This window comes from Adiantum capillus-veneris, chromosome 3 (genome assembly GCF_014529385.1).
Source record: "Adiantum capillus-veneris isolate H3 chromosome 3, ASM1452938v2, whole genome shotgun sequence".
Taxonomy (NCBI): Eukaryota; Viridiplantae; Streptophyta; class Polypodiopsida; order Polypodiales; family Pteridaceae; genus Adiantum; species Adiantum capillus-veneris.
The window spans coordinates 89,807,474-89,879,562 of NC_140933.1; the positions used below are offsets into that span (position 1 = coordinate 89,807,474).

The 72,089-nt window shown below is 41.9% G+C and overlaps 1 protein-coding gene and 1 pseudogene across 1 annotated transcript; one reads left to right on the plus strand and one right to left on the minus strand.

Annotated features, from left to right (window-relative positions):
• Window positions 1-10,768: 10,768 nt before the first annotated feature.
• On the minus strand, window positions 10,769-28,646 carry LOC147461284 (uncharacterized; annotated as a pseudogene).
• LOC147461285 (putative BOI-related E3 ubiquitin-protein ligase 3) lies at window positions 28,503-30,926 on the plus strand. Its single transcript, XM_086508867.1, has 4 exons — window positions 28,503-28,870; window positions 29,021-29,172; window positions 29,312-29,691; window positions 29,898-30,926. The coding sequence occupies exons 1-4, from the start codon at window positions 28,815-28,817 to the stop codon at window positions 30,444-30,446; spliced, it is 1,137 nt and encodes a 378-aa protein (XP_086364993.1). The 5' UTR covers window positions 28,503-28,814; the 3' UTR covers window positions 30,447-30,926.
• The last annotated feature ends 41,163 nt before the right edge of the window (window positions 30,927-72,089 follow it).

Genomic DNA, 72,089 nt, shown 5'->3' on the forward strand with positions numbered 1-72,089 from the left:
GGACTCATTGCTTTCTTGATCTTTAGATTCCTCCTCTCGTGTGGGAGAGAGTCTTCTTTTGGGGGTCTCTTCAAGAGGCCTCGTAAGCTCTCTCTCCTCTTGGAGAGGAAAGGAAATCCCATAAGCACGAAGTTGTCGAGTAACTTCGGATTGCAAAGTGGGGTTGCCCATAGCTTGTTGCAACCTAGTGACAAGATGATTAACAAACATGGGAGCATCATCATTGGCACCTTCATGTGCAAAATCAAAGTTATCAATGTTCATTCTCCTCTCTTGATTATTGTCAGCCATGCTAATTAAACTTATGTGTTTACTTAGTGTATGCTTTGGAAATTCAAAACCTTAGTTGCTACTCCTCTTAGCCTTTGAAAATAGGCACTTAAGTATCTACACCCACGGCTCGAATTGGTTAATTATAGAGAGTAGTGGAGTGAGTATAACATTGCGAAATTGTTGAGGGATAGCTCCTTTCGGACTTCTTATGGCTCAATAATGGTAAAGCCGTAGGCAAGTCTAAAAAGACTCCATTATTAAGTCCAAAGCTCCCGAGGTGTGCACCATATCTCACATAGTGGGCTCAACAAAACCGATAATAGATCCAAGTCCCACTTACCCTAATATAATTAACAAAATCAACCATTAATAGGCTACTTAAGGACCTCTCCTCTTAAGCAAGAAAAGAGAAACCAAATGATCTGATACCAATGTAATGGAAATTGCCTATGAAATTTGGACGTAGCGGAATTACGAAATTAGGTGAAGCACTTTTAAGAGATTACTTTGTGAGCATAGTGGGTGAACTTAGTTGATGGCAGCAACATAAACATGGTACTTCGTTAACTTGGCATGAACAATACTTTTGCAAGAGAGAGAGAGAGTTTAGAGAACATGACAATAGTTGAGGACCGGATTCATATGGAGCCGGTCCCCCCTCCAATAGGCATTTGTATTATAGTTTCTCCCATCAAGAGAGACTTGGTACAATACAATCTTTGTGTTCCTTGTGACCTAGGTGATGCAATGAAGATGGAAAGCCTCATGCATCACAAACATAACATAAACTTGAAGAAAGCATTAACTATCCCAAGCCTCGGTCCCAAGACCTCAAACACCTTTGAGGGTGGAGAGAGCTAGCGGGGAATGAGGATAGGGAAGAGGAAGAAGAAACATTCCATAGGAGAAAGAAGTAGTTTCTCACTTATCATTACTCTTCTTGCTAGCATACATAATAGCATAGTAATGGAGATGGAGAAGATGGCAAGCTTAACCATTGAAGCATGGCTCTTGGTTGGATTTGCATTCCATAGCCAAGAGTGTTGGTGTAGGCTTTCACTCTCACAAGCTTGAAGAAGGAGGTGGTGTTCCTCAACTTTCACCAAGTGAGAATGGTGTCTCAAATGAGTGTGTGTGATGATGTATATTCTCCTAGTATCCCCCCCTCCTTGCTTTGGGCGAGTGGAGACTTTTCCACATGTTGCAGGCTCATTGGACCCCTCTCCCCCTGGCCAATCACATGTAGCATGCAGTCAAGTACATGGGTAGACTTTTGACAAGTGTCCTCCTTACCCCTAAGAGAGAGAGAGAGAGAGAGAGAGAGAGAGAGAGAGAGAGAGAGAGCTTGAAAAAATCTAGATATTTGTTAGATGGAAGTAGAAGCTCATTGGACCCCTCTTTAGCACAACCAATAGCATTCAAGCACACCATGTGGTTAAGCTTAGTGAGAGTCTGACATGTGTCCCATGTGCTCTTTTCGAATTCCCCTAGCTTTGAGATTTTTATGCATAGGAAGTTTCTGAAGTAACTTCTTCATTAAGTGAGTAGGTTCTCCTTTTGACTCAAGCATCTTACCCCCCATGTATAGGAAGCTTCTCAAGCAACTTCCTTATTAAGTGAGTAGGTTCTTCTTTTGACTCAAGCATCTTACCCCCCATGCATAGGAAGCTTCTCAAGCAACTTCCTCATTAAATGTGATAAGTACCTCAAGTACCTTAGTCATCAAGCATGACAAGCACCTTAGATGGAGTTCCCACCTCAAGGACAACCCTAGCTTGCCTAAGTTTAGGTCGGGTTCCCACCTCAAGCACAACCCTAGCTTGCTTAAGGTTGCCACCTTAAGTACAACCCTAGCTTGCTTAAGGTCAAAAGGACTTTTAACACTAACCATTGTAGGTCTTTAATGAAGCTAACCCTAAGGTCTTTTAAGCTTCATTAGTTAACCTTGCTCTTTGACAGACCATCTCTCATTTGGGCCCCTTTACCATTGGCCTCGTGTTGAGATAGATCCATAAGCACATGTCTATATTCTAACCCTTGTTCTCGTTTATTATCCCATATTAAATGATCAGTTTAATATGAGAAAATCATTTGGGTTGGTTAGATATTAGATATTTGATGACAGATGGTGATGCGTATGTTTCTAGTGATGGACAGAGGGGTCACACTCAAAGTTGTGCCAAAATCAAGGAACGTGGAGGCTCACACAGTAATTCTCGGGGTTCTATGCGTAATGTCGAGTGCTATCACTGCCATAAAAAAGGGCATGTGAAGAAGGATTGCAGAAAATGGCAGCAAAGCAAGAAGGATAAACAATCCGGTGAAACTTCTAAGTCTGATGATTCAAAAAAGGGCAAAGCAAAGTTAGAGGAGATCAATGTGCTAGAGTCTTCAAATGCTCCTATTGTAAAGACTCTTATAGCGGTTGTTATGCCACTTACCTCTGATGTATTGGTCTTCACAGCAGATCTACCTGTCAAGGCTCTTGTTATAGAAGATGTGTAGTATGCACATAATTGGATAGTAGATTCTGGTGCGAGTTTCTATGTGACACCACATAGAGACTGGTTCTCTACTTATTCTCACTCTTGTGGCAAAGTGAGACTTGGTGATGCTTATGAACTAGACATTGAGGGTGTCCGAAACGTCAAATTGCATCGAAGGAATGGCACGCACTTTACTTTATGTAATGTCAGACATGTGTCCAAGTTGACTAAAAGCTTGATTTCTGTTGGTTAACTTGATGATTTGGGCTACAACACCACATTTGGCAATGGTTCGTGGATAGTACGTAAAGGTAATCTTGTTGTACTTAAAGGTCAGAAGCATGGTACCTTGTATTCCATGCATGTGTCAGTTGTTGGTCATGATTACATATCTATAATCGAGCTGCCGTCTACTACTGAGTTGTGGCATTGCCGGCTAGGTCATATTATCCAAAAAGGAATGAAAACTCTGACTCTTTTTGGCTACTTACCTGTCTTGTCTTATGTTGACTTTCCTATTTGTGAACATTGTATCTATGGCAAATAGACTAGGTCCGTGCACTTACCATTGGGTCAAAAGTGTGTTGAACCTCTAGATTTAGTACATAGTGATGTTTGTGGTCCTATGTCACGCAAATCTCTAGGGGGGGCTAGCTATTTTGTGACCTTCATAGATGACTCTACTCGAAAGGTGTGGGCATATCCTTTGAAACGTAAGGATCAAGTTCTTCCTGTGTCCCAGAAATTTTTGGCACTCGTTGAGAATCAGTCTGGCAAGAAACTCAAGAGGTTGTAGACTGACAACGGTGGAGAGTATGTCTCCAAGGAGTTTGACAATTTCTGTGTTAAAAGGGGGATTACAAGGCAGTTTAATGCACCATACACACCAACTCAGAATGGAGTTGCTGAGCGCATGAATCGTACAATTTAGGAAAGAGTCACAGCCATGCTTTCTATGGCAAATCTCACACAAGGCTTTTGGGCAGAAGCAGTCTTTACCACATTGCACATTATAAATCGTTCGCCTAGTACGCCATTGAATAATGAGATTCTAGAAGAGCTATGGTCTAAACGTAAGCCCCACTATGACCCTCTACGTGTTTTTGGTTGTGAAGCTTATGCTCACATGCCTAAACAACTTCCACAGAAGTTAGAGCCAAAGTCACACAAATGTATTTTCATTGGATATGGTGCAGAAGGAGAGATGGGATATCGTCTATGGCACTCGAAATCTCGTCGAGTCATCCGTAGTTCAGATGTGATCTTCAATGAGTCAAAGATGCACAAACAACCTATCAAGGAAATAGAGATTCGGAGAGTCACTGAGGATGTTGCCTCAGAGACAATGAAATCAACTCAGCGGGCTAGTGATGTACCTTCCACTAGAAATGCTCCAGAGGGAGCGGATAGCAATGGTCACGGAGTGAGATGGTCTACTAGAGTCTTTCGTCCACCTCTGCGTTTCAAGCCAAGTCTTGATTACATCATGTTGACCGATTGCGGTGAGCCAAGCTGCTACCAAGAAGCCATGATGAAGGATGATGTGGTGAAGTGGGAGCAAGCTATGGAATCTGAGTATAACTCGATTCTGGCTAATGACACTTGGGACTTGGTAGAACTGCCAAATGATGCGAAAGCTTTACCTTGCAAATGGGTTTACAAGAAGAAATTTATCGTAGGTGATCCAAATCCAAAGTACAAGGTTAGACTTGTATCCAAAGGGTTCAAACAACAAAAGGGAGTCGATTTTGATGAAATCTTCTTGCCTGTGGTCAAGATGACAACGCTTAGAACCGTACTTGTTCTTGTAGCGATTGAGGACATGGAACTTGTCCAAATGGATGTGAAGACAACATTTCTTCACGGGGATCTCGATGAGGATGTTTACATGCAGCAGCCTGAAGGGTTTGTTCAGGAGAACGCATCTCGTGAGGAGCTAGTATGTAAGCTCAAAAAGGCACTTTATGGCTTAAAGCAAGGTTCAAGGCAGTGTTATCATAAATTTGATCTCAAGGATAGAAAAGGAGCGAAGAGGATCAGTGCTTGTACACAAGAAAGCTACATGATGGCTCGATGATCATTCTAGTTCTGTATGTTGATGACATGCTTCTAGCTGGGAAATCCATTGCGGACATTGCCAACTTGAAGAAAACACTTCGCAAAAATTTTGCAATGAAAGATTTGGGGGATGCTACACACTTTCTTGGCATGCAAATCAAAAGAGATCGCAAATGTCGTATTCTTGAGTTATCTCAGGAAACATACATTGAGAAAGTTTTGCAGCGTTTCAATATGCAGGGGGGGAAAGCATTGAGTACCCCAATGCAGGCATTCTTGAAACTCAGCAAGGTAGATGCACCCAAATATGATGCTGAGAGAGCAAAAATGGCTAAGGTACCATATTCTTTGGCAGTGGGCAGTCTCATGTATGCTATGGTGGCCATAAGAGCAGACATTGCTTTTGCAGTGGGGGTGGTGAGCCGATATATGGAAAATCCTGGCAGCAAGCATTGGGAAGCAGTGAAGCACATTCTTAAGTACCTCAAAGGCACGGTCGGCAGATGTTTACGCTTCAAGAATAGTGATGCATCCATCGTGGGTTATGCGGATGCAGACTATGCGGGTTGTTTCAACCATAAGAGATCGACATCTGGCTACGTCTTCATATTTGCTGGAGCAACAGTATCTTGGAGGTCATGTCTTCAAGATTGTACGTCGTCTTCTACTACGGAAGCAGAGTACGTTGCATTGTCGGATGCAAGTAAAGAGGCTGTATGGTTATCTGGCTTGGTCAGAAATCTTGGCATTGATGAGACTCCAGTGATATATTGTGATAGTCAGAGTGCTCTTGCATTAACAAGGAATACCGTGTTTCACTCCAAATCAAAACACATTGAAGTCAGGTATCATCTTTGTGACAGATTTCTTGGCCAAAAAGCTCATTGATTTGGTCAAGGTACACACTAACGACCCAATAGACGCTTTGACGAAAGGCTTAGATTTGGAGCGGTTTACACATTGCAATGAGTTGATGGGTATAGGTTGAAGCCACTAGATTGCTTCACGGTTGTACATACCAGGTCACTTGGGCTGCGTTGGCCTTCAAGTGGGAGTTTGTTGGGATTCAGGCCAACTGGCCGTACATCCCACTTACTATTAACCCATATACTAACTTAACCATTATACACTTATTCTTTAATACAACAGAATAAGGAGCAGCACAACAGGATAACGTTGTTGTGCGCTCCACCCAACAGTAGGTCTCTCTCTCTGCTCTTGCACTTGCACTCGCACACGCTTCCCGCGGTACCTTCTAATTCATTTAGCCTCACCATCTTATTTGTTTTCTGGTTCACTTAGTTTTCTCTCCTTCCCTTTCCTTTACTTTCCTTGAGATACGAATTACATCGAAAAGGCCATCGTCAAAGCAAACAGGGCAATAGATTTTGTCAAGGCAAAGCCTGGAGTAACATAACCAAATAACTATTGCTTAAGATAGATTTCATGTCGCACAGCTTGTCAAAGGACTAAATACGTTTCCAATACCTACTACTGCTCCTTTTCTCATTCTTGGGTTCATCCTTGCAGTTCTCTTTTTCGGGAAGCAAGAATAGGCAAAGCCAAGAAATTCCCCCCAATGCTTCCTATTCTCCAGGGTCAATATCGGCCGACCTAGTATCCTGACCATTCCCTTCATTTCTAGAAGTAGTGTCTTCCTCTAGTTTTGGTCCCCTACAGAAACACAACTACCAGTTCCACCAAGAACATTTAGGCAATTGTGACTGTGCAAGGTAATCCAACTCCTCTTCTTGTTGTCGAGAAAGGGGGCTCTGGCTCTTTGTCTCACGAGTATCGGGAGCCTCGCTAGTACCCTCCTCGTTCCTGTTCTTCAATGACGAAGGGCTTCCCTCAACTTTGGTTAATGGCCCTGAGCTCAATTTGTGTCCGCCCTTGTCTCCTTTTGGAGTGGAGTTGTCCTCCTTGATTTCACAAGTATCCTCTCCAAACTCCTTCCACGATGGGCTTCCCCCAAGGTTTTGATGAAAAGTGAAATCCCCGCTCCACTTTTCATTCGCATTTGAATAGGAGGGGTCCACCTTGTAGTTGAAGCTTAATTCATCTCTGGCCTCATCCCCTTTTGGAATGGAGTTGTCATCCTTGATTTAGCGAGTCCCCTCCAAACTCCTCTTGCCATAACAGTGCCCCCGAAGATGATGGAGGAGGAGGAAAAGAGAAATCTTATGTTGGCGTTGAGCCTTTTTCGGTGTTTTGCTAGCCCTGATGATAGGAGGACTCCACTTTCGGTCTATCCTCTGAAGTGTCAAAATTGGAAGAAGAGAAGTAACAAAGGAAACCCTTGTACTTCATGAATACCCCATACCCACTTCTTATCCCCTAGGAAAGAATCCCTGGCAATAAACATGAAACATTCAATATGAACTCTGAGTCACTTTAAAGTAACACTGTTCAGGTAAACCTCGAAATAACCTGTTTTAGGTAGCCAAGTTTATTGGAAACCCCCCAACAACCAATCATGGAAAGGGTTAAGCTTTTTTTGGTTTCGATTGAAAGTACCATGGTGAAGTGAATCATTGTTTTGGTTCTGATCCCTTGGTAAGTCATTAGCCTGCTAATAATCGCAAGCTGGACCGCCAACGTCAAGGCGAGATCAGATTGGTCCAGTCCCCGTTTTGTTTTCCACCCCTACAAGGCATGGAAGCGGATATCAAGGGGAGTTTGGATGACTGTAGCCACATCAATAATGACTGTAGGCCCTTTTGGGTGGTCAAATTACTACAATTAATTGGCTTTTTGATGACCCAAAAGCAACCAAACAAATGGATGTTTACTCGAGGTGCTACCCACGGAACTGTAGGAAAAGTTTAGTATTACCTAATGATAATGAGGAAAAGCAGCGGTAATTTTGGCTTTCCTTGAAGCTTTGGGGTCAAGGAAAAACCACAATTAAAAGGATTCATACCTTTTTCATGCTCCTCATAACGCAATTGTTATGTATCTCTAACCACATTACCTCCCAACCCACGACCAAAATCGAATTAATCTTGGGCTAGAGTGCTATTATGTCGTTTCTTTCCTTGTTTCACACGCTCTTTATTGTTATTGTTATTGTTATTGTTATTAGAGGTTATTAGAGGTAGTATACATGTAAACCATAAGGGCTTCGTAGTCCGAAGTAAATCTAGTAGCAAGTGTTGTAAGCAAGTTCAAAGTAGCAGGTGGCTTAAGTAAGTCCAAAGTAGCAGGTGCTTTTAGCAAGTCCGAAGTAGTAGGTGCTTTGTAGCCCGAAGTAGCTAACTTAGATTCATCAGTAGGTGCTTTAAGCAAGTTTGAAGTAGTGGGTGCTTTGTAGCCCGAATTAGTGGGCGTGGATGGTTTTGGACTTTTCTAAACTTTCAGCTCTGCACGCTCTTTACGCTGCTTCACTTCGTTTTGTATCATTTCTCCCATGAACTCAACTTAAAGAAGGAGTTTCGGCAGGGCAGGGGTATTGAATTACCGGGATGGGCGAGTGACGGGGATTGAACCCGCGCACGTGATGGATCCACAATCCATTGCCTTGATTCAGTTGGCTACATCCAACCCCTTTGCTTATGTTGAGGGGCTCCTCCAATGTGAACAATATCTATGCATTAAGCTAGATAGATTCTTTCCACCTGGGGCCAAAACTCGATAATTCTAGCACCAAAATGATGTGAAATAGAGGGAAGGAATTGACCCATGAAGGATTGATTAAATCATTGAAGCAGTGTACCATAATAGCTGCCACTTCAGTAGTTGAAGCAGCCTACCACTTCGGTCGTTGAAGCAGTAGTAGTGAAGTGCAATGGGCTTTAAAAAGCCTGACGGTCGTGCCGTGTGGAGGGCTTTATGAAGCATAGGCTAGACGTTAGTCTCCGGGGCTTTAGTTTGGTGATGTGTATGACACTTTCACGAATGAAACATTGTTGAGTGGGCGATTTGCCATTACATGCTATTTGGCTTGTCCCAATTCACGCTAATTTCGCCCAGGTTTCGTTCCCCATGCGCCATGCCCTTTTTCCTATATCTTTGAAAACCACCTTTTTGGGGGATGGGTAAGTCCCCCAGAGCGGGGATCTGACATCAATCCCCTTTCCTTTTTGGAAAACGAAACCCTCGTGCCAAGCAACTAAACTTGGACATTCATGGGAATCGATCATTTTGAAATTGGGATGCATTCTCTTGTAGCGTACTAGATTTCAATTGATGGACTACATTGCATGCCATGTAGACCCGTAGCGGCTCCGAGCAAACGTGTAGATGGGATGGATGGCAAAGAGGAGTGTGAACAAAAAGGCCCCCAAACAGAGTCCTCAAAGGCCACAACTCCGGAGAAATACACAAACACACGTAGTAAGGCGATGGCCTGGACTACCGGTTCCTAACGTCTAGCATTGGCTAGCTCACTACCGAGATAAAAAATGTAGCAGAAAACACATCACACCCAAAAAGGGGTCAACTCGTCACACGCGAGAGAGAGAGAGAGAGAGAGAGAGTAGATTTTATGAAGATTTTTTTAAAACAAGCATTAGACGAGAATTTTTCCTAATCTTTCCCCCATCTTTCCTCTCTCTCTCTCTCTCTCTCTCTCTCTCTCTCTTTTCATCTCTATCTCACTCTCTCTCTATCCCTCTTTCCCACTCTCTCTTCTTATTGTTGTGGTTGGGTGCTTAGTGCCCACTTGGGCCAAGTGCACAAGAGAGAGACACAATTTCGTTTTTGGATACTATGTGTCCAAGAATTTTGCTTTGCTTAACCATGAATACGAGTCACTGTTGGGATAGTTCTCTCTCTCTCTCTCTCTCTCTCTCTCTCTCTCTCTCTCTCTCTCTCTCTCACACACACACACACACACACACACACACACACTTTTTGAGATACGAGGACGCTTTCACTACCGATTCAGAGACAGCTTTAGAACATTGGCTACAGTCATGAGATATGAGGATCAAAGATGCCTCAGGTTGTTTTGACTAGAGCTGCACAGACACAAGGGAGAGTCTCTTGAACAATGGGAGACATTCACAAAGGGAGATCAATGACTTCTTTAGAGCAGAGACTTGACAGTTAGATGAGCAAGCTTTGTAGCAAACCTCAGAGCCCACCTATACCAAAGATATATCAATTGAGAGAGCCATTGAGCTTGGGAGAGCTAGATGCCCACGTCTACGAGGGTGACCACGACATGGACGGAGGCTCCATCAAAGGAACGGGACTATTCTAGCACAACATGGAAGATGTCCGGTACGACTATTTATAGAGGTGTACATTGACAATGCTCTTCAAATACCAATGCAATACATTTTCGGATAGCGCCCGATATCAGGCATCCTCAAACATTGATCATCATCATCAATTTATTTTCTACTTTACCTCATTTTATTTTAAATTGTATTAAATTCACCAAGATTGTATCAGTTTGGTCTCATAGGTCATTTTGGCCTTTTGAAGACGTTTAATATTCCATTTCATTTTTTTTGTTATGTTTCTTACAAAGCTATCATGTTGCTCTAATGTACTCTTGATTATTCAAGCATGTGTGATTATGTAATGCTCGGTGAGGGGTAGGGTTACGAAGGTAGGTGGGGCGGATGGAATCAAGGCATGCAAGGATGAAGAAAGAGAGGTCCCATCGATTACAATATGAAGGAATAGAGTCATAGTCGGGGTGGCAATGGATGGAGAAGAGGTCGCTAACGTGGTGGAGAAAGGTGATAGCAAGTGGGGAGAAGCTTCAACATGGCGGTGATTGATAGTGCAGTTGTTGCCACTGGCCTTAATCGGCACAATTGCAACTAGCTCGAGAATTCTCTTAGCCTACGTAAACTAGCGCGCGCGCACACACACACACACACTGATCTTTCTTCTGTGTGTTCTCTTTTTTTTTTTTTTTTTGGGGAAAATGTGTATAAGAAAGAATACACATCTCTCTCTCTCTCTCTCTCTCTCTCTCTCTCTCTCATTCCATTTTAATATATAGATGACAGCCTGGAAGCCCAGTTTAGTTGTCGCACCGCACGTGTCGCGTATGGGCTCAACTTTGCTACCAGTGGTGGTGGTAGAGACGATGGAGGGGATGTTGATGATGTGTCCACTGATGTCACCAATGATGTGGACCCTGATGTGTAGCTTATGATTAGCACATCGCTTGGCATGTCGGTATGCAGGCTCAAGTTCGGCTCAGTTGTGCCCCCAAAGCCCTCTGCTAGCTCCATATCCTCCTTTGTTTCTTCCTCGATTGGAATGAGCAAGTACGGAGGACTTGGTCAGCATAGTCGGAGCCCCTCCCCACCTCAATTGATGTGGATGTAGGGTAGTCCCGAACAAAACGACCTGCGAGACTTCGCGCAAAAACTATGCACTTGAGCGGTGTAGCTTCTTGGCTGTTCTAATCTCTGTAGTACTCTTGATGTAATCAGCTGAGGAAGACTTTGTCGAGGGGCTTTTTTTCCAGTAGAAAATGAAGAAGGGCTCAGCAAACAGGGGAAGGAGAAAGATAGAGAAGACCGGCTCTCATCCCAATTCCAAGCTCTGCTAAAGATCTCGTTCTGGTTTGAGCTACCTACAAGTCTGAAGCGTCAAAGTACATGATCCTTGCAGGTAGCTCCACTACCTTGGGTGGACTTTTGCACGAGTCAATGATGTCTTCGTAAGTGACACTATTGCCCCCGCCCCCTCCTCAATGCTCGCACTCAACCTGTCTGTACCAACGACAATGTTGGACCTCAACGTAGACGTTTCATTTTGTATTAGTCTGTGTGTATAGTGAGGTGTATCCTATCTTTGATTTCTTTCTGCCGCGCCGCAGACAACCAATGTGCCAGAGGCGAAATTAGTCTCACTCGTTTTTCCTTGGTAGGGAACAAGTCATGTATAGGGGTTGAACTAGCAAACAAGTGGACGATGGTGCAGTGTCAACAATTATTAATGTGGAAAATTGGAATGGCCCCCTGTTAGGCAAGAAAGGTCTGCTGCTCGAATCGAGAGAGAGAGAGAGAGAGAGAGAGAGAGAGAATGCTGAAGAGAAGAGAGAGAAAGAGAGCGAATATTGAAGAGAGGTGTTGATACTTCCCGTGCGTGGGCAAGATCACACCGCAGCGGGAATCTAGAGAGAGAACGTGTTACCAGACTCTCGTATGTCGTAGAGAGATGAGAGAGAGAGAGGGAGAGAGATCGCAATTTTGACCCGATACAAACACATGATGGGAATAGGGATTGCGCGCAGCGGGACGGTGGCTCCGTGGCAAATGGCATGGCTAGAGAGAGAGAGAGAGAGAGAGAGAGAGAGAGACGCCCACCACCCACCCAGGTGACCCAACCACTCGGCACACACACACACATACACCATGATGATGGCTTCTCACGGTTTCAGCGGTGGTGAGGAATGAGCGTCCTCACTTTGAGAGAGTTGCGTGTGTGTTTAGAGAGAGAGGACATTATTTTCGTCCAACCTTAGGAGTAGGGGTACCCATTTTGGAAAAATCATGGAGGCAAGGAATCTAGAAGAGTTTCCTTTATTTTATATCAGTTTTATTGTGTCGTCAGCAGCAACATTAGCGTCCCAGGCAGCAACATGCTGACGAGTTTTGCGTTTTCAACAACCGATAGCGTCATCGACATTGTGGGACGAGCAAACACTTCCGATGAGCAATTGGGTCACCTACACACACTCTTTTTTAATAAATAAAGTTTTAGAGAGGGTTTGCAACGTGGGCATCTGGCTTCATTGCTTTTACATCCTTGGGTCGTGAAAATGGCCAGTTTTGGTTCGTGACTTTGAAGCAAAGTGATGGAGGCAGGAGCGAGTGGAATCTGCGCAAATTTCAGCTAATAAACAGTTGTTCAAGGGACTTCCCTTTCGTCGAAACGCACTTACACTTTTTGGTCTAGGGTGTTAAAACTAAATCAAACACTCCCCAAAGTTCAAACCGATTCGCTTTTGCTCTTTTTTTATGCCTGAAATGTGAGCTACCCTACTAAACAATAGGATACACTAGCTACGTTTAGAACACTCTCATAGCAGTGGCTCGATCAAACTTTCACAGGACACATAATTAAAGACACCATTGGTTACCATGATTGGTTGCGTGTTGTTCTCTAATACTGTTTCATAAGTTGGTGGCAATTTTCATTACCATAAACTTAGTGAGGTTGCCACCGAGATCGTAACCTAGTGGTTAAAGCGGACGTGTGGTACGCCCAAGTTCGGTGCTCGGGTGCCTAAATGTTAATATACATATATTATAAGTAAATATGACACTAGAGAGAAATTGGCTCCTGGATTGTGGTTGAGTCCCTACTAGCGTGGTAGGCCATCTCCTTTCATATTCATATTTGGGATAATGATGAATAAAATCCACTAACACAATTTTATTTTGTCAAATCCATGATGTTAGGGCCTCCCGAGCCCAATTGCATAGACCTACTTCACACAACGAGTAACAATCAGAGAGTATTTCCTCCTTCCAAAGACCTTGTCTACCTTGGGAAACTCTCAAGTAGGAAGAGCTCCTCAGCACTAAGTGACACCTATATTTAAAAGGGGGAGGCAATGGGATCAAAGGCGGAAAAGTTCACACACGAAGGTTGGGAAGATCATAGTTGCAAATACCAAATCAGAAACTAAACTTGGACATGTACTAAACCTGAATAGCTTGTGCAATGCATGTTAACTTACAATATAACGTTATAAAAATGGTTGTGGATATACAATGCATGCGTGGGTGAGGTGGTTAGTCTATGTGACCCTAAACTCGGACTGCGAGGTCACGGGTTTAAATCTTCTCGTCACACCTCGTTTTTCTTGTTGTGGTTAGGTTTAATGTACCTCACTTTTTGGTAGCATGGCCGATTCTCACTAACAAACCCCACCCCCCACCCCCCCCACCCCCCCCCCCCCCCCCCCCCAAAACCCAAAAAAAAAAAAAAAAAACACACACACACACACACACACACGAATTAAAAAATGAGGAAATTCAATAAATCATAGATCGAGTCAAAAGAAGGAAGATAGTGGCCCCTCACCTAGCCCACCTCTTCGGCCAACCCATCACAAAGGGGGAGGTTAAAGAAACTATTGCTGACTCAAAGCTAGCAAGTCTCTAGGTATTAATGGTATTCCAAATGAGTTTTTTTACAACATGTCAAGATTTCAACATCCCCTATATCTTGTTGGTTTGAAAAGAGGACACTAGAAAAGGAGCTCTTCCTCTTACTATCAACATTGGAGCTGTTAGGTTAACCCATAAAAGGGGCCCTAAGGAGGAACTAGGTAATTAGAGACCTATAACTTGGTTGATTTCTGTGTACAAAATTTTTGCCCTTTTCCTAGCTAAGATTCTTAGCGATGTCATGCACATTATCATCTTGAAAGAGCAAAAAGGATTTATCAAGAGCAGGTTCATTCTTGATGCCATTGTCACTCTATGGGAGGGCATGGAATATGCTATGGAGACAGAGCAAGATTTTTACTTTTTCAAAATAGACTTTGATAAAGCCTATGGAAGAATGGAGTGGAGTTTCATTATGCAGTCTCTTTTTGACATGGATTTTGGCAAGAAGTTCATTGAATTTATTCAAGTTTTATTTGGCAACGCGTATACTAAAATTGAAGATATTGATCAATCAACATAATGTATGTTTCTAATGAGGTCCTAAAGGCAAGGATGCCCAATTGCCACTTTACTTTATGGCATTTCCTCATATGTTCTAGGATGGTTAATCAAGCACTATATGCAAGAGGAAAGATTAAGGTGATTAAAATCCGTGGAGTGGATCAAGATATTTGTCTACAACAATTTGCAGATGACACTAATGCTTTTCTGAGTGCAAATTCTAAGTTAGTGGACACTTTTATGGGTTATCTACAAGCTTTTTGTTCTGCGAGTGGTTCTCAAATTAACCACCAAAATACTAGCTTCAAAACTTCAGATGGTATAGTCCCTCAGTCAGTAACTCAAGCAGGTTGTGATCTAATTATGGATGGATAGATTTTTGGGCTTTGGGGTATTCCTACGGGTTTTAAGGTCGCAATGGCTCAAAGGCGGCAATGGGTGCTTTAAAAGTTTAGAGGAAAGGTGTTTTTATGTGCAATCCTACCATCCAAACTTGTATGCCAAAGTTTTTGTTCTAAATCATTATGTTCTATCATCTCTGATATACTTTTTTTCTTGTTAGAGACCAAACAAGTCTCAGATAAAACATGTGATCTGAATCGCTAAAAGGTTCATGTGGGGAGACAATGAGGACATAACCAAAGTGCTCAAAAGTCTCTTGGAAAATCTACATCTATTGTAAAACAAGGAGTGGGCTTGGCATTCTCAACATAGAAAATCAGACCGCTAAAATGGCAACAAAATGGATCATGAGATCCTTGTCTTCACAGGACTACTGGTCCTTCCTCCTAAAAGGACACTCTAACAAGTTTTTTCTACAAGATTATAAGTCTCGATTGAATCTCTCTCTATGGGACCTCATCATCTCCCTTGCCACCATCAAAACAGTTGGTACCTCTCTTTCTTGCAACCTCTTGAGAGCATGGTTTTATCTTAGGAAGCATTGGAATGTTCATGTATCCATTTATGGAATTCTTGCTACAAGACTCAATCTGGTTTGGGCATATATTAACCAAGATCACATCCAGACTAACTTTTATGTAGGTTGGAGTTTCTTAAGCAACATTTATGCAGACAAAGGTTTCAGCAAGGCAGAGGAATTTCTTTGCCTACTTTAACATCAAAAGCATATCAATTTTTTTCCAAAATATCTCCTTTTGATGAAGACCTTAAAAGGAAGTCAACTCTAGGTGGAAAGTGCAGTGTAGGAGCAAACAACGGGTGCACATGCTCAAGTGTGTGTGCGCTTTTCCCACTCTAATAAGACAAGTATGCTAAGGTGGATTGTGCTTCTTCATGGGTTTTGGACTACACACAGAGCTCTAAAAGCCAAGATAGGACAGGGACTGTGCCCACGATGTGGCGCAAGTGAAGACCTCGGAGACTTTTCTGTCGATTGTCTAGGCAACTATGATATATTGAAGATACTCCAAGGTAGTTGTGGATCTCTTCACCTTGAGAAGTTCGAAGTCCATGAGGGAGAATGCAAGATATTTTAGTACGGAATATGTGGAGGAATGCCTACTTATGGCATTGTTGGTGTGCTAGAATGAAGTTATGTTTAGAAACACTTCAAGCTCCCGTTCCTACACCTTGCTCTTTCAACTTAGAAGATCTATTGAGCTGTGTTTGGGTAATTTATGAAAGATGTCTCCTCTGAGCCTTCGTACTTTGCCCGACGATGTACAAGATGGACATCTTGGAAAGGTGTCATGCTTAGCTACTATTCCAAGGATAGGCTCATTACCTGGGGATGACTGCTTATCCCTCTAAATTTTGTAAAAGGGAGTGCCTCTTTCCCCACCTTTGAAGCATGAATGTTCTTCTCTTTTTTGCTTTTTAATACATTTTGGTTATGCTTTTTTTTAAAAAGGATTTCATGTATAAAGACAATAAAGGAAAGACATGTTTCATCAATAAGAACATGTTGAAACTAGTGGTGCAATGGAAAAGAAAAAAGAAGGGTCCATGCTAAGTTCCATTTGAGATGCTTGGAAGTTTACATGCACAAAAGAAAAAGTATTGTATGATCTACTTTTTGGTGACTAGATTCCATTGATGCATTTGATTGGAGCAAGGGGCTAATGTTAACACATGTAATGGAAATAGCCAATGAACTTTGAGAATAGCACAAAGTGAGCATTTTTGTGAGACTAATTTGAGAACATGGAGGGTGAACTTAATTAGTGGTAGCAACATAACCATACATTTAATTAACTTGGCATGAAAAATACTTTTGCAAGAGAGAGAGAGATATAGATAACTTGACAACAATTGAGGATCGGATTTATGTGGAGCCGGTCCCCCGTCCAATAGGCTTTTGTATTATAGATTCTCCCATCAAGGGTGACTTGGTGCAATACAATTTTTGTGTTCCTTATGGCCTAGGTGATGCAATGAAGATGGAAAGCTTCATGCATCACAAGCATAACATAATCTTTGTAAAAGCATTAACCATCCCTGGCCTCAGTCCCAAGTCCTCAAACACCTTCAAAGGTGGAGAAAGCTAGCGGGGAATGAGGGTAGGGAAGAGGAAGAAGAAGCATTCGTAGGAGAAAGAAATAGTTCCTTACTTATCATCACTCTTCTTGCTTAGCATAGCATAATAGCATAGTAATGAAGATGAAGAAGATGGCAAGCTTAAGCATTGAAGCATGGCTCTTGGTTGGATTTGCATTCCATAGCCAAGAGTGTTGATGTAGACTCTCAACTTCTCAACAAGCTTGGAGAAGGAGATGGAGCTCTTGCACTTTGCACTTCACACAATGAAAGTGTGTGTAGCCCCTTAGCTTCCTTGGTCGACCACCCCTTGTAGCTCATGCTAGAAGATGATTGGACCCCTACAAGCCTAACCAATCACATGCAGGGTGCATATCAAGCAACCATGCTAGCCTTGGGACAAGTGTCCCCCCTTCCCCTTTGAGAGAGAGGAGGTGATAAATACATAATAAATTAAATTAGCTAAATTAGCTAAATTAGCTAAATTATCATTGGACCCCTTCAGAGGCCAATCAATAAGATTTAGGCACACCATGAGGGCAACATGAAGAGAACTTGACAAGTGTCCTAGTTACTTCTTTAGAATATGCTTGACTTGTGTGAGGGTATGTGTGTTCTCTATCTAGCTCCTACAATGAGGGTTCTCCCCCCCTTGAGTAGGGATCATGTTGACTTTTGGGAACACCTTGAACCCTTCAAGCTTGTGGAAGGTTCTCACTCCAAGCTCAACTCTATCAAGCCTGGAGAAGATTCCCACATCAAGCTCAGCCCTAGCACCTCAAGCACCTTAGTCATCAAGCACGACAAGCACCTTAGTTTGCAAGCATGACAAGAACCTCAAGCTTGGGCCGGGGTCCCATCTAAAGCATAGCCCTAGCTTGCCTAAGGTCAAAGGACTTTTTAACACTAACCTTTGGAGGTCTTTAATGAATCTAACCCTAAGATCTTTAAGCTCCATTAGGTAGAATTGCTCTTTGACAGACCATCTCTCATTTGGACCCCTTTAACCTTGGCCCCGTGTTCAGACAGATCCATAAGTACATGTCTATATTCTAACCCTTGTTCTCGTTTATTCTCCCATATTAAATGATCAGTTTCATATGAGAAAATCATTTGGGTTGGTTAGGTATTAGATTTATGACAACACACCTAAAATACTATGAGTTCTATTATGACAAAACATTGTAAGGTGCTTTTATAGTGTCCTCTAGGTTAAGGGTTCAAGCATCAGTCTAGCTATGGCAATTGATGTTGACTTGGGAGGTGATTTAGTAATGTGCCTGAGTGTGTGATCTCAGAAAGTGAGTTAGGAAAACCAAATGCACTAAAAAAAAAATTTGCTTTCTCTCGTGTTTCCCACTTAAAATGCTTCACGATGGGGATATTTTTTAGTAGAAAACGATTATTGACTGCTAGGTTGTAGAGATGAAATGGTTGTGTAGATCTCAAATTTTGAAACCCAAACAAACTATTGTGCCTATTGCGGTACTAACCTTGGTGCTTTGAACATCCACACTATGTGTGGCTTTGCCTAATGCAATCATCCTTTTGTATTAGCTTTCAGAGTGCAGGGCTAAACATTTTTTTGAAAGGTAATTTCTACAAACATAATTGGGGTGGAGAGAGAGAGAGAGAGAGAGAGAGAGAGAGAGAGATTTTTGTTCATTGTGTGTGTATATCTTTGTATATTAAGAGAATAGCTAACAACCATGCCACTAAGGTCATAGCTTGACTACTTTGAGTTCGAGCATAGTGTTGTAGAGTATGACCCTATGTGCAAATCCATGTGTAATCCATGTTTGTCTCCATCATAATTTTGTGTCCACCTAACTAAGAGTCCTAGCTCTCTGTATGCCACATTTATAGTGGGATTGGAAATTTTTTTGTCTCTATTGCACGATACACTGTTAAATGCTCTCTCTCTCTCTCTCTCTCTCTCTCTCTCTCTCTCTCTCTCAATCTAGTCTCAATCTCCTTCTTCCTCTCAATCTACTCTCATACCCTGCTAGCTCTCACCATCTTCGAAGGTGTGTGAGGTCTTGGGTCTGAGAACGGGGATCATTAAAGTTGTGTTTGCTAAGTGTTTTGCTTAGTGCATGAAGCTTTCATCTTCATTGCACTAGCTAGTCTTGAAGGAACACAAAGAATTGTATTGTACAATGTCTCTCTTGATGGGAGAAACCATAATACAAAGCCTTTTGGAGGGGGGACCGGCTCCATGCAAATCCGGTCCTCAACTGTTGTCAATAGTTTAATTTCTCTCTCTTTTGAAAGTATTGTTGATGCTATCCAACTAGGTGTTATGCTTTTTGTTGCTCTCTCCACCCAAGCACTCTTGTAATTCTCATTAGGAATCTATTCTAATGAAATGTCCACTATGTTCATGCTAATTTCCGCTACACACAAGTTTTTAGGCCATTAAATGTTACATTGGTATCAGAGCACAAGGTTTCTCTTTTCTTACTCAAGAAGGGAGGTCCTCAAGCTAGCTATAAATGGTTGGTATTATTAATTGCCTATGAGTAAGTAGAATAGGGATTTTTCAGCCTTGCAGTGCGCCTGCCTTTGTGCAGTTAATGGGGCAACACCGTCGAGAGCTATGGTCTTAATAGTGGAGTCCTACGGGGCTTGCCTACGGCTTAACCACTATTGAGCTATTAGAAGCTTGACAGGAGCTGGCGTTGTTTTGGTGTCGAAAGACCCTCTCTTCTATTCCTTGCAATTAATGGTATTCGAGCCGTGGGTACAGTAGCTTGAGTGCTTTTTCTAAAGGGGTAAAGAGGAGTAGCAACTAGGGCTTGAAGTGCCAAAGTACACCTAAAAAGTTGTTAGAATGGCTGACAATAGTAAAGAGAGTGAAATTAATGTTGATAACTTTGATTTTGCTCATGAGCAAGCTACTAATGATGCTTCAATGCTTGTTAACTATCTTGTTTCTAGGCTTCAACAAGCCATGGGCAATCCATCTCTCCAAAGCGAAGTGCAACGGCAGCTCCGTGCTCACGGGATTCTCCAAGCTCATCACCATGACAAGAGAACACCTAGGAAGCCTCCTTGTGAGACTCCCAAAAGAGGTCTCCCTCCGATTCGAGAAGAAGAAGAGAATCCATACGAAGGGCTCAAGAATTTACTTCTTGATGATGCATCTCCTTCCCAAAGGAGAATTCGAGAGCCTCCACCGAAGGAACGAGAAAGAAGTGAGTCTCCCGCCACTTCGGCGGAGATGGCTCCACGAAGACGGCGGGCTAAATGCTCTCCATCACCACCAAAGCGGAGAAGACCATCACACTCTTCTCCACGCCATAATTCAAAGAGGGATGATAAAAAGCAAGAGAAGAAAAAGGCGAGAAAGAGGACACCCTCTTCTCCATCTTCTTCATCCTCTTCCTCTTCTGAAAGTGATGGTAAAGACAACGAAGATCAAGACAAGAAAAAGGCGAGAAAGAGGTCACCCTCTTCTCCACCTTCTTCAAATTCTTCACCTTCTGAAACCTTCTTCAAATTCTTCACCTTCTGAAGAAAGTGATGGTGCAACCTTTGAACCATAAAAAAGAAGAGGCCATAGGAAATCCTATGCCGCATGGAAGAGGTCGTCCAAGTTGAAGAAATTCAAAGAGGGAGGGAAGAGCATCTCTTTCCTTACCTATGATGGTACCTTTGGTGCTACGGACAAAGTCTTGGCCTTTATCCAGCAATTTGATGCGGCGTTTGGAGATGAGGGCTTCACAGAGTCCTCTAAGCTACGTCATGTAGCTATGCACTTTCAAAAGTCCGCCAGGCAATGGTGGTCTAGCCTACGGTGTAGCGCGGATAATGCGTCGTGCTCTCTACAGTGTGGGTGCCCCTCAGTGCAATGTGCGTGACAATCTCACTCAACCAAATGAAAACTCTCTCAGACAAAATGAAACACAGAAATAACGGATAACAACATAGAAACAATGGATAACAATAGAGACACAACAATGGACCAGAACATGTGGACTCGACTAGCTCAAAGAACCATGTACAAACCCTGGCGTGGCAGCACACTCCGCTCCAGCCCAGGACTCACAGGTACAAATGGGGTGTCGAGGCTCAGATGTGCAGGGATGGTGAAGCAGTGATCTGTGTAAGACTCTCTAGATGACTACGTGCAAGATAAGATAGGACTGCCCCCAAAAATGACTACTCATATGTATCACCATAAAGAGCCACCAACGGCTCATAAATGTCAACCATGTGGTGACTTGGCCACCAGGTCCACTAGACCACCGTCGGGTCCGCCAGGCAATGGTGGTCTAGCCTACGGGCCAACGGTGAAGCTCCACGAACATGGAAAGCTTTAAGAGCTTCCATTATGAAGCAGTTTTTGGCCACCGATGCCAAAGACAAAGTACTCACCGAATGGCGAAGCTTAAAGCTCTCTCCCAATGAATCCATCCACAAATATGTAGACAAGTTTTGGGACCTACAACTCAAAGCCACTGTCTTTAAAAAGTTGGATTTTGGAGAGCAAAAGCAACAATTTTGTGCGTGCTTAACCGAAGAAATGGCGGAGTATGTCAACTCCCAAAGGCGACGTACCATATCGGCGGTAATACACCATACTATGGTGGCTTCACGAATCAATTTCCAAACGGGGGCTAAAAGAAATAATAAGCCCCCGGAAAACAAGGGTTCCAATGAGCCTAAGGGGAAGGACAATGTCCAAAAGTCTCCTAAGGGAAACTCTAACAAAGCTAAAGAGAAGGGAGTTTACAAAGGTAAGAACAAACTCTCTCCTGAAGAGCTTGAGCGTTATCGCAAGGATAACCGGTGTTTCAAGTGCGGCGAACAAGGGCATGCGTACCGTGCTTGTCCCTAAAAGAACAATCCCCAAGATCCTCCTAGAGCTTCCTTGGTTGAAATCCAAGAGGAGGAGACTCACCAAACTCATCACAAAGGATCTCCTCTATGCCATGCTTGGGGAAAGGTAAGAGAACATGATGCTTTTATTCTCTTTGACCCTGGTTCTACTCACAATTTTATATCTATAGAGTTGGCCACCAAGCTAGGCATACAATCCTACGAGATGGGAGATGTCCTACCCGCAGAGAGTTCCTTCAAGGGGCAAGAAGCTTCAGTCACTCCCTTAATCGGGAAATTGAGGCTTCATGTCCAAGGCTATATGGACAAAGAGGACTTCTTTATCTCTCCTCTCAAGCATGAGGATGTAATCCTAGGGGCACCATGGTTTGACCGCCTGGCTGCCGATGTTAAATTTCCTGAAAGGAGAATCTCCTTTAAGTTCAGGGAAAAAGACATGTATATAGATGCTAAGGAAATGGGTAACACTATCCCCATCGTACATACACCAGCTTTCAACAAGTCAATAAAGAGCTCTATTTCCGTGTATATGATTTTTGTTACAGATTCTCAAAATGAACCTAATGCTTTAACAAAAGAAAATAAAAGCAACCAAAAGGAATTAGAGTTATCCAATTTTCTCAAGGGGTTTCAAGATGTTTTTATTGACGACATCCCTTGTGAGCTACCTCCTAAACGAGGTAATGATGACCATGCAATTGAACTTCTTCCAAGAAGTTCACCACCTAACAAATCTCCTTATAGAGTTTCTCAAGCTCAACAAGAGGAGATTATGCGGAAATTGCATGAGTTAGTTGAGAAGGGCATGGTTAGGCCTAGCTCATCTCCATTTTGCTCACATGTGCTATTAGTGCAAAGGAAAGACGGCACATATCGTATGTGTGTCGACTATAGAGCACTAAATAGGATCACTATCAAGAATAGGTTTCCCGTTCCACGGGTAGAAGACCTATTTGATAAGCTACAAGGATCGACCTACTTCAGTAGGATTGACCTAAAAAGTGGCTATCATCAAATAAGGATAGTTGATTAAGACATTGTAAAGACCACATTCGCACCACATTTGGTCTTTACGAATACATTGTCATGCCTTTTGGCTTGACCAATGCACCAGCCACATTCAACCGCTTGATGGAGAATCTATTCAGGCCTCATCGAACCTTCACTGGAGTGTTCTTTGATGATATTATCATCTACTCTAATTCATTAGACGAACACAAGCAACACCTCCAGGTAATATTTCAAGTTTTGAGAGAGAATAAACTTTATGTTAATCGAAAGAAAAGTGATTTTTTCTTGCAAGAGATTCAGTATTTAGGTCATATTATCTCTCAAGATGGCATCCAAATGGATCCATCAAAGTTAGAGGTAATAAAAGGATGGCCTAAACCAAGGAATCTTCATGAACTAAGAAGCTTTATAGGTATGTGTGCATACTATAGACGCTTCATAGAAAAGTTCTCACAAATTGCGGGACCATTACATGACCTAACAAAGAAAAGCGTTAGGTATACATGGTCTGCTAAGGAGAAAAATGCTTTCGAAAAGCTTATCTCTCAACCTGTGCTTACACTACCGGATCTCTCAAAACCATTTGAGGTCCAATGTGATGCTTGTGGTGATTGCCTTGGAGTTGTTTTGCTCCAAGAAGGTCACGCCATAGGCTATGAGAGTCGAAGGCTCGACCCTGTTGAGCAAGCTCTAGGCATATACGAAAAGGAACTCCTTGTAGTTCTACATGCCTTAGACTCATGGAAGCACTATTTATTGGGGACTCCTTTCATTCTGCGAACGAATCACCAAAGTCTTAAGTACTTCATGACGCAGACCAAGCTCTCCGACAAAAAAATGAGGTGGGAAAATTTCCTTTCGCAATTTCATTTTCATATTGCTCACATTGCTGGCAAGCATAAGCAAGTAGCTGATGCACTCTCAAGATGGCCGAGAGTGAATGCGGTTTCCATAGCAACTCACAATGATCTATCTTCAATGATAGATGAGTATGCTATTGATCCCATTTTAGAGATGTGATTTCAGCCCTTGCACTAGGGAAGAAAGAAGAACCATTTACTTTACAAGATGGTTATCTTCTCTATGGCAATAGACTATGCGTTACTAACTCACTACGTGAGAAAGTAATGTATGAATCTCATGCTCCACCGTATGCGGGGCATAGAGGGATTCAGTCTACCTTAAAGGGAATTGAAACATATTTCTATTGGCCTACCATGAAAGTGAACATACAAGAGTATGTTTCTAAATGCGTGGTTTGCCAAAAGACAAAATTTGATAGAGGGAAGCAACTTGGATTGCTTCAACCCTTGCCAATTCCTAATTCACCATGGGAGAGCATATCCATGGATTTTATCTTTGGATTGCCTAAGTCTATCCATGGGAATATGGACGATAGTAGACAGGTTCAGTAAACAAGCTCATTTTATACCTGTCAAAAAGACTATCAAAGCCCATCAAATGGCAACCCTCTTCATTTCACAAATTTTCAAGTACCATGGCTTGCCAATGTCCATAGTGTCGGATAGAGATCCTAGAATGACCAGTAATTTCTGGAAGGGTCTCTTTGAGAATTTAGGGACAAGCCTAAACTTCTCTTCGGCCTATCATCCAGAAACGGATGGCCAAAGTGAAATAGATAACCTAACAATTCTCGATCTACTAAAAGCCTATGTAACGGAAGTAGATCAAAGATCCCAATGGGAGAAGTAGTTACCCTTAGTGGAGTATGCTTACAATAACACTGTACATACTTCCACGGGAAAAGCACCTTTTGAGGTAATTGAGGGAAGATCAAAAAGTCCCTTGCTACTTAAAGTACATGGGAAGATCTTCGCTGCTGCAGATGAGTATAGCCGAGACCTACAAGAATCTTTTCAAAAGATTAAGGATGCTATCTCTATCTCACAACAAAGGCAAAAGGCTGCTGCTGACAAGCACAGAAGAGCCCAAGCCTTTAAAGAAAACGATTGGCTCTTGTTAAAGTTTCCCAAGGCTCGATTAAGGCACACGACGGGCAAGAATCCTATGGGCCACCAAAAGTACTATGCTAAACTAGCAAAAAGATACTATGGTCCCTTCCAGATTCTTAGGCCAATCAATGAGATGGCCTATCAACTCAAGTTGCCCAATCATTGTCTCATACACAATGCTTTCCATGTGAGCCTATTAAAGCCTTACAAAGGAGAGCCACCTCAAGAACCAACTATTGAAGACCCACCGGAGATCGAGGACCAAGAGGAGGTGCTGCAATCATTGGCTCATACACAATGCTTTCCATGCGAGCCTATTAAAGCCTTACAAAGGAGAGCCACCTCAAGAACCAACTATTGAAGACCCACCGGAGATCGAGGACCAAGAGGAGGTGCTGCAATCATTGGCTCATACACAATGCTTTCCATGTGAGCCTATTAAAGCCTTACAAAGGAGAGCCACCTCAAGAACCAACTATTGAAGACCCACCGGAGATCGAGGACCAAGAGGAGGTGCTGCAGCCCGAGTCCATTCTCCGACATGAAGACAAGGTATTAAGAGGCGGTAAGACTATCCGACGATATTTTATTAAGTATAAGAATTATCCTTTTGAAGATGCTAGATGGATGCAAGGCATACAATTAAAGGATAACCTAAACCTTGTCAATGTTTACAATGCTTCCCAAGAGTAAGCAAATGTACAAAATGTTAAAAATGAACAAAGTTTTTTGTCTTATAAGACTCTCTTTTTCTTTATTGTGCACAAAAAATTAAGTAGTATGCATGCTTAGATCAAGTTTGTGGAGACGACGTCTCCCAAACACCAAGTAGAGCTTGTCACTCTACTATGGATTACTGATAGGACTAATGTGCAGACATGCTTGCGGCAGCCTCAGGCTCTCAAGCGCCAAATGGACTAGTCATCCATTGTGGAATGATGTCGTAGGGTAACATAGGGATCCTCTTCCAGCTAAGAAAAGGACTCATGAATATGCTTTATCTTCTCTACACCATAGTCGAGGACGACTATGATTTCAAGAGAGAGGTAATGTCATAATAATCAATATCTAATTCTCCTAAATGATTTTCTCATATTAAATTGATCATTTAATGTGGGGAAGTGCCAGGGGAGAAAAAGCTAGAATATTGGTTGAGCTAGCAGACCGGACACAGTAGGGATCCAAAGGAGGGAAAATAGGGATCCAAAAAGGGGGGCCATCTGCAAAAGAGCCATGTGAAACAATGGGCTAAAAAGACCCTAAGGTTCAGCCCATTAAGACTTCCAAAATGCTAAGGTTCCAAAATTCAAAGGTTATGTCCAAAGGTCAACCCTAGGGAAATTGGATGCTTTGTGTGTGACCAAAAAAGTCTTTGAATATCCCTACATAGGAGGGGGAGAGCCTAGCAAGTAGGGGATGAGAGAGAAAGCCACACACACACACACACACAAGCTCCCTTTACACAAAGGGATTGAGGGACACATGTCAGCTCCCTAGGCCAGATGCCCACAAGGTGTACCCAATTCCTATTGGATGACCCTTGAAGTGGACCAATGAGAATTAGGCTAGAGTAAATTTAGCCTAATTAATTTTAAAACACTTAATAAAAAGAACCAATGAAAATTAAGTCTCCTGGATGATTATTGGACAGCCTGTGAAGGGGTCCAATAGGAATTGAGCAGCCCAATGGGCTACTTAATTCCTATTGGTCAGAATGGGGAAAGGTCCAATGGGGATTTAATTCATTTAAATCAATTAAGTTTAATTGATTAAGCTCTCACAAAAGGGGAAAGGGGGACACATGTCAGAAGGCTATCACTTATGCTGCTTAATAGCCATTGGCTTGACTTGGGGAGGTCCAATGGGGAGCCTGCAAGAGCAAATAGCAAGAGGGCTCGCCCAAGAGAGAGAGGGGGCTGATTTTTGCAAGGCATTATCAATCACACACACACACACACACACACACACACACACTCTCTCACACAATCTCATGTGTGAAGAAAGAGAAGACTATCTCTTCCCAAGCTTTCATGGAGAACTCATCACCTACTCCAAGCTTGTGAGATAGAAGCTTACATTGACACACTCTTGGCTTGTGGATGCAAATCCAACCAAGAGCCAAGCTTCAATGCATGCTCATCTCCTCTATCAAGCTAATTACTAAGCTAAAGCTATGCTAATATGAGTGATTATGTGAGGATATGTACATCTTTCTCGTAAGATACTCCTTCTTCCTCTCAATCTACTCTCATACCCTGCTAGCTCTCACCATCTTCGAAGGTGTGTGAGGTCTTGGGTCTGAGAACGGGGATCATTAAAGTTGTGTTTGCTAAGTGTTTTGCTTAGTGCATGAAGTTTTCATCTTCATTGCACTAGCTAGTCTTGAAGGAACACAAAGAATTGTATTGTACAATGTCTCTCTTTATGGGAGAAACCATAAAACAAAGCCTTTTGGAGGGGGGACCGACTCCATGCAAATCCGGTCCTCAATTGTTGTCAATAGTTTAATTTCTCTCTCTTTTGAAAGTATTGTTGATGCTATCCAACTAGGTGTTATGCTTTTTGTTGCTCTCTCCACCCAAGCACTCTTGTAATTCTCATTAGGAATCTATTCTAATGAAATGCCCACTATGTTCATGCTAATTTCCGCTACACACAAGTTTTTAGGCCATTAAATGTTACACGCGATGCATTGCATCTACTGTGTCAAGTGGTCACACCTATTATTTACAAGGCTTTTGACGACAAGACAGAGGTGCTCTAGCCATTAGAGGTGCAAGCTCTCATGAACCGGGGGAGATTGCAGGTAATAACACACTGTATCTAGAATGTTGCTGGGATAGCGAGTTGACTCCAATGAAGATTCAAAGCTTTTACTACATAAAGCAAGTAGAAAATGTGGTTGAAAAAGGTGGGAGTGTGTAGGCACGGGCTAGAGAGACTGCAGTAGGAGCATGCAGGACATGCCTCAATCAAGCTTTGGTAGTCCTTGCAAGCAAGCACTAGGTGGAATAGAGCTCTAACTCTAGGCCCAAATGCATTGGTGAGGCCTAAGGCTTGGTTCAGACTGCGTGGACGAGCAAGGAGGGCATGGTTGTGCATCCTCGTTGGCAAGCAAAGATTAGCGTGAAAACAAGGTGTGCTCTTCGTGACTCACCAAAAAGTTGGAGCTTCACCCCCTCATAACACCATAGCCTTTCAGCGAGAAACGCGGACATGCATATGTGCTCAAGGGAGAGCCAATAGGTTGAACAATGGCTATACATTGATTGGTTTGAGCTTGTAGTTGCAAGTTGCCAGGCTACAATCGCCACATCGTGTGAATTGCAACGATGAAAAAGGTGATGAGGCCAGTCTGAAATGTGCCTTCCTAAATGTGCCGCCGCCTAGTGTGAACAGTGTGGAGGAGAAAAAGTGAAAAAGTGAAGGGGATTAAGAGAGGCCATCAACTCTTCTGAGAGGGGGGGGGGGGGGGGGGGGGGGGGTCGGAAGAAAAATGGAGGGCCCGGCGGAAGAGTGCCTCAACTCCAGCCAATCAAATTTTGCCATGGAGGATCGAGGCCCCTTTGCATTTTTCTTCCGCCGCCTAGTCTGAACCCACCCTAAGTTCTCAACTCAGTTTTGTGGGTGAAACTAGGTTAAAACTACTGGTTGAAATATATTGTGTCTGTCTGTTCTAGCCTAGAGGTTGCAAGAAAAATTAAAAGGGGAGGAGTATAGCGCGTGCGGGGGACGTGGCAAATTGGACCTTTCGGGGTGGCCACGTTGGCGGAGAGTGTGTGTGCACCCCTCTCTTCCTGCCTCTGCCAAGCCACCACACTCGCACACAAACACACGATACTACATTCATTCACCACCTGCAGCATCATCTCCTCTGCCCCCGCCATCGCTGCTGCCTTGGCCATTTCGCTGCAAAGCTTTCAGCGCGTTCCAGAGAGGATCGATATAATTGCGTCTACGTTATTGGGCTTCCACCTAATTCACTCAATCACCCCCACACTCACACATCATTAAGCTCTCTCTCTCTCTCTCTCTCTCTCTCTCTCTCTGTGCGCGTGTTCGTGTGCACAATCATGGCAGTTGAGGCAGATAATCGACCGAGTTCTTTGTTGGGCCTCTTCGGCAACAGGTACCCCCCCCCCCCCCTCCCCTCCCCCCCCCCCCCCCCCTCCCCTTCTCTCTCACACACACACACACACACACACACACACACACACAAGCGCCTGCGCCCACTCACTGCGTTTAGTTGATGTGGTTTGCTTCGCCGCCATTGAAACAGGCAGGTGCAGTTTGCCAACATGGACTTGTATGCCCCTGTGGAGCCTCGGAATGCTGCTGTCCCTGCACCAACTGCGTGCTTTTTACCTCTCTATCAAAACCTTGAAGCCTATCAGCAGCAGACAAGCCAGGCGCTGATCACCTCTGCAGCTGGTAATCAAAGTCCCTGCTAATTATGTCCATTTAGCATTCAATGTTTGCTCTTGAGCTTCAAGAATAGGAGCTCTTCTTGCTGCATGTCTTGAAGCTTTGCATGTGTCTCTTACTTTATTGGCATTTTGATTTGCTCCAGCTTGCCCGGCGCCCATGGTTCCAACCTTCCAGCAGCAAGTGGCCCCGGTCCCCATCCTTCACTCAGGGTTAGCAAGGCCCCATCATCAAAGCAGGAAAAGAAAGACGCCACCCACTAATGACATGCGCGGGCCTATAATACCGACCCTCCAGAAGCCCAAAAACTTTACCTCCTTGAATTTAGTAGATTTGAATCGACGATCTTCATCTCCACCAGGCCATAATATTGTTTCGACAGGCCTCCGCTTAGCGTCATTTGATGATGATGGCTCAACTGTTACTAGCTCCAGGGTTGATACCAGCCCTGCATGTGTTGGCGATGAGCTTGCGGTACAGCTTCTTCATCAGCAGAACGATCTGCAACAGCTCTTTAAAGCTCATGTAAGAGAGGATTTTTAGTCTGGCATACTTGTTTCTTTTCTCAATGTGCATATTGTGCACGAGAATGAGCTTCTTGAAAAACATATATTCTTGCTGATGAGCGCTTTGCTCTCACATGAAGTCTTACCGGTTGTCAGTGTTATTGGGTTTGATGTGGTTGCCTTTCACTGGTCTAAGAAGGACAATCATGTTGATCCTCTTTTCAGGCTGATCGATTGCAGAATGCATTGAAGGAACGAACCCATGCTCATTCGCAGACTCTCCTTGCTAGTGTTGAGGATGAGATCTCCAGGAGACTCCGTGACAAGGATGCTGAACTCGGGCGTGTTAAACGGCACAATAGTGAGCTTGAAGACAGGATCAAGCGCTTGAGTTTGGAGACGCATGTGTGGCAAAGCAAAGCCAGAAGTTATGAGTCCATGGTGACAGTGTTGAGGGCGAACCTTCAGCAGGCCATATTGCAGCAAAGCAGAGAACAGAGTAAGCTAGAAGGATGTGGAGATAGTGATGCGGATGACGCGGCATCCGCGCACATAGATGAGAATCCTGATGCACAGAAAACAAGGGCGATGGTAATGAGGGAAAGAAAAGTAGAGTTGTCACGGGCATGCAAGAGATGTCGGGCGAAGGAAGTCACAGTTCTTTTGCTGCCATGCATGCATTTGTGCCTGTGTCATGACTGCACACTAGATGTGGAAAGGTGCCCAATTTGTGCGACGCTGAAGAGTGCTTTCATCGAGGTTTACCTTTCCTAATGGTTCGTCTTGAGAGGTCCTTAATTGGCAAAATCTGCATATGGCTATACAAGGCATGATAAACATCGTGTAAAAGCCAAGCTTTTAATGACCAGTTTTGGAGCATATTGAGCAAGAGGCCAACTATTGCAAGCTCACCAATTATGTGCCGAGGAATATTGAGAGTCATCTGTGAATCATTGTTTTGACTGGTTTAAGTTGCACCAGGTATACTCATCTGTCGAAGATGCATGATGAGGGCATTGATTTGCTGAGAGGATCCAATTGATGATATAAAATTGCTTATTTGTGGGCTTTGCACTTAAGCATACATCAGTAATTGGGCAAGGGAGTTTTTTTTGTGATTTTCCTTTGTGGCATTGGGCTTTAAGAGTAACATCTTCAAAATGCTGCTGCCAAAGCAGCAATTTGCGCCAAAAATAATGTTTGGAATGCCCTCAACGTTGAATAGCAATATTCTCTTAAAGAACTTTACTACGAGCTCTAGAGCTATACTTGCAATTTGATGTGTTGTGGCGCAACGTTTATATGAGATTCTAGGTGCGTGCGAGGTGGTGGCAGTGAACAGCTAGTATATATCATGGAAAGCCCACACTATTGTCGCAATGGGGACTGTTGTTCAACATCTTTGAGTTAGTGATGGTTCCCATCTATCCTTGTAAAGATTCCACAATGTTGGTTGATGTGTAGTTCATACAAATTGTTATGAACTGCATGAATTGGTAGCCAGTTCGTTCAGTTTCTCTTATAATGAATGTGTCATTGAATTGTTCGTATAGCACTGTCGTTGAATTGTTCGTATAGCACATTCCAGCTAGCATGGAGAGCTCCGGCCTGACCACATTGCCCATCCTTTTTTGTGAGCAGACATGCGACTGCAAAAGAGATCTAGATGACTCGATTTGTGATCGTCCTGCTCTTTTCGGGCTTGTCCTGCTCCCGTGTGTGATATGGCCTTAGGTGGTGGTCATGCAAGGGCTCAGTTATCCGTTTGGGGTAACTGTGCATTGAATGAGTGATAATTGAGCCATGTTCATGATCACGCGCAAGCACAAGCTATCAACAATTACCTGCATGTGGCAACCAACAAAAATTGCATGGAGGATATTACCCTTGCTAGCAAGTAGAAAAAGAAGTGGGGGATTTTGACAGCGTTGATTCCTTGGTAAAGAGGAGGATTTTGACGTCGTCGATGTCCTTGAAAATTGCCGGCATCAAATGTATTACAAACCCCCCTAATGCAATTGTGCCAAATTTGGCACAGTTACAAAATGCTATGCTTGATGGTACTGAGCTAGCTCAGTAGGATACGTGGGACCACATTGCACCTAAGTTACCTGCTTGAGTTATTGATAATTGAGCCTTGCGTGAGCACCACCTTAGAAGCCTTATCGAAGTTTAGTGAGCTATGTAGAAGATAGGGCATATCCATGAGTGGCCCAAGAAAAAAACTCTTTAGAAGGTACCATTCCACCTACAATCACATGTTTACTTTTTGTCCATTTCTGCAATTCCAAAAGTTGGCTCACCCACCAACTTGCTACTACTGGCTCTCCTCGTTTTTTGTTCATTCATTAGCCAGATGCTTCCACGCCCAACGATATGGTCGCTCCCAACCTTAGTTGAATTAGTTAAAGGATTCATATTCCAAAAGAGTCCAGCCTAAGAGTCGAACACATCCGCACGGAGAAGCTTTGTTACAGGTCGATCGTCGTAGACCACTTCCATGCCCCCAACTCAGTGTTGACAATCTCCCTCTCAGATTAAGGGAGGAAAAGAGTTGAACCTGAGCTTGCCGAGATTGCACGTCTCATGCATTGTGAATTAAAAAAAAAACAACAAAGCCTACGAGTCTTCGCCTCAGCCTCTTGCTGCTTCATCCCACCTCACATTGCTGCTTTGTACCCACCTCCGTCTCCGCCTCCTGTTTGCTCGCCCCTTCTCCCTCTCTTCAGTTTTATAGCTTTCAGTGATGATGTGGTATCGTTTTTTACTCGCCCTCTCTTTCTTTTTTTGAAATGGGTACAACCTACTTGCTAAAGGTTTTCCTATGGGGCTGATTTAGTTTTGGATAAGGGGCCTTCTAATTTAGACTGCCCTCCATTTTGGTAGTCCTATGGGAAGCCCATCTTACCATTCAAAATTCAGAAAGCCATTGGTCAGCCAAGCTATTTATTATATAGATAATTCTAGATTCTCCTTGTCCAGAGGAAACTAGCGACAAAAGTGTCTGCCTTCGATTTTTGGGTGCATAGTCTGGTCGTTCTTCTTGTAACTTTTTTGGTGTACGAGGGGAGCGGCCGGGTGTGCCCTACCCGACTCCGAAAAGAAAACAAACTATTTATTATATTCATCAAGAGAGTTTTTAGCCATTTTTGGTCATGTCAAAACATACCATGGAGCAGAAGGAGAAAGACGTACATATTGTTTGATTGCCCTTGTTTGTTTAGTTTGTAAATGGGTCCTTTCATTTGAAGGCTCAAGGCTTGCATCTCAACTTTTTTGCTTTCAATTGGCCTTTTCACTTCGTAAACCGTCCCTTCATAGAATTTCTCCTCAACTTTTGGTTTTATAATGCCATTGAGAGCCTTCACCTTGTTATTGGACTACAAGAAGTAGTCCTTAGTAAAGGGTTCGATTTTAGTGCATCTCTGGACCATTGGATAAAGCTTGCAGATTAGTGCCACATGGCAAGCTAATGATAATAAACTTTTGTTATTATTATTTCTTTGAGGCCTTCTAGAGAGGGTGTTGACATTTGTGTATCTTTGTCTTCAAAGACTTGGAGCATAGCTTATGCTCTGATACCACTATTACAAACGGAGACATGGAATACCCTAGAAATCCCATAAGCGCATAAACATTGATACATGAACATAGAGAGATAGAGAGCAAGATAGAGAGAGGGAGAATGTGCAGATTCACGTCAAAACATTATTTCTTTGTGCTTTTGAAATATACTGTAATGTAAATAAAGTTCATTGTTATACTTCTTTTTTCAAAAAATATAATATTTATTGTGACACCACATGTTTTAAAATACTAATGTCACTTTCTATTTTTCTCTCTCACAAAGAAGCTTTCTTTATGAAATTCTTCTCAATAGCCTTAAGTAGGCCATAGTGAATTTTCACCTTGTTTTCCCATTCCTTGGAGACTATGTCAAACTACAAGGCATATATTCTATGACAACATGAGTGTTAAGAGTGCTCAAATACATTCCCAAGAACCAATGAGGGCATGTTGTATGGCATGTTTAGTTTTCTTTTAATCTCCTTACATAAGAAATTTAGTTATAGACGAGTGTTCGGGAAAAATGAATTTTGCAAACATATAGAATTTCCTTTAGGGTAGCATCAAATAGGTCATTTCCAAAAATAATTGGATTTCTTTGCAATTTAACCATATTTTTTTGAAATTTTTAAACAGATTTTCTCCTTCCTTCCCACCCTTCAACCAATTGTTTGACTTTTCAACCTGCTCAAGGCTAACTTTAGGCACACTTTTTCCGAACACTGGTTATGGTGCATAGCAAGTCTTTGTCCATCCAATGTGATGCCGTACATTGTCTTGGTCATGGCATCAATAAGTTAAGTCAGGAAGGGGGTCTTCTTGTATATGGGGTTGTGGAAATGGATTGAGCAAAATGATCATATTTTGGTGTCGAAGATATTTATGCTCGAGTTACTAGAGATCCTTGCGTATTCCGCAAGGAGAAACCTAGCTATACTTCATACATAGTGGGCACCATCGGTTCTTGTGGCTATACAATGAGTTACATGTTTTTGATTCTTTGGGTTGATGATCAACAACTTCTATCGACCTTTGAAGACCAAGAAAAGGAGTAACCAACCAAAAGGAATCAAGGAAACTACAATGCAAAAAATGCATAAAGGAGTGCTTGAAAGAGGTTTTTGTTGATTGGAATGAAATGAATGCGCTGTATGATAAAGCTAAGGAAGTCAATCAAGACACAAAAACAAGTCATCTCCAATCTGTATCTTAGCTAGGGTGGCCCAAAAACATGTGTTGTGTCTTCTTATCCCACATTCTTTCCATTTTATGGATTGTTTCACACTCACGAATGCTACAATGACTTCTATAAAAAAACAATAGAGATGTATGTGCATTTTGCAAACAATGAAGCTCACTTATGTATTTTAAAGTCACAAATTTCTTGATTTTGTTTCCACGCATCTTTTTGTCTTATAAAAATCTAATATTTAACCAACTCAAATGATTTTCTCATATTAAACTGATCATTTAATGTGGGAGAATAGACGGGAACAAGGGTTAGAATATAAACGTGTGCTTACAGATCTATCTCAACATGGGGCCAATGGTAAAGGGGTCCAAATGAGAGATTGTCAGTCAAAGAACAAGGCTAATCAATGGAGCTTTAACGACCTTATGGTTAGCTTCATTAAAGACCTCCAAAGGTTAGTGTGAAAAGTCCTTTGACCTTAGGTAAGCTAGGACTGAGCTTGAGGTGGGAACCTGGTCCAAGTTTGAGGTGCTTGTCGTGCTTGATGACTAAGGTGCTTGTCGTGCTTGATGACTAAGATGCTTGAGGTGCTTGTGGAACATTACCCAAGCTTGAGGTTCTTTGTCATGCTTGTTGACTAAGGTGCTTGAGGTAAGGTGTTCCATAAAATCAGTATCCCCTACAAGGAGGGAGCAAGCCCTACAAGAGGGAGGTAGAGAGAGAATACACACACCCTCACACACGACAAACTTGGTACAAAGAAAGCATTTAGGACACTTGTCAAGCTCCTCTTCATGTTGTCCTCATGGTGTTCCTAAAGCCTATTGGTTGGCCTCCCAAGGGGTCCAATGATAGATTAGTTAATTTAAATAACTATTTTAGCATTTAACAAGTCCTCTCTCTCAAAGGGGAAAGGGGGACACTCGTCCCAAGGCTACCCTTGTTGCTTGATATGTCCCTCGCATGTGATTGGCTAGGCCTGGAGAGTCTAATGATCTTCAAGCATGAGCTACAAAGAGGGGGAGGGTCGACCAAAGCAAGCTAGGGGGTTTCTTGAGGGATATCCTCTCCCACACACACTCTCATTGTGTGAAGTGTAAAGTGTAAGAGCTCCATTTCCTTCTCCAAGTTAGTAGAGAAGTTGAGAACCTACCCTAACACTCTTGGCTATGGAATGCAATTCCAACCAAGAGCCATGCTTCAATGCTTAAGCTTGCCATCATCTTATCCATCTTCATTACTATGCTATTATGTATGCTAGCAAGAACAGTAATGATAAATGAGGAACTACTTCTTTCTCCTATGGAATGTTTCTTCTTGCTCTTCCCTACCCTCATTCCCCGCTAACTCTCTCTACCTTCGAAGGTGTTTGTGAGGCCTTGGGACCGAGGCTTGGGATAGTCAATACTTTTTACAAAGTTTATGTTATGCTCGTGATGCATGAAGCTTTCCATCTTCATTGCATCACCTAGGTCACAAGGAACACAAAGATTGTATTGTACCAAGTCTCTCTTTATGGGAGAATCTATATACAAATGCCTATTGGAGGGGAAACCGTCTCCACATTAATTCGGTCCTCAACTGTTGTCAAGTTCTCTAAATCCTCTCTCTTGCAAAAGTATTGTTCGTGCCAAGTTAATTAAGTACTATGTTTATGTTGCTACCAGCAATTAAGTTCACCCCTCTATGCTCACAAATTTATATCACAAAAGTGCTTTCTCTAATTTTTCTAATTCCGCTATTCTTAAAGTTCGTAGGCCATTTTCATTATGTTGGTATCAGAGCATTTGGTTTCTCTTTTATTGCTTAAAAAGAGAGGTCCTTAAGTAGCCTATTAATGGTTGATTTTGTTAATTATATTAGGGTAAGTGGGACTGGTATCTATTATTGGTTTTGTTGAGCCCACTATGTGGGATATGGTGCACACCTCGGGAGATTTGGTCTTAATAATGGAGTCTTTTCAAACTTGCCTACAACTTTATCATTATTGAGCCATAAGAAATCTGAAAAGAGCTATCTATCAGCAACTATGTAATATTAGACCCACTTCACTACTCTCTATAATTAACTAATTCAAGCCGTGGATGTAGATACTTAAGTGTTGATTTTCAAAGGCTAAGAGGAGTAGCAACTATGGTTTTGAATTGCCAAAGAATACACTAAGCAATCACACAAATTCTGTTAACATTGCTGACAATAGTCAAGAGAGTAGAATGAACATTGATAAATTTGATTTTGCACATGAAGGTGTTAATGATGGTGCCCCCATGTTTGCCAATTATCTTGTTTTACTAGGTTGCAACAAGCTACAACCCTGCTTTGTAAGCCAAAGTTACTCAACAACTTCGTGCTTATGGGATTTCCTTTCCTCTCCAAGAGGAGAGAGAGCTTAGAAGGCCTCTTGAAGAGACCCCCAAAAGAAGACTCTCTCCCATAGGAGAGGAGGAATCCAAAGAGCAAGACAGTAATCTATCTTTAAGTTCCTTTGAAGATGTGGCTCCATAAAGAAGACAGTCTAGACTGTTGCCAACTCCTCCCAAGAGGAAACGATCAACCTACAATCCTTCTTCTCGTCACTCTGAAAGGAAAGAGAAGAAACAAAGGAAGAAAAGGGCAAGAAAGAGGTCACCCTCTTCTCCTTCTTCTTCACCTTCCTCCTCTTCCGATGAAAGGTATGGCTATTCTCCTAGAGAATACAAGAGGGGAGGGCATCACAAATCTTACCCTGCATGGCGAAGGTCACAAAAGCTCAAGAAATTCAAAGAGGGAGGAAAGAGTATCTCTTTTCTCACCTATGATGGCACCTTTGGTGCCAACGACAAAGTACTGGCCTTCATTCAGAAATTTGATGCGTCCTTTGGTGACAAGGCTTCACGAAGTCCTCCAAGCTACGCCATGTAGCTATTCACTTCTAGGAATTGACTCGTCAATGGTGGGCTAGTCTTCGTAGCAAATGGCGTAGTTTGAAGCTTCTCTCTCATGGTCTATTCACAAATATGTAGACAAGTTTTGGGATTTACATCTCAAGGATACTGTCTTCCAAAAGGTAGACATCGCCGATCGAAAGCAACAATTTTGTGTGAGAATACATGAAGAGATGGCCGAGTACGTCAACTCTCAACGGCCTGGTTCTATCACCGTAGTAATCCACCACACCATGGTTGCTTTGCCCATAAATTTTCAACAAGGATCTAGACGCAATGTAAAGCCCATGGAAAACAAAGACAAAAATGATGCAAAGGGAAAACCAATGCCCAAAGTTTTTTCCAAGGCAATTCCAAAAACAACAACAACAACAATCGGTCCAAGGAGAAGGGAGTTTACAAAGGTAAAAACAAACTCTCTCCTGAAGATCTTGAAGCTTTTTGTAAGGACCTTACCTTTCTCTTCTAGAAAGGTAAGGGAGCATGATACCTTCATCATATTTGACCCTGGCTCTACTCACAACTTCATATCAACGGAGTTGGCCACCAAGTTGGACATTCAAGCTTTCAAGATGGGAGATATTGTAACGGCCGACACCGCTTTCAAGGGACAGCAAGCCTCCGTTACTCCCTTGATTGGGAAGTTGAGGCTTCATGTCCAAAGCTATGTCGACAAAGAAGACTTTTTTATCTCTCCTCTCCAACATGAGGATGCTATCCTAGGGGCAACATGGTTCAACCGCATGGCTCTCACATGAAGCTCCCTGAAAGGAGAATCTACTTCACCTACAGGGGAAATAACATGTATATAGATTCTAGTGAGTTTGGTCATACTATACTACTTGTAAATCCTCCTGCTTTTGATATATTAATGAAGAGACCCGTTTTTGCGTACATGATTTTTGTCAAAGAGTTCCTAAAAGGTCCTAATGTTTCATCAAATGTAAATGTAAATGGTAGGAATCAAGAAGAGTTAGACTTGTCTAATTTTCTAAAAGGATTCCAAGATATGCTCATCGATGCTATCCCTATGGACTTACCTCCAAAATGAGGGGATGATGACCATTGAATTGAGCTTCTACTAGGAAGCTCACTGCCTAACAAGCCTCCTTATCGAGTTTCCCAAGCTCAACAAGAGGAGATCATGAGGCAAGTACAAGAATTGGTAGACAAAGGGATGCTGAGGCCTAGTTTCTCTCCCTTTTGTTCTCTAGTCCTTAAAAGAAAGATGGTTCATACCATATGTGTGTGGACTATCGAGCACTAAACCATATCACTATCAAAAACCCAAAATGGTTTGGAAAGACTACAGTGTAAAAGCTCATATCATATATTGTCTTCTCCTTGTCCTAAATAGTAATTTTTTGTTGAAAAACATATGTAATTGACACTTTCGAAAGACTTTTGACCTTTAATCATTAAAACCATTTATAAAAGGACATTCATATCCATTATCACTACAAAGTATCGTTAATTTGTTATCAATTTAAAGTTTATCATTCTTGAAATATTGCTTAAACATTGAGAATGTATTGAATGTGTGATGTAAAAGATTCACATTATCGTGAGCGTATTGCAGAGAATCACCCATAAGGTGAGAAAGAACTTGTAGAAAGAATGAGAGGGAGGAAACAATTTCATATGTCAATATGTACAAGATCCAATGAATATGAATAGTAGTAATAATTAGGCTATAATTGTACAGTGCACAATCGGTCAAAACTTAGTATTGGCACTATTATAGGACCCACTACTTTTCATTGAATGGGGTCTGTCACTTTGCGATCACTTGGTCATATCTATTGGGTTGTTGCTCTAGTTTTCAATGTATTTGTGTTGTTTTTCTTTGTAATCTTGCACTCCGTGCTATTTCACTTGTACTTCTGACTTCACCATCTGAATATATCAATTTTGGTATCTCGTTGTTCAATAACTAATTCTACTTTTTCAGTTCAATTGTCTATCTGGTTTCCTTATGTTCATGTAAAGTTCAATTTTGTTCGTTCTATTGGATCTCATTGACATTTGACTCTAAAGGTCTAGCTAGGAATAGTTGCCAAGTGACCAGCTTATTCCATTTTGGCAATCACAATGGTGAGCTAATGCTCTTGACAAGAACCAATGTCAAGGTTTTTGAGTGAAGAATGATATCAAAAGTACTTTGTGTGAGTGTCTGATGCATGCGTGCATACAGGGAAGGGGGAGAATCAAGAGCACTTTGTGTGGGTGGAAAAAAGAATAGTAAGATTTATCTCCTTATTCTTTGTATATGAAGAATAAGGGATGAGTGGTTAGTGAGCCATTGGGAGACCGGACATTAGACATTTGACCAGAGGTAAGGCATACCACCTTTACTCCAATATCTCCCACTTAAAGTCATGAGCACAATGGCTATCGGCATAATCCACAATGGAAAATGTGCAACTTATAAGCAAAATGCATGGAATTTGGCACACCATTTTGTTGATTGAAAGGCTCATTGATTGACACATAGAACAACAAACCGCATGTATCCTCCAAGATTTATGCTTGAGAAAAAGTATAGTCTAGTGCAAAAATCCCTGTGATGTCAAAGATATACCTCTGTTCTCAAACATTTGGGAGTCAAAGTTGCTCACGGGGATGCTCCCTCCAGAAGGAAGGAATCCAGTCGATGTTGATGTCATCAAGGAGACTACACTGGACTAGAGCCGCTTCAGATGCATGCTAGAGACGAGCCAATGCCACTCTCTCTTGATCCATCTCTTGCTATGTCAAGGTGTAGATGCCGAAGGAGAGCCAATTGCTCTCTCTTGGTCTCACTATGTCAAAGCCGGAAAGAGGATGCCAAAAAAATCGGCTGAAAACTCTAGTATGTTGCTCAAATGGAGGTTTTGAGGGCATAAACAAGGTTGAAAGGGGGGTAAAACACTCGGACACCTACTGGAAATAATCCCGGCATGATGAAGAAGCTTCAACAACAACTAGAATTGAAATTCAACCTAAAACTTCATGCACATGGACACAAAGTTCATCTCTCTCTCTCTCTCTCTCTCTCTCTCTCTCTCTCTCTCTCTCTCTCTCTCTCTCTCACCTTCTTTGAGCTCTCCACAAAGCTACTATACTCCAAGTTTTACTTCACCACTACAAAATCTACTGTGGACTATGAATTTGCTTCAGGTAGACTTTAATCTTTGCAAACCTTAGTTTTTATATGAATCTCGTGTGGCGCGTGCAAAATAGAGCAAGGAAATTGTCGACTCTAATACAAATTTTGAGTGTGCAATGTGTGTGTGCGTGAAGGGAAGGGGGGGAGGCAAGAGCCTTTGTGTGGGTGGAGAATAGAGCAACAAGATCTATCTCCTTATCCTTTGTATTTAAAGAATAAGGGATGATTGACTAGTGATTCAGTGGGCGGACATTGGATGTCTGACGTGGGACAAGGCATGTCACCTTCCCCCAACACTTTGGTAGAGGCTACTAGTTTTATCAAGAAGCAAAGAAAGAAAGAATCAAATGCAATGGTCGTATATTTTTTTGATATCAAAGATGGTGAAGTGCCAATCATACAAATTGATTATAAGATCAAGAAAGAGTGGGATGGAGGTGCTGATGTTAATATTCTTGGAGAGTATGCTATACAGAGGTTGGGAATTCAAGACATGAAAGTGTCTCCTTTTAGAATTCAAATGGAAGATTAGCAGATAGTCCAGGCTAGCGGTCTAGTGGAAAATCTTCAAATCAAGGTAGGATTTGAGAAGTTCAAAATTAGTTTCCTGGCGCTAGATGTGCAACACGCATACATTATGCTATTGGTAAGGCCATAGCTCACAAGCATAGGAGCCATACACGACTAGGCAGGCCAAATACCGACAATTCAAGGACCCAATATGAGGATTCACATTAAGAAAAATAATACCAAAAGTTGGAAAAGGGAACTGAGTCCAAAAGAGCCATAGGAAGTATGGAACAAATAAGATTAAATGAATGCTAGCATTCATGAACATATTTCCCATAGTTGAAATAGAGTTAAATGTAGTACTTTTCCATTATGAGAGGGTAGAGCGAAAAATGCATCAATACCCAGAAAATTTCATTGAATAAAATATAGGTGAAAGACTAGTGAATCTGGACGGTTGGCTGTTTGAAGAACCATGAAGCCAGACTATGGGGGATGACAGACCACATGAATGATTGGCAACAGAGTGTAGATACACCTAGTCAAAGTAGGATACAATCTGATCAAGAAGCAGATTTAGATGATATGGAGAATCCTTTCAAAAAATATACAACAGTCATATGCATGGAGAAGAAAGCTAAATCTTTGGCAAAATGAAAGGGGAATGGAATGAATTAGTTACTACCAGACGACCAAGATGTAGAGGAATGGAACTCGATTCACGAGAAAATCCTACGATGGTAAAAATCAACAAACATCTAAAAGCAAAGATAAAGAAGAAGGCTAGGAAATTGTTTCAAAAGCATTGGGATGTATTCACCTAGGAGCATACATATCTGAAGTAAGTAGACCATGAAGTATGGAAGCATCGGAGGATACCACTAAAACGAGATGCAAGACTCGTATGGCTTGGGAGGTATAGAATGAATCCAAAATATGCCAAGAAATTTAAGGAAGAAATTTGATAATTTATTGAAGGAAAGGTTCATTATTACTAAAGTACCATGTAGTGATTGATTATTTCCTATAGTGGTGGTTCCGATAAGAATGGGAAACTTAGGGATTGTGTGGTCTATAGGAATCTACATGCTCAGACCATTAAGGATCCATTTCCTTTACCATTGTGTGGACTATAGGCATCTACATGCTCAGACCATTAAAGATGCATTTCCTTTACCATTGTGTGGACTATAGGAATCTACATGCTCATACCATTAAAGATCCATTTCCTTTACCATTGTGTGGACTATAGGAATCTACAACTCATACCATTAAAGATCCATTTCCTTTGCCATTGTGTGAACTATAGGAAGTTAAATGCTCAGAGCATCAAATACCTATTTTCTTTTTCCATTACAGGCATGATGCTTGATGAAATAGCAGGTCATCAAATGTACAACTTCATGGATGGCTATAGTGGGTACAATCTGTTAGGTAAAGGCAGTGTGCCTCACCGTGCTTTTCCCGTGTCTGCCGGCCAGTGTCTAGCCGCCCACATTTATCTCCTTATTCTTTATACATACAAAGAATAAGGAGCTCTCACTCATTCTCACATTGTATGCAAACACTAAGATTTGGGAGCTCCACCCACATCCTATGTACTCTCTCTCTCTCTCTCTCTCTCTCCCCTCTCACTCTCCACACACGCACCACATTCGCGCACTCACAATTGGTATCAGAGCTTTGGCGACGCGTGCGGTGGCTTCCCGACGAGACGGAAGCGGCGGAGCTCGGCTATGGTGGCTTGAGCTCGTCGGAGGTGGATACAGCTCAACAACATCAGATCTCATCTTAGGCATGTATATTCAACTTTTGTAGAGCTTGTGTAGCAAGCCATTGCTGAATTTTACAAAAAAAGAGCAGGAACATGAAGTGTTGCGACTCGTTTTTGGCTCGTGAAACAATGTTTTTTGCATATCTCCGTCACACGGAGTCGGATGGACATGATCTAGGAGTCTAGCTTGGGGTTTTGAAACATTCTAGATGCAATAGTGATGTCTATTTTCTAAAATTATGCTCTAAATTACAGCAAGTGCAACAAAAACAAGTTTATGTTGTGTTTTTGGGTCGAAAATGGAGGTTTTTGGCATATCTCTCACACCCGGACTCAGATACATGTGATGTAGGAGTCTACCCTGGGGTTTTGTCAATTGTTGGGGTAAAGACACTATGCCTTTTGTTCGTCCGAACGTCCAATGTCCGTTCGCCCGCCCATGTGTGCTCATACCCTTATTCTTCATTAGATATGAGAATGAGGAGCTCCTCATCTTTAGTCTTGTGATGCTACTCCATCCACACACGCTTGTGCTCTTCCCCCTTTCCCATCCACACTGCACCGTGCATGCACGCACGTATCCGTGCACACATGCACGTATGCACACATCCGTGCACACGTGAATAAGAAGTGTTGCAGCTCGTTTTTGCTGTTTTTGGCTCTTGAAACAGTGTTTTTTGCATATCTCCGTCACACAGAGTCGGATGGACATGATCCAGGAGTTTAGGTTGGAATTTTGACACATTATGGACGTGATGGTGATGTCCATTTTTTGAAATTTTTCTCTGAATTACAACAGGTGCAACAGTAGCAAGTTTATGTTGCGTTTTTGGGTCGAAAATGGAGGTTTTCCGCATATCTTTCACACACGGACTCGGATACATATGATCTATGAGTTTACCCTGGGGTTTTGGCACTTTTTTGATGCAGTGATCATATCATAATTTTAAAATTCTGAGCGTTGAATTTTTTGTAGCAGCTTGTCAACAATCTCGACATATCGAGGTTTTGCAGTTTTATTCTTACAGTGTAGAGAGTGATGTGGTTTACATCTTTGGCTATGTATGGCACACTCTGGTGCTGTTTGAGAGAGAATTCACCTTGTTTTTGCGTATGTAAGTGATACTTTGAGATGTGACTTTCGGATCCGGTTTCATGCGCATTGTTTGACTGTGTGGGGCATTTTAGAGAGCTTTTTTTTGGTGCAGTTTCATGCTATATATGCATTTTGCGGATACAATTTGAGCTAGCTATATCTCTCAGATAGCAGGTTGATAGGTTTGCAATGTTTTGTGGACAGGTACACGTCCATAGAGCTACTCGGTCAGCAGTGAGCCAGTTTGCCAGGCTTTTGGCATTGCATGTAAACCATTTGTGGATTTTGCTATTGAGATAGTGTCTATTGTCATGCGTATTTGGTGAGATTGTACTTGAGTTCTTGCTCAATTTTGAAGGGAAACTCTACCGGAGTTTTCCCAGATTCTCGCCATGGTTTATGCATATTCGCAGTTGAAAAAATCCAAAAACAGGACCCGTTTTTTCACACAGTTTAGGTCGTGAAATGTTGTGCAAGGGCGAGGTTAAAGATGGAATTGGTATTCCAAAAAAATGTCGAGTTTTTTTCAGCTCATGAGACAACTTTCTAAATAGATAGCACCTCAAATCCATTTTGAAACTCTTGACATAATTCAAGGAAAATGGTCACTTAACAGGACATAAAAGTGTCCCATTACCAACCTAGTGTTAATTAAGCTGTATTCCTTGCATCCATCTAGCATCTTTAAAAGGATAATTTTTGAGCTTAATAAGATACCGTCGGATAATCCTACCATGTCGTAGTACCTTGTCTTCATGCCGAAGGGTAGCTTCGGGTTGTAGCACCTCTTCTTGGTCTTCAACTTCGGGAGGGTATTCAATAATTGGTTCACTTGGTGGCTCTCCTTTGTAGGACTTAAGTAGGCTTACATGAAAGGCATTGTGTATGAGCCAATTATTGGGCAACTTGAGTTGATAAGCCGTCTCATTGATGGGCTTCAAGATTTGGAAAGGACCATCGTATCTTTTTGCTAGTTTAGCATAATACTTTTGATGGCCCGCAGGATTTTTGCCATTGTTTGCCTTAATCGAGCCTTAGGAAACTTAAGTAAGACCCAATCATTTTCCTTGAACATTAAGGCCCTTCTGTGCTTATCAACAATAGCCTTTTGCCTTTGTTGAGAGATGGATATAGCCTCCTTAATCTTTTGAAAAGATTCTTGTAGGTCACGGCTATACTCATCGGCGGCAAAGATCTTCCCATGTACTTTTGAGTAGCAAGGGACTTTTAGGTCTTTTCTCAATGATCTCAAAAGGTTATTTTCCCGTAGAAGTATGTACAGTATTATTGTCGGCATACTCTACAAGAGGTAAGTACTTTTCCCATTGTGAGTGTTGATCTACTTTGGTAACATAAGTCTTGAGTAGATCGAGTATTGTAAGATTGGCTATCTCACTTTGGCCGATAGGCCAAAGAGAAATTCAATCTTGTTCCTAGATTTTCAAAGAGACATTTCCAGAAATTACTGGTCATTCTAGGATCTCTATCTGACACGATGGATGTGGGTAATCCATGGTGCTTGAAAATCTGAGATATGAAGAGAGTTGCCATTTGATGTGCCTTAGTAGTCTTTTTGGCAGGAATAAAATGTGCTTGCTTGCTAAACCTGTCTATTGTTCATACTCTCGTATTCCCATGGATAGATTTGGGTAATCCAAAGATGAAATACATGGATATACTCTCCCATGGTGAATTTGGGATAGGCAATGGATGGAGTAATCCAGGTTGCTTCCCTCTATCATATTTGGGCTTTTGGCATACTACACATTTTGAAACATACTCTTGTATGTCCACTTTCATGGTAGGCCAATAGAAATACGTCTCCACTCCTCAAAGAGTAGGTTGAGTACCTCTATGCCCCGCATATGAAGGAGCATGGGATTCATACATAACTTTCTCACGAAGGGAATGTGTAACACATAGCCTATTTCCGTGGAGAAGATAAGCATCCTGCAATGTGAATGGTTCCTCTTTCTTCCCCAAAGTAAGGGCTGACATTATGTCTCTAAAGTCAGGGTCAGTAGCATACTCATCTATCATAGAAGATAGATCATTGTGAGTAGCTATAGAAACCGCATTAACTTTTGGTCGTCGTGAAAGTGCATTGGCCACTTGATTGTGCTTACCAGCAATGTGAGCAATATGAAAATTAAATTGCAAAAGAAAATTTTCCCACCTCATTTGTTTATCGGAATTTTTGGTTTGCGCCATAAAATACTTGAGACTTTGGTGATCTGTTCGTAGAATGAATGGAGTCCCCAATAAGTAGTGCTTCCATGTGTCTAGGGCATGTAGAATAGCTAAAAGATCTTTCTCATAAATGCCCAAGACTCGTTCATCAGTATTGAGCCATCGGCTCTCATATGCTATGGCATGCCCTTCTTGAAGCAAAACTACTCCAAGGCAATCACCACAACCATCACATTGGACCTCAAATGGCTTTGAGAGATTGGGAAGTACGAGGACTTGTTGGGAAGTAAGCTTCTCTTTGAGCTTATGAAAAGCATTTTTCTCCTTAGTAGTCTATACATACTTAACGTTCTTCTTAGTTAAGTCATGTAGTGGTCATGCTACTTGAGAGAATTTTGCTATGAAGCGTCTATACTATGCACACATAACAATAAAACTTCTTAGCTTATGTAGATTCCTTGGGTTAGGCCACGATTTTTTTACCTCTAACTTCGATGAATCCATATGGATACCATCTTGAGAGATAATATGACCTAAGTATTGGATATCTTGAAGGAAAAATTCACTTTTCTTTTGGTTGAGAAAAAGCTTATTCTTCCTCAATGCTTGAAAAACCACTTCGAGATGTTGCTTATGTTCCTCCAAAGACTTGTAGTAGATGATGATAGGATCAAAGAAGACTCCAGTGAATTTACGATAAGGTCTAAACATTTTCTCCATTAGACGATTGAACGTAGCTGGTGCATTAGTCAAGCCAAAAGGCATGACTAGATATTCATAAAGACCAAACGTTGTGCGAAACGCGGCCTTTAGGATATCTTCATCCACTATCCTTATTTGACAATAGCAACTCTTAAGGTCAATCCTACTAAAGTAGGTAGAGCCTTGTAGCTTATCAAACAGATCTTCTACGCGAGGCACGGGAAATCTGATTTTGATAGTGGTATAGTTTAGTGCTCGATAGTCCACACACATACGGTATGTATCATCTTTCTTTTTCACTAAAAGGACTGGAGAACAAAAGGGAGAGGAACTAGGCCTCACCATCCCTTTGTCTACCAATTCATGTACTTGTCTCATGATCTCCTCATGTTGAGCTTGTGAGACTCGATAAGGAGGCTTGTTAGGCGGTGAGCTTCCTGGAAGGAGCTCAATGCAATGGTCATCATCCCCTCGTTTTGGAGGTAAGTCCATAGGGAAATCATTGATAAACACATCTTGGAATCCTTTTAGAAAATTAGACAAGTCTAACTCTTCTTGATTCCTATCATTTACATTTGATGAAACATTAGGATCTTTTACAGACTCTTTGACAAAAATCATGTATGCAAAAAAACTGAGCTCTTCATTGACTTATCAAAAGCAAGAGGATTTACAAGTGGAATAGTATGACCTTGCTCATTAGCATCTATATACATGTTCTTTCCCATGTAGGTGAAGTAGATTCTCCTTTTAGAGAACTTCATGTTGGCAACCATGTGATCAAACCATGGCGCCCCTAGGATAGCATCCTCATGTTGGAGAGGAGAGATGAAGAAGTCTTCTTTGTTGACATAGCTTTGGACATGAAGCCTCAACTTCCCAATCAAGGGAGTAACGGAGGCTTGTTGTCCCTTGAAAGCTGCATCATGCATTACCATATCTCCCATCTCAAAAGCTTGAATGCTTAACTTGGTGGCCAACTCCATTGAGATGAAGTTGTGAGTAGAGCCAGAGTCAAACAAGATGAAGGCATCATGCTCTCTTACCTCTCCCCAAGCATAGGAAAGTGATGATCCTTTGCAATGAGCATCCTCTTTTGGAGCTTCAATGGTGGAAGCCCTAGGAGTCTCATTGCGAGTATTCTTCTTGGGACAAGAACGATAGCAATGTCCTTGCCCTCCACACTTGAAACACTTATGGTCCTTGAAAAAAGCTTCAAGCCCTTTCGGAGAGAGTTCTTTTTTACCTTTGTAAACTCCCTTCTCCTTGGACCGATTTTTGTTGTTGTTGTTGTTGTTGGAAGTGCCTTGGGAAGAATTTTGAACATTGGTTTTCCCCTTTGCATCATTTTGTCTTTGTTTTCCATGGGCTTGACATTATGTCTAGCCCCTTGATGGAAATTGATGCAAGAAGCAACAATGGTGTGATGGATTACTTCGCTAATAGTACCAGGCTGTTGAGAGTTGATGTATTCGGCTATCTCTTCAGGTAATCCCGCACAAAATTGCTACCTTTGCTCGGCAAAGTCTATCTTTTTAAAGACATTAGCCTTGATATGTAAATCCCAAAACTTGTCTACATACTTGTGGATAGACTCATGAGAGAGAAGCTTCAAGCTGTGCACTCTATCCTTTGTATCACTTGCAAGGAATTGCTTCATGATGGAAACTCGTAGAGTTTTCCATGTCTTGGGGCTTCACCATTGCCACGAAGGCTAGCCCACCATTGAAGAGCTGATTTTTGGAAGTGCATAGCTACATGGTGTAGCTTGGAGGACTCTGTGAAGCCCTCGTTTCCAAAAGCCGCATCAAATTGCTAGATGAAGGCCAACACTTTGTCGATAGCACCAAAGGTGAGAAAAGAGATACTCTTTCCTCCCCTCTTGTATTCTCTAGGAGAATAGCCGTAGCTTTCCTCGGAAGAGGAGGAAGGTGAAGAAGAAGGAGAAGAGGGTGACCTCTTCCTAGCCCTTTTCTTCCTTTGTTTCCTCTCTTCCCTTTCAGAGTGACGAGGAGAAGGACTATGTGTTGATCTTTTCCTCTTGGGAGGAGTGGGCGATCTTCTAGACCACCGTCTTTGTGGAGCCACATCTTCAGAGGAACTTAAACTTTCATTGATTTCTTGCTCTTTGGATTCCTCCTCTTGAATGGGAGAGAGTCTTCTTTTGGGGGTCTCTTCAAGAGGCCTTCTACGCTCTCTCTCCTCTTGGAGAGGAAGAGAAATTCCTTAAGCACAAGGCTTGCAAAGCAGGGTTGCCCATAGCTTGCTGCAACCTACTGACGAGATAATTCACAAACATGGGAGCATCATCATTAGCACCTTCATGTGCAAAATCAAAGCTATCAATGTTCATTCTACTCTCTTGATTATTGTCAGCCATGTTAACAAAATTTATGTATGTGCTTAGTGTATGCTTTGGAAATTCAAAACCTTAGTTGCCACTCCTCTTAGCCTTTGAAAATTGGCTCTTAAGTATCTACACCCACGGCTCGAAGTGGTTAATTATAGAGAGTAGAGGAGTAGGTATAACATAGCAGAGTTTTCGAGGGCTAGCTCCTTTTGGACTTCTTATGGCTCAATAATGGTAAAGCCGTAGGAAAGTCTTAAAAGACTCCATTATTAAGTACAAAGCTCCCGAGGTGTGCACCATATTCCACATAGTGGGCTCAACAAAACCGATAATAGATCCCAGTTCCACTTACCCTAATATAATTAACAACATCAACCATTTATAGGCTACTTAAGGACCTCTCTTATTAAGCAAGAAAAGAGAAACCAAATGCTCTGATACCAATGTAATGGAATTGGCCTATTTAACTTGAGAGTAGAGGAAATTAAATGAGAGTACTTTTGAGAAATGACTTTGTGAGCATAGCGGGTGAACATAATTGAAGTTAGCAACATAATCATAGCAATTAGTTAACTTGGCATGAACAATACTTTTGCAAGAGAGAGAATTTAGAGAACATGACAAAAGTTGAGGACCGGATTTAATGTGGAGCCGGTCCCCCCCCCCCCCCCCCCCCCCCAATAGGCATTTGTATTATGATTTCTCCCATTAAGAGAGACTTGATACAATACAATCTTTGTGTTCCTTGTGACCTAGGTGATGCAATGAAGATGGAAAACTTCATGCATCACAAGCATAACATAAAATTGAAAAAAGCATTTTACTATCCCAAGCCTCAGTCCCAAGACTTCAAACACCTTCAAAGGTGGAGAGAGCTAGTAGGGAATGAGGGTAGGGAAGAGGAAGAAGAAACATTTCATAGGAGAAAGAATTAGTTCCTCACTTATCATAACTCTTCTTGCTAGCATACATAATAGCATAGTAATGAAGAAGAAGGAGATGGAAAGCTTAAGTATTGAGCATGGCTCTTGGTTGGATTTGCACTCCATATCCAAGAGTGTTGGTGCAGGCTCTCAACCTCTACTTGCTTGGAGAAGGAGAGCTAGCTCTTGCACTTTGCATAGCACACAGTGAGACTGTTTGTGAGTGTGTGTGGGTGAGTATACCCCCTAAGCAACCCCCTAGCTTGCTTGGGTCGACCTCCCCCTTGAACCTCATGCTTGAAGCTCAGTGGACCCCTCTAGGCCTAGTTAATCACAAGTAGGAGGCATTACAAGCAGCAAGGGTAGCCTTGGGACAAGTGTCCCCCTTTCCCCTTTGAGAGATAGGACTTGAGAAATGCAAAATTGTTTAATTAAATCTCCTAAATTATCATTGGACCCCTTGCGTGGCCAACCAATAGGCTTCAGGCACACCATGAGGACAACATGAGGAGGAACTTGACAAGTGTCCCTTTTGATTTCTTTGTACCATGCATGCCTTGTGTGAGTGTGTGGGTGTTCTCTCTCATCCCCCCTCTTTTAAGGATCGCCCCTTTCTTGTAGGGATTGAATCTTGAACTTTTGACACCTCAAGCCCCTCATGCATAGGCCCAGTTCCCACCACAAGCTTGGCCCTTAAGCACTTTAAGCTTGGGCTGGGTTCTCACCTCAATTGCAACCCTAGCATCTCAAGCATGTCAAGCACCTCAAGCATCTCAATCATCAAAAGCACCTCAAGCATCTCAAGCACCTCAATCATCAAGCACCTCAAGCATCTCAATCATCAAAAGCACCTCAAGCATCTCAAGCACCTCAATCATCAAGCACCTCAAGCACCTTAGTCATCAAGCATGCCAAGAAGAACAAGCACCTCGAGCTGGGTCAGGTTTCCGCCTCAAGCTCAACCCTAGCTTACCTAAGGTCAAAGGACTTTTACACACATTATTGGAGGTCTTCAATGAAGCTAGCCCTAAGGTCTTATGCTCCATTGGTTAGCCTTGCTCTTTGATAGACCATCTCTCATTTGGGCCCCTTTACCATTGGCCCCGTGTTGAGATAGATCTATAAGCACATGTCTATGTCTTAACCCTTGTTCCCGTTTATTCTGCCACATTAAGTGATAAATTTAATATGAGAAAATCATTTGGGTTGGTTAGATATTAGATATTAGATTTTATGACAATCCACACATTGTTTTAGTCCTAGGTGAAGAGTCAAGTACTCTGCTTCATTGTTGGTGTGAACTCCTTCCAAGTCATAAGCTTGATAAAAAATCAGCTTACCTTGTGGGTCCTGTATAATCACACCTCCTCTTGCCTTCTATAAAACCCTTATGTAAGCTCCATCAAACCACATAGTGAAAGTTTCTTCCAAAGTAAGATCTTCTCTGATATCTTATTTCACCATCCTTGGATACATCGGCAGATCTACTTCTTTGCTCACTAGAATGTTTGCCACCAAAAGCGACTTACAAGTATGCTCAATTTTGAACTCAAACTTGAAATCCTGCAACTCAAGCATCCACTTCCTGATATGCCTCCCTGGCTTTAGATGAAGCACCACCTCATGCAACAAATTGTTAGATGTGAGCACATAAAAATTCCAAATGATCAAATGCACTTTAAACTTGTGACACACAAAAACCAAAGTCATCACCCATTGCTCAGCCTCTGTGTAGGACCTCTTCCTTGGACTAATCACATGGATATCAAAGTAGATTAGCTTGTAGCACCTACCCACCTTCTGCATCAATACAACACCAATGGAAACAATACCCACCATCATGGAAACATAGAAGTCATCCTCATTGTTAGGAAGGCAAACCATTGGCAACTAGCATATAATCTCATTCACGTTGTCAAAGACCACTTGTGCATCCTCGGTCCATTGGAAACCATGAACCCGTTGACTTAACTTTGAAGAGGGTATACATACTGCAAAAGCATCCAAAAGAATTGGGATGACAAATACTTAAGCTTGTGCACAAATGAAGCCAAACATGTCGCACGCATTGGGGGTTCCATCAAAACCAAAGCTTTCACCTTTTACATATTTTCTTCTATCCCATTCTATGAAACTACATGACCCAACAAATGAGCCCACGATTGAGCCAACTTGCACTTCTTGGGATTCAACTATCCACCCTCTTCATCTAGCCTTTGAAAACATACCCTTAACTTTGATAAATGCTAAGCCCTGGAACTATAACACCCAATATCATCCATAGAAACTATGATGAACTTACCCAAGTATGGCCCGAACACCTCATACTTCCAATCTTGAAACATCACATAAGAATTCACCAATCCCAAAGAAATCATGCGGTAGGCAAAGCACCCCCATGATGAAATGAAAGTGGGATTCAATTGGTCCTCCAAAGCAATACCAATCTAGAAATACCTTGATAAGCCATCCATGATGGAATATTGCTCATGCCCTGCTACTTGGTTCAAAATATCATCCAATGGCAAAGGATAAAGATTTCGCTTTGTAGCAACATTTAAGGATTATAATCTACACATATCCTCCACTTACCATATTTTTTGGTGTAATAAAACAGGTGAAACCCATTCAGACTCCTTTATCGGATACTCCTTCTGAATCTCTCCCAACCTCCACAACTTTTGTGCTCTTGGCTTGTACCCCTCTTTGAGTAAAATATGATGCTCCATCCCAATTAGCTCATCATCACGGTGCGATAGCAAACAATAGATATAGATGGAATACTACTACAAGTCAACAATCTTGATACAAATCAAAAGGAAAATATGCTAGCATGCTAGGAAGTACCCATTTAGTAGTGTTTTTGGCAAAAAAAGAAACTAAAGAGAAGTTAAATATGTGAGTTATATACAACAATTTTCTATTTTTTAAGTACTTTTGTATTCTATCATATGAGCACTATATAAAATTTGCATTCTCTCATAAAAGTAGTTATCTTTTTCTGAAAGCTATTAGCATTGGAGTTTTGTACTATTTTTGCGCAAAAGTGCATACATTGTAGCATACTTGTTTTGTAATGTAAGGATATTAGATAAATTCACTAGACCAATGAAATGAAGGAAACTTTAAAGATGGAACCAAATCTCTTTCTTTGCTTGTGATCATTCTAATTAATAATTTCACCTTGTTTTTAATGTCAGGATGCATGTCCTTATAATCTGGGGGGAGAGAGACCAAAATTTTAAGCTTGAACTAGCTCATCAACTAAAAGAGTGAGTATAAAACTCTGTTTTCCTTTTTCTTGAAGAACTTCTTTTTACACATTGAATGATTATATTAGAGATTAACTTAGCTATTAAAATTTCTTTATCATTTGCAAAAGCTATCACATGGAGTGTTGTTGAGAATTGACACTCAAAATTTTTGCATATAAGAATGGTTATACTAGGGATTACTTGTGTTACTAAATGATTTCTATATCATTAGCAAAAGTCACATGGAGCATTGTTGAGAATTGACAATGAACATTTTTGGGTATAAGAATAGTTGTATTGGGGATTAATTGAGTTAATATAATTTCTCTATCATTTGTAGAGTTACATTGAGCACATCTATAAGAGGAGTTGTTGTGCACACGCGCGCGCATGCACACACACACACACCCCAATAATCCATGTTATGTATTGCTTATGTATTTTGAATGTATTTGCAGTTTCTTGGGTCAAAAAGTTGAGGTGGTAGTTATAAAAGGTGTAGGCCATGCACCACAAGTACAAAAGGCAAAGCTGGTCAACAAATTAATAGCAAAGTTCTTACTGTTGCAAGAGGAATGAGATGTTAATTTGCTGCCATGTAGCATTGAATTGATTAACCAATGAAGTTAAAGTTTCTCCATTGGCTTGGATGTTATTCATCAAAGTTTAAGTAATTGATAGTTTTTGATGATTGTATTCTTTTGAGTACTTGCTCATCATAATTTTTATCAAGAAAATAATTCGATGACAATCATGCTCCCATACTTGATAATATTTTGTCCATCATTTTCTTAATGACTATGAGTACCCTATCGTGAACAATACTCTTTGACCACGTGATTGATAGTTTTTGATGATTGTGTACTTGCTCATCATAATTTTTATCAAGCAAAGAATTCGATGCCAATCATGCTCCCATACCTGATAATATTTTGTCCATCATTTTCTTAATGACTATGAGTACCCTATCGTGAACAATAAATAGTCTTTGATCACATGAAAGATCCCATCTTTTCAATTCAATGTACAAAGATAATTCTACCCCAAGAATGATGGCCATATATACAAGCCGGGAGACAAAAAATTCCTAGCGATACTAAAAGAGCCCTATTGATCGCGTATGTGTCACACACAGAATTAAAAGTACATCGTAAGAAATCCACCGTGAGAGAGGTGTAGTGAGAACATGAGATGGCACTCATGTATAGGGAATCTTCAAACCTTATAAAGTATAATCAATCCACAAAGGGTAGCAAGCCATAGAGTTTTGTACTTCTTACGAGATAGATCTAGCCATTGTGAAAAGATCACTGGAATTATCAAATTTAGCCACAAAGTTCAAATTGATTTTGCAAAGCATCTCTTCCTATCATAAGATAGTGCACCTCAATGTGCCTAGTCTAAACTTGCAACTGCCCAAAGCACTTTGATTATTAGTGGTGAATGGTGGTGGGAGCCAACACCCAAATCAACCAAAAGTCTTTAGAGACAAATTCATCTTCTTATTTATAAGCTCCTCAATGTGCATATCCCCTTTCTGCTCATTTTTCTTCTTCTTTTATTTGGCTACTTTCTCCTCCTTTTACTTCTTAGATTTCTTCTTGGTTTTCTTACCATTAGAATAATCTCTTAATTATGATCCTATGATTGTGCTATTCCGATTCTCTTCTCAACTTGTAGCTTTCACCAAATAATCTAGCCCAACTATTTCTTCCACTTGTGACTGTTAACCCTCACACACATTCCTATCACCTACGACGGACGTTGTATTATTTATTTGGTAGAGTCAGGTACCGGGCTTGTTGGTCCAATAGGAAAAGGGTAAGAGTGATCGCCGATGAGAGGCGCACTCTAACTGGAACATTCAAGGGATTAGTTGGCTAAGCATGGGCGCCCAAGTGTGAATGGGACGAGCTCATATAAAAGTCAACTAAATCTAAAATTCACTCATTCTCTCATTTGTGCAATTGAAGAGTGCTCTTGCTCCATCTCCATCTTCTTCTTCTTCATCTCCTTGTGTGTGTGTGTGTGTGTGTGTGTGTGTGTGTGTGTGTGTATGCGTGAGAGAGAGAGAGAGAGAGAGAGTGTGTGTGCGATCGAGCATTGCGACAACGGCACGACGGCGGTGAAGCGGTTGAGCGCGGTGTAGCGGCGTCTCCCTCTTCTTCGCGGCGAGGAATCCTCCACGACAGCAAGCGTAGAGCAGTGAGTGACACACCATCGCCATCAGCCACTTGTGGCTCGCACATGGTGTATCGGCAAGTTCCTTGCATTGACACGTGCGGCATACGCGCACCTTTTTGGCGCCATTACCGGGGAATTCCATACACTAAGCTTGAATGGCACTCTGTGCTTCTTTTGTGGTGCAATTTCAATTGTAGGAAAGGTAAGGAAGGAGGGTGTGTGTGTGTTGAGAACAAGGATTTTGTGTTGTTACTGTGTACTTTTTTTTTTTAATGAAGTTTTCAAAGGTACCGTGTTTTTTCTCTGTGTAAGGTGTTAGTATTAAGGTTGTTAGTTCTGTGTAATGTAATGTACAGTAATTAGGAAGTAGATCTGTGAGAGCTAATAGAGTGTGTTAGTAGGTGTATTAGTTGGAAGTAGGTACGTAAAGTGTGTGTGTACTCTCGCGCAGGCTGCGGCGACCTTATCCTTATATATGTTGGGGTATAAAGCCCAATGTGGTCGCCCAGGTAAGTGGGCGGGCCGCCAGGTATGTACACATATTATTTTGTAAAAACCTAATAAGAACTCACTATGCTCTACACATTACAGTAGAGCGAGTTCACCATATCGTCGTGCTCTTCTTCTCGCACTCTCTCTCGCGTCGCACTTCCGCTTGTACTCCTTTGCCAGTTCCCCCAACTTGCCAGCCCCGTTTCCATGTGATTACTTGCGTCCCTTGTATTCTGCACTTTCTTATGATATTGATCATTCGTTCGCGTCCCTCACTCTCGTGTCCCTCTTGCGTTCAGTTTTCAAGTTGCGTTCTTGTGTATGCGTTTGCTTGCCTGCAGGTCCCGTTTGCATCGCAGGTGAGACGGCGCGACCCCTTTTCCGCGACGTTGTTGGGGTATAAAGCCCAATGTGGTCGCCCAGGTAAGTGGGCGGGCCGCCAGGTATGTACACATATTCTTTTGTAAAAACCTAATAAGAACTCACTATGCTCTACACATTACAGTAGAGCGAGTTCACCATATCCTCATGCTCTTCTTCTCGCACTCTCTCTCGTGACGCACTTCCGCTCGTACTCCTTCAACTGGTATCAGAGCTCAGATCGAGGCTCGGGGCAGCACTGCAGGAGGCTAGAGTCACTAGCTCAGATTGGAGTGAAATTCGACAGGCGAAGACACGGCCCCAAATCTCGTGGATGAACCCGAAGGGCTTGGTGTTCTCAGAATTTCATTCTGAGGTCATTTCGCCCACCGTTCGGCTTCGACAAAGGTCTACGCAGGCCATTTTCGACTACGTGGTCTCAGCGGGTGCAGATCTGACTCTGCAAATTTGGGGTTTTCGGCCTACGACTGCAGGTGCTGAGGATATCGACACTCCCAGAGTGTTGATTTGTGGCTGTCTACACGTCGAAGGACGGCTCACAGTTCTTGGAGACGTGTCACATACGACACGGGCGTATCTACACACAGACTGTAGGCGACATCCACTAGTTCATCAGGTAGCTTGTGTTTGCTTCTTGATATTCCAGATTTCATCCTGACATTGCAGGTACTTCCACATGGGATGTATTGTCAGAGATGATGTATGTCTGTTGAGGGTTTGCTGGCTGTGAGTCACGCAGCAAACAACCGCCGCAGCGGTTACAGCATACAGTGGGAAATTTGTGGATGTATGACTTTGCGGGAAGTCTATGTACTGTCAGATTTACTGCAGCCTTTGTTGAGGGTCGAGTGAGGTTTTATTGAGCTGGGGGATTCTCAAATGTTGAGATCCTTTCGGTGATACAGGTCTTGGAGCGATCCCTCGAGCACCCTTAGTTAGGCAGCTAGGATGTATTGACTGTGAGTTAGACAGTTGGGATTGCACCTTTGCTTTACTGCCGTTGAGGCATTGTCACAGTCTATGATCACAGGACAGTGAGAGACAATACAGGTGCAGGACAGGTTTACCCGCAGCTTACACTGTTAGAGAGACAGTGTTTTTTGAGCTATTTTTGGTCTGTTTTTGAGTACACCAGAGCCATTTTACAAAGGAGACTCTGCCGAAATTTATGCAGAATCTGAAGCTTTCTTGGTTCATTTGACAGGTTGATATTGGTTCAGAGGTCAGTTTACAGGGGAAACTCTGCCGAATTTTTTCCAGGAAAGTAAACCACTGTGAAGCGTAGCTATGGCTGGATCACAGGACACTGCTCTTTACAATATCAAGAAGCTGGATGGAACCAATTTCCCATTGTGGAAGAAGCAGATTTGACACATGTTGGTACAAAAGAAGCAGATAAAACCTATAAAGCTCAAGGGGATAAAACCAGAAGATATGGACGAAGATGAATGGAGCGAAATGGATGAATTAGCACTTTCTACCATTATGCTGACTTTGGCAGAAAGCGTTTACTTCAATGTAGCAGACGAGATGTCGGCTTATCAAGCATGGTTAAAGCTGAGTGATCTAGCTTTATGAGAAGCAGAGTGCAGCTTCACAGGTATACTGGCTTAAGAAGCTTGTTGACTTGAAGATGAAAGAAGGGACACCTATGTCCAATCATCTGAATGAATTCAACACAATCTATAGTCAGTTGTCAGCTCAAGGTGTCAAGTTTGATGAACCTGTTAGAGCTATGTTCCTATTGATCACATTGCTGGAAAGTTGGGACACTTTTCGCACAGCTTTGAGTAATTGTGCACCTCCAGATGGTTTGAACATAGCAGGTGTAGAAGGAAGTCTGCTTACTGAAGAAACCAATAGAAAGACAATGGACAAAGGCAAAGGAACAGCCTTAGTTGTCAGGGGAAGGACCAAAGAAAAGTACAAAGGTGGAAAGAGGAATCAGTCTCGTAGCAAGTCCCGCAGTGCTAAAGGCAAGAGTGACATAGAATGCTACCATTGTGGCACGAAGGGTCACATGAAAAGAGACTACAGAGAATGGAGAGCAAAAAAAGTGAAAGAGAAAGGTGAAGACCATGGTGAGAAGAACAAGTCCTCAGTGAAGATTCAAGAAATAAATGTGACAAACACTGTTGCAAAGGATGACAGCCTAGTGTCAGGAGACATCTACTTCTTGAAGAATACAATGGACTCAGCTCTTCTTTCAGCATCTGATGGAAATGCACTGAGTGACTGGATTATAGACTCAGGGGCATCACTTCATGTGTCTCCAAAAAAGGAGTGGTTTACCTCTTATGTGACCACTAAAGATCATGTTCGGCTAGGCAATGGGCAGACATGTGAGATCTTAGGTGTTGGAGATGTTCAATTGAAGTTTCAGAATGGCTCTTCTTTCACGCTGAAGAATGTGAGACATGTTCCCGCAATTACAAAGAGCTTGATCAGCACAGGTTTACTTGATGATGCTGGCTACGTCACCACTTTTGGACAGAACATGTGGAAGATATCCAAGGGTTCTATGACAGTAGCACATGGAGTAAAGTCTGGAGGACTTTACATGATTTATGTATCAAATGTCTCTAAAAATGTAATCAATGTAACCGAGCAGCCGAACGTTTCTTTGTGGCATAGCCGGTTAGGACATATGTCCAAGAAGGAAATGGAAATCTTGTCTCGTTCTGGTTATTTGCCTGGCTTTTCATTTAATGATTTTGAATTCTGTGAACAATGTCTGTATGGTAAGCAAACACAGCAGCCACATAAGCATAGAAGCAGTAGAAGAGATACACAGTTGGCACTTGTTGATAGTGATTTGTGTGGACCTATGCCTAACCTATCTCTAGGGGGAGCTTCTTACTTTATGACATTTATAGATGATTACTCGAGGAAAGTATGGGTTTACTTTCTCAAGCACAAGGATGAAGCGTTTAGTGTTTTCAAAACGTTTGTGACACTTGTGGAGAATCAGAGTGGCAAGAAGCTTAAATGCTTACGCACTGACAATGGTGGAGAGAATGTTTCAAAGGCTTTTCAGGACTTTTGTGAGTCAAAAGGTATAAAACGTGAACTTACTGCTCCTTACAATCCTCCTCAAAATGGTGTTGCTGAGAGGATGAATAGGACCATACAAGAGAAGGTCAGAAGTATGTTGTCTAATGCACAACTGCCAAATGGGTTTTGGGCTGAAGCTGTATCAACAGCTGTTCATCTTGTAAATAGATCTCCTAGTAGGGTTTTGTAGAAGGATTCAGTGCCAGAGATGGTATGGTCAGGTAAAATGCCCTCATACAAGCATCTCAGAGTCTTTGGCTGTGAGGCATATACTCACGTTCCAAAGGAATTTAGGAACAAACTTGAGCCAAAGAGTAGAAAGTGCATCTTTCTAGGCTATGGTAATTCTGGTGAGATGGGGTACAAACTTTGGGATCCCGAATCCAGAAAGGTTGTCCGCAGCAATGATGTTCACTTTAATGAATCCAAATATCATTCTAAACCAGAGAGGGTTGAGGAGATTAGAAGAGTTGTCTTCCAAGAAGATGGACTTGCACGTGCAAGACAAAATGTCAGGGCTCAAGAGGAGCAAGGACAGGATAGAGTGGAACCACAGGTTGTGGCTGAGCCTGAGCCACCTATTGTGCGTAGATCTGGACGTATCACACGACCTCCTGATAGGTTTGTTCCATCTATGAACTATGTCACTGATTGCAATGAGCCTTCATGTTACAAGGAAGCAGTGCAAATGAAGGACTCCGGGAATTGGCAATTGGCCATGCAGTAAGAGATGACAGCTCTGCATAAAAACCAGACATGGAAGCTAGTTAAATTACCACGGGGCAAAAAGGCTCTACCTTGTAAATGGGTTTACAGGTATAAGATCACCGCTCATGATAGTCAGCCAAAGTACAAAGCAAGGCTTGTTGCCAAGGGCTTTAAGCAAGAACAAGGCATTGACTTTGAGGAAGTCTTCTCTTCGGTGGTCAAGATGACTACATTGAGATGCTTTCTTGCATTGGTTGCCATATTAGATTTGGTGTTGCACCAAATGGATGTCAAGACAGCGTTCTTGCATGGTGATTTAGATGTGGAAATTTACATGCAGCAGCCAGAAGGGTTTGTTGAGAAAGGCAAGGAAGATTGGGTATGCCAGTTGTTAAAGAGTCTTTATGGCTTAAAACAATCACCGAGGGCATGGTACCATAAATTCCACAAGTTTATGCTTTCTCAAGGCTACAAACGTAGTGAGTTTGACCACTGTCTATATACAAAGAAGGCTAAGGATTCAGTTGGCTGATCCTTATTTTGTATGTGGATGACATGTTGATTGCTGGCAAGCACTTGGAAGAAATTTCAGCTTTGAAGTCAAAGATGGCAAAATCGTTTGACATGAAAGACATGGGTGAGGCAAGTCATATACTTGGTATGTGCATTGAGAGATACAGATCAAAGAATTTGATTTGGTTATCTCAAACAGAGTATATTGACAAGGTTTTACAACGTTTCAATATGGAGAAGGGAAAGGCATTGAGTGTTCCATTGCCACCATATGTGAAACTTAGCAAGCAAGATTGTCCTGTGTCTGAGGAAGAACAGGCTGAAATGGATAAGATTCCATATGCGTCTGCAGTGGGTAGTTTGATGTATGCAATGATTGCTACTCGCCCAGACATTGCATTTGCAGTGGGAGTAGTAAGTCGATACATGTCAAACCCAGGCAAGAAACATTGGGAGGCAGTGAAAGGAATATTGAGATACCTGAAAGCTACAAAGAGTATGCGTATATGCTATGGGAGTCAGGAGCTAAGTGTAAAGGGTTTTACAGACTCAGATTATGCAGGTGACTTAGACAACCGAAGGTCTATGTCAGGGTATGTCTTTACATTGGCTGGTGGAGCAGTATCATGGCGTTCTAGATTACAAGATTGTGTTACTCAGTCTACTACAGAGGCTGAATATGTTGCAGCATCAGAGGTATGCAAAGAATCAATTTGGCTTAATCGACTAGTAACAGATTTGGGAATCAAAGAAGAGATGCCTCTGTTATATTGTGATAGTCAAAGTGTTATACAATTGGCTCGCAATCCAGTTTATCACTCAAAGACAAAGCATGTGGATGTGAAGTATCATTTCATCAGGGAAATGCTTGAGGATAAGCAACTTCAGCTTGTCAAAGTTCACACCACAGAAAATCCTGCTGATCTACTTACAAAAGGACTTCCCTCAGAGAGCTTTGAGCATTTTCGCAAGCAGTTAGGTGTAGGGTAGTACATCACTTCTCTACATCTCTTGTATATTAGCTTGTATAGTAGCTTTTCTCACACTTAAAGTACCACATTGGACTTTAAGTGGGAGGTTGTTGGGGTATAAAGCCCAATGTGGTCGCCCAGGTAAGTGGGCGGGCCGCCAGGTATGTACACATATTCTTTTGTAAAAACCTAATAAGAACTCACTATGCTCTACACATTACAGTAGAGCGAGTTCACCATATCGTCGTGCTCTTCTTCTCGCACTCTCTCTCGCGTCGCACTTCCGCTCGTACTCCTTCAATATATTAAAAAAAAATAAAAAAATAAAAAAATCTAAAGGCAAGACCGGGATCGGGAATATCTCCCAGACCCAAGCCGCCCAAGCTCACGCTCAGGCTTAGGCCTCAGTCATCCTTTAAAATTACTTATTTTAGCTTCACACGTAACTAAACATCAACTTTTTTGAGGACCAACGGAGCTTTAGGTGACCGAACGTTGTGCTGTAAAGCACACCGCGACCCTCTGAGTGATATACTCGTTTTGAGCTATCACACACTTTAATAAAAAAAATTGATCATTAAAAACATTAAAAACATAAAAAACACGATTGAAAACGGACGCTTAAAAAAGTAAGCGGGTAACCTTCGAGGTTATTCACCGATGCTTGTAGGGTGCTAAAGGTACATGCATCTGCGCTGTGGTCGTGTGCTAGAGACAGAGCAACTAGAGAGAATTTTTACTGACGCGAGTTCTCAATATCCAAGGTAGTACAAACCAAGACCCGAACATAGTGGCTAGTGACTCTTCCTCTGACTACTACATCATGGAGGTTTCCCAATGCCTAATCCCAATAGTCAAGCCAAGACATGCATGCCATGGGCCCACGGTCCAGGCCGAGCGTGCTTAGCCTCTTGAAGGAAACCTTTAGTAGAGCCACTCGCTCCGAACATGGAGCTAATGATGTAAATGAGGCGGGTGGGGAAGTAAATTCTCCATTCATGACCAACGTAGACCCTATACCCTTAGAGAATGTGCACATGAATACTTCATTCACTGCACCTCCTGACTCTTTAGAGCTATTCCCCTCCGAGGTCATATTACCCGATGGTAGAAGCCTTGCCAAAGCGCAAGAGGTTGAGTGATATATCATTGCGGGAAAAAGGAAGTTGAGAGCTTACGCAAGGTGGAGCAACGAAGAGAGTTAAAAGCGAAAGCCCCTATGTCAATATCCTTGCTAAGAGAGCAATCGAGTGCTCCTGATAGTAGCAACTGCTAAGGGCCAACCCCTAGAAAGCAACATTGCATCTAGCTCAAAGGACACCCCTAACACCTCAATCCTAGATGGAGCGTTCTTAAATGAGAACTGGGAGTACGAACTACAAACGAAAACTCTAACCGACCTACACACAGATCACACCTATCACGTGGGTTGGTTAGATGTCCTACAATCCACAATGGGCGCTACTAGTGTGGAGGATCAACAACAAAGAGTTTGTGAGGTCATCCATAGGGTCATTGAGTTAGAGAGACAGAACAAGGGGATCAACATGCCTTCAATGGGTCTCATGAGATTCTTGGATACACGAAAACTAAACAACCGACCTTATCGCAAATGGAGACTCCCTCGGTAAGTCCGATGGATCCTCCATATGTTGTTTCGCCAGGGGTCTCAGTGCAATCTAAGCCCACAAGTGATAGCTTTACCTTTCCAAGTCTAGCTCATCTTTCCCTTGATGACACCACGGCTACCATGCCTACCCCAATGATAGGCATGCCGAGAAACACGCCATGGACCTCATTTGTTAGTAAAGCACTGCTACATGGTAGCTCAATGCCAACAACAGTACCTACAAGTGTGTACCAATCGTATGCACCTATGTGTCATAGCACTCATGTAGTCCCTACTCCTCCCATGGTTTCAACTACCTATGCTCCACAACCACAACACCCAAGTTCTTATTTCCATGGGACCATACCGGCTAGCATTAGCATGTCACATCCGATGTCTGCTATGCCTAGGGCCACACATATGAACTTTGGGCCACCACATGGCACAACATCATACCCAACGTGGAACCCAAGAGCTTCCTATGCGCCAAGCCCAATGCCAATACCTACTCCACATGTAGTCTCTGGAGCACCTCCACCCGCGGTTCCTGCTCACTTAGGTGACTTGGCAACATTTTCTCAAGATATTGGTCGATCTATTGCCGAGAATATGCATAACACGCCCGATAGAGAGCCTAGAAGTAAGGCATTACAAATAGCCAAGCTCACACAAAAATTTAGTGGAGACGGGGATGTGAGAAAGCATATCGAAGTGTTTGAACAAATATGCGATTATCTAGGAGAACACAATGACCTGTATAAGAGTAATGCTTTAAGCCTAACCTTAAGTGGGAAGGCAAGGGATTGGTATAGAACCCTAAGGGTGGAAGAAAAAACAAATTACCCTACTCTTAGGAGAGTGTTCTTGAAAGAATACATACGAGAGGTAGTGTTTTGGGGTGTAGCCTCTCAGCTCCAGAAAGCCCAACGAGAGGAAGGAGAGTCGGTGAGAGACTTTATTAGTCGCTTGAAGCATTTGAAGTCTCGTTGTAATCCAAATGAGCTCTTCAATAATAATCAACTGCTTGATAGATTCATTAGGGGATTACGACATGAGGATATCTACAATGGCCTAGTCATTAGAGGTATCACCACTTGGGAAGCAATCACCACCAATGCGATCCAATTGGAGGATAATTTAATGATTCAAGGAGAAAGAGTGTCTGTTGAGCCTAAATCTATTAGCTCGCAAGCATCAAGGCATCAGCCAATGACCCTAAAGCCTATTGCTAAGGAGCCAAAGATATCTGAGATGACTTTAGCAGATCTCACCAAGGATATTTAAGAGAGTCTTAGAGACAATCGTGCTTCGCAAAACAATCATATGTATCCAAGAAGGGAGCAACAATTGTGCTCAGTATGCTATGGACCGCATAGTACCAGTGAATGCCCTACTTTTAGAGTAAAATTCAATGGGAACTGCAATGCCTAGTGTGAAAAGTATGGTCATCAAGCTAAGGATTGCATAGTATTTAAGCGTGCGATGGCCAATAGACCAACCTTAGCATGGATAGACACACCTCGAGTGCCTGCATTGATGTCGGCCCCACCTCTTGAACAAAAAACACAACACATGGTCCCAAGGGCCCAAAATCTTGTTCAAAAAACACCCTTACCACCTCCAGTGCTAGGACCGCAACCACCACATCCGAGAATCACTTCTGTAAATCAAGTGGGTTGTGAGTCATCTATTGCTTGTTTGGAAGGCTGTGAGGAAGATATAGATCCTAATATTGCCTATGGGATGGATATGCTTGAAGAAATTCCACAATACTACATGGAGGACTATTGGGGACAAGTCAAACATGTATATCAAGTAGCTGCTCTTGAAGCAAGAGGTCAAAATATCAATTACACTGCTAAGAGACCACCTCTTCAATGCTATGAGTGTGGAGGCCTACATTGTGTAGCTGAGTGTCCTATTAGGATACAAAAGAACGCCACACTAATGCAAACCAATCAAGCGAGCACGTCTACAATGTCGATAATCATGTGTAATCGATGTGGCATAGATCATTTGATTGCCCAATGTCCAAATAATCCAAATGCACCTAAGATCACGCCATTAAACTTGATTGAAGTTACCAAGGAGCCATCACAAAGTACACCTGTGAAACCAGTAAACGTACTCCCACGATCGATGGTCCAAAAACAAAATTATATTCTTGAGGAAAGATACACTGCATCGATTGCCCAATCTGAGAAGAAGAAGAAAACACGAAGGAAGAGATCGCAAAAAGCAGCGAAGTCAGACCCCAGTTCAAAGACCAACATAGGGACTGGTGACGACCCCCTATAAATGAACGACGCTGAAGAGGATTCTGATTCAGGTGAAACCATGGAGACCAAAATGACCACTAAGATAGAAACCAAAAAGGAAGATCTTCATGAGCCACAATGGCAGGGATCCAAGAAGAAGATAGGAACTTTCCAAACCCTACAAAGGAGATCGAGTGAGTCAAGCAATTAAGGATTTTGGTAGAATATACCCAAAGGGATCTAGAACCAGCATCTAGGCAGATCCAGATTATAGACACCGTGTTCCCTACACAACAACAACCTCACCAAGTCCATAGACCCTTAGCCATACCTAGTGTCATCCAAGAAGAAAGTGACTTAAAGTCATGGGAAAGTGGGTGTACTCACTTCTTGATGGAAAGAATGTTTACAGAGGGACTACCTGATCCTATCGAATAAATGGAGATCCCATCTTCTCCACGTCAAGGGACTCAAGGCCAGAAGGTGCCGTTAAACATTGCCAAATTGATGGATTTCATGTCTTCAAAAGTTAGAACCACCATCATGTCCAAACTATATAAAGACCCTGAGTTAGTCTCAGCTCTTCGAGCCTTCCTCAATGGAGAACTGAATTTTGGGCTACCACAATTTTCACAGATGGATGGAGCTGGGGAGATGCCAATAGAGGAGGAACACTTAGATCCACAACCCAACCTAGATGAGAAACTTGTTATAGAAATACCTGTTAACAAGTTGGGACAATACTTTGAGGGTGATGAATTCAATGCGACCATACCAATCACTACTAAGGGATTAACTATGAAGGGAATCCTTGATGGTGGCGCTAGGGTTAGCATTGTGACTAAAAATTGATGGGAAACTATGGGAAGACCTCACCGTGCGACCACAACCATATTAGTGAAGATGGCCAATGGGTCTATTGTTAAACCTATTGGGATGCTAGAAGATCTCAAGATCTAGGTCTTTGGACATAAAATAAGAGTTACCTTCATTGTTATGGATTTCTCCAAGAACATTATGGCATCGGAGATGATCTTAAAAAACTATGTCTACTTGCAGTTCCAAGATTCTGTCATTCGAGTGGATCTTGTGAACTGGTCGAGCACATCCTCTAGGAAACAGGTTTATAATTGATCATAGATCTGACACCACAATTCACCCAGCCCCATTCCAGTATTGTTAGACGTGTAAAGCGGACACTGATGTTGGGGAAGATTCTCCTTATATGGATGTACTACCTGGGATGACTGAGTCGGATAATGTGGATTGGGTCCACCTAGCGGCAACCATAGACACTTGGGAAAACAGGGGGATAACCTGGGTAACACCTAAGGGGGATGAAATGCCATCACTTGCACCCTTGAATATGCTACAAGCAATGCAGTTAGCTTCTGACAAGACTCATCCTAATATAACGAAGAAAACATACAAGTGGGTCCCTAAATCTTCTTTAGCGACCATGGCTGATGCTAAAAAACAAAAGCCTTGTAAGAAACGTACCACTCGCTCCAAGAAAAGTAAGATAATGTTGCGATGGATTTCTAAACGACTATTGGAAGCCCAAGGCTACTATCAAGGAAATGATCAAATCTGGGTACCAAAACGTAGATTGTGTTCTTACTTGTCACCACACCCATGTGAGCCCAATACTGTAGCTCCAAAACGAATTGACTATTGTGAAAAGAAAACAAATCATATAATGGTACACACCCACTCCAAAGCTAGTTTGGGTACCGAAGAAAGAACCATTTGTTCCACCTAGCTCAGGAAGGGGGGAGTCCCATGAAGCTTCTAGCTCCTCATGTAATGCATCCATAGAGGTAAAAGCTTCTCCACAATGTCCACCTACAATAGTGGACCTCCATAAAGCTACAAAGGAATCCACACCTCTCAGTGTTCAAGAATCACCTGATGAACCACTTCAAGTTCGATCCTAGGAGAGTACCTTACCACCCTTGCAACTCGATGAGGCACCTAAGGTAATAGAAAACTACTGGCAAAAATCCTCACCTATTACCAACTGGAACAATTGGTTTCAAAGGGTGACAAGCACATTTCAAATGGTATGATCTACCCAAGGAAGGGGAGAGTGTTTGCTTACAATCATCATTCACTCGCTCCCCTCTCAACCTTCCTCCTTGACCTCTCAATCTCCCAATCTTAGGGAATGTATATATAAAGCCTTATACTCACAAAAAACAAATAATAAAGAGCAAGAGTAATTAGCAAACAAGTATGCACAACAAAAGTCAAAACATTGATCCAGACCTACACATTCACATCTGGTATACTGAAACAGAAACCTATGTCATAAAACACCTTTGATCCTCATCACTCGAGTGATGGAGGGTAGATAGGATTAGTACAATAGGAGTGTTTCTGTTTTAGAGTTGATGATTAGCAAAGTTCCTTTTTTCCCACTGATGTGCCTCCTAGAGGTATTCTTTGTGTTTCCTAGTGTGTACAGGAACGTGTTGCTGTGGTTAGGATTTGGACCTTCATGGAATCTTTCTCTCATTCACACTTCAAATCAAGCGCAACCATCAACACAAACAGGTGTTTCTTGTCCATTAGCATTGCCCCTTATCTTTTTTGCATCCATGTTTGTCTGCTTTAATTGTGATTGGTAGCATAATATTCAGTGCATTTGCTTAGTATCAAACATTAAATTCAATGTAAATTTTTGTCATAATCACTTGTCTAGGTTTAAAAATCAAGCAGTCCGACTAAGCTAGTTTGACCAAGCTAGGTGTTAGAGATCTTCTCTTAATACCATGGAGAATGCCTTCCTAATAATCAATGGTTACTTAGGTTCTTAATCTGATTTAGACAGCATTGTGTGAAACGTACTAGGGCTTTCTAGTGGGCTTAGTTCCTATTGACCTTTAGCTTAAGTATTATAAAGGGAGTTTACTAGTGTGATGAGCTTGGGGAGGGTAACAGTGTTATATGACCCCCCAAAGTTACAAAATTAAAATGTTGAAAACGAACAAACAAAAAATCAAAGTGCCACAATGTAAAATCTTAAGCTGGAAGAGAAACCTCGGCTTGATTTGGTACTCCACTCACATGTATCGCCTATGGTACTAGAGCCCTAGAGGTTCCTAGTGTGGGCGCTTTTCCTTGAAAAGCAAAAAACCCAAGGCATACAAAATAAGCACACACATCAAAAGTAAATCAATGAGAAAAGACTTTTGAGGGGTCAAAGAAAAGGTAATCAGTCAGACGATGATTTCATGAGAAATTCCTTTTATTGTAGCTTAACTACAAGGTCTTCTAGGTATAGCCTCTAGTCAGCCCTCGGACATGAAATACTTGGCTCTCGCGATTAAACAACTTAATTGACCAGAGAAAATTAATAAGCTTACCCATGGTATTAATAGTCGATCTTTAGTGCCTTTCGATCGTTAAATTAACAACTCCGAACTTGTTTAGTTTTTTACCTTTCCAAGTGTTTATGCGTTTGATTATATTGCAATTTAATGTTTATTGCTGACAAATGGTTATAAAATTTTATTACCAATCAAATTGTCTGCCTACAACTGCATATGCTTTTTAATTGTTTATGAGAATGCAATTAACGTGCCAATGTTGTTTGATATTGCAGTGAGTGAAGAAGGCTAAGGACATTCATCTCAAATGCTCTTCCACCTCAATGAAAAGCTTCAACTCAATAGCTTCAGAGAACGGAATCTACATCAGGAAGGGGGGCATGTTAACCCTCACACACATTCCTATCACCTACGATGCACGTTGTATTATTTATTTGGTAGAGTCAGGTACCGGGCTTGTTGGTCCAATAGGAAAAGGGTAAGAGTGATCACCGATGAGAGGCGCACTCTAACTGGAACATTCAAGGGATTAGTTAGCTAAGCATGGGCGCCCAAGTGTGAATGGGATGAGCTCTTATAAAAGTCAACTAAACCTAAAATTCACTCATTCTCTCATTTGTGCAATTGAAGAGTGCTCTTGCTCCATCTCCATCTTCTTCTTCTTCATCTCCTTGTGTGTGTGTGTGTGTGTGTGTGTGTATGCATGAGAGAGAGAGAGAGAGAGAGAGAGAGAGAGAGAGAGAGAGAGAGAGAGAGAGAGAGAGAGAGAGTGTGTGTGTGTGTGTGTGCGATCGAGCGTTGCGACAACGGCACGGCGGCGATGAAGCGGTTGAGAACGGCATAGCGGCGTCTCCCTCTTCTTCGCGGCGAGGAATCCTCCACGACAGCAAGCGTAGAGCGGTGAGTGACACACCATCACCATCTTTGAGCTTACTAGTTTAGGCTTGTTGTGTGCTTGGAGCCATTTGTGGCTCGCACATGGTGTATCGGCTCCTTGCATTGACATGTGTGACATACGCGCACAGTGACTCTCCCTAAGTTCTTTCAAGAAGTAAATTGCATATATTTATGAACTTTCATTTTTCACTAGTTCTCTCTAGTTGGTTAAATTTCAAGGCATAATCCTCCACCAACATATGTTTTTGTTTATTTTTGTAATCTTGGCCAAAACATCATTCTGTGTTTTCTCTCTTTGAAATTGTCCCAAAATGTTGTCTTTTGTGCTATAGATTTGGTTGTGATCTTGGAATACGTCTCTCTCTTGGCTTGGTTTTGTCCCCGGGGGATTCACTCTCTATACAAAACGGGACGCCACCTGTGAGCGGACAACTTTGATAAAATCCATATATACTACTCATATTAGGGAATATGACCCCCCTTTCTATGCTTATACGACAATCAATGCTGAAAACTATCATACCCCTATCTTACATATAAATTTAGGTCTCACATGATCTAATTGAGTAAAACTATTCAATGAGCATATAGCATAGTGACTGGCAATGTACTAAGAAACCACTTTTGTTGATTCAAATCTGACCCATCTAAATTACTCAAAAAACATGGTTATAAATTTGTGATAGGTTCTCCGTGTAAATTTGCATTTATAAAAATTGTTTATAGCTTTCATCCCTCAACAAATGAACTATAATCACAAAACAAGAAATTGATACAAAGCAATGTTAGTTCTTGTATGTATCTTTGTAGCTATTAACTCACAAGTTTGAGGGCAGACTCTCTTGGGAAGCCATGATTTTGAAACACAAAATCTTCCTCTCATTTTTTCCTTTTCTCACTTCTCCTCCCCCCCCATCCCATAAATATGATACCCCCTCCCTTATTTTTAAGGTTGGGAGATAAATTATTGGGGACCTGCCCCTAACTTATATGCTTATATAACTTGTAAACAAAACCCCCTCTCTTGCACTTACGTGGTGTGGTAAGTTTCCCATGGTGAATCCCCCTGGGTTTTGTCTCTCTCTACAACAAGAAGTGTAACTTCCTCTCTACTAGCAATGATTTTGCTAATACAACTTCCACTGATCAAGTTAATCCCATTAAAAGGCTACTCAAAGAAGTTTTCTTTCTCACTCAAATCTTATAAAACCATATCCCCCAAAGAATCATGGCTCTGTAGGGTTGACATCATACTTGAATTGATCAATTTTTCTCAAAACTTATTGTTGCCCATGTTGTCCTGCTTCTATTGATGGAGTGAAATATACTCCCCCAAATTTCCCACCATCTCCTTCATTTACCCATTACCATGCTATCCTACTATATAGTTTTGTGGGTTTTTTATTTGTTAGTTTTTTATGGCATATCTCCTTTCACTTTATTTTACATCTATGTTGCAACTTGGATTGATATTTTCCCTATATCACTTCTTAGACCTTAATTACCATTTCTTTTTTGGTGTGAGTTATACCCCTTTATTTCCTTGCACTTCACTTTACATCTATGTTATACACTACAAGGGACTCTTGAGACTTAAGATTGTTGCAAGCAAAGGTATGGACATCCTACAAATACACAAATAATAGCATAGTGTACGTGTAATTTGGCATGCATACCTTGAGAATTGATCAAACTAACATGTTGTTTGTCAAGACACACGAGTAGAGAAAGGGAGAGAACAAGTGAGAGTGCGGCATGCATGCCTCTAAGATTGGAGTGCTATGCATGTACGCGGAGAGAGAGAGAGAGAGAGAGAGAGAGAGAGAGAGAGAGAGAGAGAGAGAGAGAAACCTCGGAGCATTAAGTACAATCTTCCCTCATGCAAGAGCAAGCATTTCTCTCTTGCACATATTTATTTACAAGTTTAATTCAATGATCAAAATTATTACAATTGTCCACCTGGACATAATATAATAATTCTCAAATAATAAAATATCAACATGCTACCAATAAATTAACTATACTTTGCCACTTGTCAGCTATAGCAAAAAATAAAATGTTAATGCATCATAATTAAATCTCATTACATACCTCTCCGTTAAGGAAGAAATTGCCCTAAGTTGCTATGTTATTTAATTTTGTAGATTATCCTTTTCAAAAATAGAGGTTAAAAAAGAAATGTCATGTATCAAAATACAAGCTCACAAACTTAGACAAATTTTTATGTACCTTTTGTCATCCACATGTTGCGTATTCTAGTGCCCATAACAATTTTCTCAATAATCAATATGTGTCTTATCTTGACGATCAAGATATCATTAGTCATGATCATTGTTCAATAACCAATTTTCATCAATTCCAAGTCCAAATACCTAAACATTGTCGCAT

What these genes read in the sequence shown, in the direction of transcription:
- LOC147461285 (XM_086508867.1), top strand. Translation starts at nt 28,815, where the DNA reads ATGGCAGTTGAGGCAGATAATCGACCGAGTTCTTTGTTGGGCCTCTTC. An exon ending in TTGGGCCTCTTCGGCAACAG is followed by an intron (nt 28,871 to 29,020) that starts GTACCCCCCCCC and finishes CCATTGAAACAG; the next exon opens with GCAGGTGCAGTTTGCCAACA. An exon ending in AACAGCTCTTTAAAGCTCAT is followed by an intron (nt 29,692 to 29,897) that starts GTAAGAGAGGAT and finishes TCCTCTTTTCAG; the next exon opens with GCTGATCGATTGCAGAATGC.